The 72,089-nt window shown below is 38.2% G+C and overlaps 3 protein-coding genes and 1 pseudogene across 3 annotated transcripts; 1 reads left to right on the forward strand and 3 right to left on the reverse strand.

The window, feature by feature from the left end:
- The first annotated feature begins 17,595 nt into the window (after positions 1–17,595).
- LOC116861253 (olfactory receptor 2W1) lies at positions 17,596–18,649 on the forward strand. The gene has a single exon (XM_032847802.1). It carries the CDS (start codon positions 17,610–17,612, stop codon positions 18,597–18,599), a length of 990 nt encoding a protein of 329 aa, XP_032703693.1. The 5' UTR covers positions 17,596–17,609; the 3' UTR covers positions 18,600–18,649.
- Positions 18,650–38,277: 19,628 nt separating this feature from the next.
- Positions 38,278–39,226, reverse strand: LOC116861292 (olfactory receptor 2J3-like). Its single transcript, XM_032847842.1, is given in 2 exon segments — positions 38,278–39,208; positions 39,210–39,226. Coding segments are annotated over 2 exon segments (948 nt in total).
- A 2,659-nt stretch (positions 39,227–41,885) lies between these two features.
- On the reverse strand, positions 41,886–43,504 carry LOC116861294 (annotated as a pseudogene).
- A 17,099-nt stretch (positions 43,505–60,603) lies between these two features.
- LOC116861252 (olfactory receptor 2J3-like) lies at positions 60,604–61,546 on the reverse strand. The gene is given in 2 exon segments (XM_032847801.1): positions 60,604–61,528; positions 61,530–61,546. Coding segments are annotated over 2 exon segments (942 nt in total).
- Between the last annotated feature and the right edge of the window lie 10,543 nt (positions 61,547–72,089).

Genomic DNA, 72,089 nt, shown 5'->3' on the forward strand with positions numbered 1-72,089 from the left:
CATTTGCAATGATGTTGCTGGAGCTAGAGTATTACACTAAGCAAAAAAAGTCACAGAAATACAAATACCACAGGATTTCATCCATATGTGTAATTTAAGAAACAAAACAGATGAACACGGGGGAAAAAGAGGCAAATCAAAAGACAAAGGATAGACTCCTTTTTTTTTTTTTGCACTAACATGAATTTATTATATAATTTTGTAGATTATTACAGGTGCAGTCAGGTGGTTTCTCTACTCCAGGTCTACAAGACTGAAATCCAGGTATTCCTGACTGAACTTTTATCTGTGGGTTTTATTAACATATAATGTATTATTTGTTTCAGGGGTATAGGTCTGTGATTCATCGGTCTTACACAATTCACAGCACTCACCATAGCACATACCCTCTGCAGTGTCCATCACCCAGCTACCCCGTCCCTCCGACACCCCTCCCCTCCAGCAACCCTCAGTTTGTTTCCAAGATAAGAGTCTCTTATGGTTTGTCTCCCTCTCTGGTTTTGTCTTGTTTCATTTTTCCTTCCCCTATGATCCTCTGTCTTGTTTCTCAAATTCTTTATGTCAGTGAGATCATATGGTAATTGTCTTTCTCTGATTGACTTATTTAACTTAGCATAATAACCCCTAGTTCCATCCATGTCATTGCAAAGGGCAAGATTTCAGTTTTTTTTATGGCTGCATTATGTGTGTGTATATATACATACATATACACACACACATATATAATAAGTTTATATATATAAAATAAATTTATAATGTATTTTATAAATACATTATAAATATATTTCTATATATAGCCACACTATGGAAGGAGCCTAGGTGTCCATCAACAGGTGAATGGATGAAGAAAATGTGGTATACCATCCATTCATCTGTTGATGGACACCTAGGCTCCTTCCATAGTGCGGCTATTGTGGACATTGCTGCTATAAACATTGGGGGGCATGTACCCCTTCAGATCATTACATTTGTACCTTTGGGGTAAATACAGTAGTGTGATTGCTGGGTCGTAGGGTAGCTCTATTTTCAACTTTTTTGTTTTAGAGATTTTATTTATTTGACAGAGATCACAAGTAGGCAGAGAGGCAGGCAGAGAGAGAGGGGGAAGCAGGCTCCCTGCTGAGCAGAGAGCCTGGATGCGGGCCTTGATCCCAGGACCCTGAGATCATAACCTGAGCCAAAGGCAGAGGCTTAACGCACTGAGCCACCCAGGCACCCCTATTTTCAACTTCTTGAGGAACCTCCATACTGTTTTCTAGAGTGGCTACACCAGCTTGCATTCCCACCAACAGTGTAGGAGGGTTCCCCTTTCTTCCACATCCTTGCCAGTGTCTGTCATTTCCTGACTTGTTAATTTTAGCCATTCTGACTGGTGTGAGGTGGTATCTTACTGTGGTTTTGATTTGTATTTCCCTGATGCGTGTGATTTTGAGCACTTTTTCATGTGTCTTTTGGCCATTTGGATATCTTCTTTGCCGAAAAATCTGTTCATGTCTTATGCCCATTTCTTGATTGGATTATTTGTTCTTTGGGAACAAAGAACAAACTTGAGTTTGATCAGTTCTTTATAGATTTTGGATACTAGCCCTTTATCGATATGTCATTTGCAAATATCTTCTCCCATTATGTCAGTTGTCTTTTGGTTTGTTGACTGTTTCATTTGCTGTGCAAAAGCTTTTTATCTTGATGAAGTCCAGTAGTTCATTTTTGCCCTTGCTTCCCTTGCCTTTGGTGATGTTTCTAGGGAGAAGTTGCTGCAGCTGAGGTCAAAGAAGTTGCTGCCTGTGTTCTCCTCAAGGATTTTGATGGATTCGTGTGTCACATTGAAGTCCTTCATCCATTTTGAGTCTATTTTTGGGTGTGGTGTAAGGAAATGGTCCAGTTTCATTCTTCTGCATGTGGCTATCCAATTTTCCCAACACAATTTGTTGAAGAGACCGTCTTTTTTCCATTGGACATTCTTTCCTGCTTTGTCAAAGATTAGTTGACCATAGAGTTGAGGGTCCATTTCTGCACTCTCTATTCTGTTCCATTGGTCTATGTGTTTGTTTTGTGTCAGTACCATACCTTGTTGATGAGTAAAAATTTGTAATAGAGCTTGAAATCCAGAATTATGAGGCTACCAGCTTTGGTTTTCTTTTTCAGCATTCCTCTGGCTATTCAGGGTCTTTTCTGGTTCCATACAAATTTTATTTGATTATTTGTTCCATTTCTTTGAAAAAAAGTTGATATATTTTTCATGGGGATTGCATTAAATGTGTAGATTTCTCTAGGAGCATAGATGCAAAAGACAGACTCTTAATTAGAGAGAGCAGAGCAATGGTTACCAGAAGGTATGTGTGTGGGAGATGGGTGAAATTGGTGTTGGGGATGAAGAGGACACTTGTCTTGATGAACATGGAGTAATATATGATATTGTTGAATCACTGTATTGTGCACATGAAACTGCTATCACACTGTATGTTAACTATACTGGGATTAAAATTTAAAAAAACACACAGAAAGAATAGGTCAGAAAATAAATATTATCAAAAACTTATTACATATCATCTCTGGATATGCAGGTATATTATCATTCCTCTGGACTGGCAAGCAGTATTGTATATACAATATGCCTAGAGATTAAATCTGATTTTGACCAGCATGGACTTTGCCTCATTGTAAAGTAATTCCCAAAATTGCTCTCTTTCTCACTCTGACATATGTCATGAAGCGTATTAACCACATCCACATTTTTCTGTGAGAGCCCTATAACCTGACACAAGCTGACTCCTGAAGGTTCTTAAGATTAAAAACAGTTACTGTACTTTACAGATTATGTTTACTGATGATTTTTTCAAGTTTGATACTTTTGTTCAATGGTATGACTCCTCAAAGAGGCCTCCTCTAAGGACAGCCCAACCACCACACTACCCTCCTCCATCACATACCATCTGCTCCCTGCCTCACTTCCCTTAGCACTCACCACAGCCAAGCTCACTGTACTTGATGCATATTTGCCTGTCTTCCCCAAATGAAAGTAAGATCTGTGGAAGCAGAGACTTTTGACTATTGTGTTCTTTGCTATACCTCTTTTGTTCATCAAATATAGGTGCTCAGTATTTGTTGAGTGATCATTTGGGTAGAGTGGTAAATAAGAGAGATAAGATACATTCTTTAGGACCTTATGTTTTAATTCTAGGAAGGTACATACTATGGAGTGATCTTTCTGTCCCCACAAAATTCATGTGTTGACATCCTAATACACCCTGTGAAAGTGTTAGGAAGTAAAGCTTTGTGGGCTGATTAGCTCATGAACAAGCACTCCTCGTGAATGTGATTAATGCCTTTATAAAGAGGACCTAGAACTCTCTTGTATGACTCCTGTATGAGGACTCAGTGAGAATATGGCTGTCTATAACCAGAAAGCAGACTTCACAAGACACCAGATCTGTCAATACCTTGATCCTGGCCTCTTCAGTCATAGCAGTTTTGTTACAGCAGCCCATATGGACTAAGACAATACTTTTTTTTAAAAAAGTTTTTATTTAAATTCCAGTTAGTTAACAGGCAGTGTAATGTTTGTTCAGATGTACAATATCATCATTCAAGACTTCCATACATCACCCAGTGCTCATCACAACAAGGGCATTATTTAATCCCTATCACCAGTTTAACCTATGCCCCACCACCTCCCCTCTGGTACCACCCATTTGTTTTCTATGCTTAAGAATCTGTTCTTTTGTCTCTCTTGTCTTTCTTTGACTCTTTTAAAAAATTTTAAAAATATTTATTTATTTGACACAGAGAGATCACAAGTAGGCAGAGAGGCAGGCAGAGAGAGAGAGGGAAGCAGGCTCCCCACTGAGCAGAGATCCTGATGCGGGGCTCAATCCCAGGACCCTGATATCATGACCTGAGCTGAAGGCAGAGGCTCAGAGCAGAAGGCAGAGCCACCCAGAGCCCCTCTTTGATTCTTTGGTATCTTGAATTCCACATACTAGTGAGATTGTATACTATTTATCTTTCTCTGACAGACTTTGCATTAGATTTAAAATGGCCCTCACAAGTTGGGCTAAAACTAGCAAGAAAAACAATGGGCTAATAAAAAGGGGACAGAAAAACATTTTGATTTAGTCAAAGAGGTTCAAAAGACATTATATTATACATGTAAGGCAAAAGCACCTTCTTCACAATCTAGGTTTGCTCATTTCTAGATAACCAGAGAGAAATTTTTCTTTTTTAATTTAATTTTATTTTTTCAGTGTTCCAAAATTCCTTGTTTATGTACCACACCCAGTGCTCCATGCAATATATGCCCTCTTAGTACCCACCACCAGGCTCACCCATCCCCTCACCTCCCTCCCCTCCAAAACCCTGTTTGTTTCTAAGAGTCTACAATCTCTCATGGTTCATCTCCCCCTCTGACTTGCCCCAATTCACTTTTCCTTTCCTTCTCCTAACGTCCTCCATGTTATTCCTTATGCTCCACAAGTAAGTGAAACCATATGATAATTGACATTCTCTGCTTGATTTATTTCACTCAGCATAATCTCCTCCAGTCCCATCCATGTTGATACAAAAGTTGGGTATTCATGCTTAATAATGGATGAGTAATATTGCATTGTATATATGGACCACATCTTCTTTATCCATTTGTCTATTGAAGGGCATCTTGGCTGTTTCCACAGTTTGGCGATTGTGGCCATTGCTGCTATGAACATTGGGTGTACATATGGCCCTTGTTTTCACTACATTTGTATCTTAGGGGGTAAATACCCAGTAGTGCAATTGTAGGGTCATAGGATAGCTCTGTTTTTAATTTCTTTATTTAAATTAAATTAAATTTTGTTTTATTTCAGTGTTACAAATTTCATTGATCATGCACCACACCCAGTGCTCCTTGCAATATGTGCCCTCCTTAATACTCATCACCAGGCTCACCCAATCCCCCACCCCCTCCCCTCCAAAACTTGTTTGTTTCTCAGAGTCCACAGTCTCTCATGGTTTGTCTCCCCCTCTGAAAGGAATCTCCATACTGTATACTGTTTTTCAAAGTGACTGCACCAACTTGCATTCCCACCAACAGTGTAAGAGGTTTCCCCTTTCTCCACATCCTCTCCAACATTTGTTGTTTCCTTTCTTGTTGGAGAAATTTTTCAAAAATTAAAGAATGCAGGGACGCCTGGGTGGCTCAGTTGGTGAAGCGGCTGCCTTCGGCTCAGGTCATGATCCCAGCGTCCTGGGATCAGGTCCCACATCGGGCTCCTTGCTCGGCAGGGAACCTGCTTCTCCCTCTGACTCTGCCTGCCTCTCTGTCTGCCTGTGCTCGCTCACTCTCTCTCCCTCTGTCTCTGACAAATAAATAAATAAATAAAATCTTTAAAAAAAAATTAAAGAATGCAGATGATTTCTCTCATGTGTACAGCATAGCAAATCTATGGACTATAATCACAGAACAAGGTGTGAGAGACAAAGAAATCACTGTGTGGGAATGTTTTATATATATATGTGTGTGTGTATATATGTATATATGATACACATATATGTGTATATATACAAAATATATGTATGTATATGTATATATGCATACGTATGTATATGTATATACATATATATGTATATATAATTTATAACAATATAATATATTATATAACACATATAATATATGTATATATGATGTATAATAATGTATAATGATGTATAATCTCACTATACACACACACGATCTACATTTTTGTTTTTCCTCTTATGAAATACAATTACAACTTTTAAAGAATTTTTTTAAAAAACAAAAAGCTATAAAAATTTACCTAAAAGGGAAAAGAAGAAAACACAAGATTGTAAATTGAGATCTTTAGTCAAGGTGCATATTTTCAAGTATCCATATGTGAAGATTTTGATAGATAAAAATAGATAAAATATAGATAGATAAAAAAGTGCCATTGGCTGATTTTATATTTCTTATTATCATCATTATTAATAATGGTATTTATACAGGATATGTACACAAATGTACATATGCTGTCCCTATATATAATGTTAAAAGAAGTGGCTGAAAGGGGAAAGTGTTTACCAGATATTTTGTCAAATACTGGTATGAACTCTCCCAAAATTGATAAAAGTATCTTTACAGCATAGAGAGCCCTGAATTGACTGCAATAATAATAGTTAATACTGATTTGAATGCTTACTGTATGCCAGCCAATATGGCAATATTTTACGTATGTTAAATTTATTTAGTTCTCATACTAATCCTTTAAAATATATATTACTTATCATCCTCCTATTATAGACAAGAAATCTGAGGCACTGAAAAGTTAAGTAATTTTCACAAGTTCACGCAAACTGGTGACTAGAATCAACAGGATTTCAGCCCAAGACATCTGGCTCCATTGACATCATACTGTAGTATATCTCAGTTGTAGAATACTCTGCTTACTATCCTACAGAAGCAGGTACTTAAAATTGTATTATTCAGAGATGGGAAGTTATTTCAAGATGTATTTAAAGATGTATCATGAGTCAGTTTGTGCTCATGTATTTTGTATGGTGTGCAACTTCAACTTATGATTGCAAAGCAACCCATAAACGTCTTCAGATAGATACTTGTTTCAGGGTCTTGGGTTTAGATAGTGACCTCAGACACAACGAAACTATCTGTCATAGACACTGAAGCACACGAGTCACTTATCGTGGTCATCAAGACAAAGGCACGTTAGAACTGAATAAAAATACAAATCTTGTGATCCTCAAGTTGTCATTTAGGGCTATGCAGATGGAACATCTTCTCTTTCACACATAACTGTTTTAACTTGACTATCAGATAACTATTATAGGTTCTTTAAATGATATTTGCTTCAGCCAAATTATTTTCAAATCAAATATGTGCCTTTAATAGTTAAGAGTATCTTAAAGATTAATATAAACTATAATTCTAGAGTTTGAAATGCACATTTAATTGTGCATTTTATTTGTAACATATTCACTAGCTAGAGAAAAACTTCTGAATATACATTTTCTCCCCTCCCCACCCCCACCATCCACCTTATAGTTTTCCTTCATATTGGCATCTTTGGTATCTATTTCATGTCCCCTAGTGAACGACTGGGATTTGGTCCAATTGTCCAACCTTTTTATAAACTGACATTTTCTGTGATACTCTGTGGACATCAGTTGGATGCAGGTCAATGGTTTAGAAAATCTTTCTTGAGGATCTGGGTTTTCAGGCAACATTGGGAAATTTTTTTCAGTTCTTATTCTGAATTAGTGGTTGCTTTTATAAGGTGTCTCTGGGACTAAGATCTGTTTGCAGGTTAATTTAAAGTCAGAACAAGTAGTAAGAATCTGTTATAGGTTTCATCCCCTTATATGAAGTCACATGTTCAAGAAGGAGGAGTCCTGTTCAGAATCAGTTCCCTAACCCACTTGGGGAGCCCAGAACTCACAGATGCATTGCAGGGAAGATATGAAGGAGCCACAGTTCTGGACAGCAGATGCGTAACTTTTCCACACATTGTGGGATCCTCACTAGTCAAGAAGCGGGATATCAGGGGAACTCTCTCTGGATCACAGTAATGTTAATCTTTAATGTCTCTTGGAAAATAATGTGCCTGGCATGGTAGAACAACTTGCGGGAGGTAAAAGGAAAAAAAAAGAAAAAACCCCAGGACTTACATGGACTAATTCTTCTGGTTTTCTTTTAGAATTCTTAGATTAAAAAATATTGTAAATATCTGCAGAGAAATCCTCCTTTTTATCTCTATTATGAAAGATTAAGTGCATTTTCCACTAGAAGAGAAGGAGATGAAACTATTTCTTTTTTTTCTTTCTTTCTTTTTAAACTTTATTTTTTCAGTGTTCCAAGATTCATTGTTTATGCACCACACCCAGTGCTCCATGCAATCTGTGCCCTCCTTAATACCCACCACCAGGCTCTCCAAAACCCCCTCCCCTCCCCTCCAAAACCCTCAGTTTGTTTCTCAGAGTGTACAGTCTTTCATGGTTCATCTCCCTCTCTGATTTCCCCCAATCCTTCTCCTCTCCTTCTCCCAATGTTTCACTTACTTGTGGAGCATGAAACTATTTCTTCATTTGTGATTTCAAACATTTTGATCTGGCAGAAATACAAGAGGGAAATGTAAGTTAAATTGCAAATGAAGAACTAAAAGACAATATTTTATTCATGAAGACTGTGGAGCTAGGAAGGAATTACATATTTTTTATTTGTCTGTAAATCTCATGATAACCATGAAAAATTATTTAAAGACTGCATGTGTCAGGTTTTTAATAGGCAGAAGATGGATTTTTTCCTCTCCTGAATTACTCTGAAGACTATAGTGATGATGGAAATAACTAACCAACTAACAGCATGGCAATGGCTTTCATTTTAAAAGAATTTTCATTTTTGTTTTCATATAATTTTAACCAAAGTCTGTCTTACTCAGAAGTTAGGCACTATTACACACACCAACTTGTCTGTCAAAAAATAAATAAGTATTGGGTGTTAGATGCAACTAATGAACAATTGAATAGTACATGAAAAACTAATGGTATACTGTATTTTGGACAATTGAACATAATAATAAAAAATTTTAAAAAGGAAGAGTAAACAAACAGAAGGTTTTGGAGGGGAAGGGGGGGTTAGGTGAGCCTGGTGGTGGGTATTAAGGAGGGCACATATTGCATGGAGCACTGGGTGTGGTGCATAAAAAAATGAATCTTGGAGCACTGAAAAAATAAAATAAAATTAAAAGAAGAGTAAAAACAAACAACCAAAAAAAAGTATTAATTATGTATTCATTCCCCTGCTCAGACATTGCATACCTCTAATGGTGTGTAATACACTTCAGAGTTATTTTTTCTTTTTGACTCAAAACAACTACCTTAGCCAGTATATCAGCTGGTCTTCTAAACAGTCCACCTTTGAATCACAGCTACATTTTGAAGTAATTTCTTATAATGTCCAGGGAACATATTTGAAATGACATTATAAGCATTAAGCATAACTTCTTGTGCTATATCTACACAGAAAAAGAGAAAGAAAGAGTCACCAGTTTGACATTTAACTGTTACTTTTCAATTTTTGTCTTAGTTATATTTAATAGACACATTCTGTATGTTACTATGGCTTCAGGTGGTAAGAAGTTATCATTTTATACTCAGTGATAGGAAACTGTGAAGGACTACTGACAATCTATTCAGCTTTTAAAAATTTAGGCAGTTCTGATGTCCTCATGCATGGCTGTAGGAACCCTGCCTGTATCACACTACTGAATAAGGCTGAGCTTATTATTCATCCAAGCATTCCTCAAAAAAATTGAAAAATCCAGAATACACCAGCTGTCTCTACACCTTAAAGAACTGGAGAATCAACAACAAATTAAGCCAACTCCACACACAAGAAGGGAAATAATCAAGATTAGAACAGAGACCAATGAGATAGAAACTAGAGATACAGTAGAACACATCAATGAAACTAGAAGCTGGTTTTTTGAAAGAATCAATAAGATCGATAAACCATTGGCCACACTAATCCAAAAGAAAAGAGAGAAGGCCCAAGTTAATAAAATTATGAATGAAAAGGGAGAGATCATAACTAACACCAAGGAAATAGAAACAATAACCAGAAGTTATTATCAACAGTTATATGCCAGTAAGTTAAGCAACCTAGATGAAATGGATGCATTTCTGGAAAACTATAAACTTCCAAAATTGAACCAGGAAGAAACTGACAACCTGAATAGACCGATATCTAGTAACGAGATTAAAGCAGTGATCAAAAACATCCCTTAGAGTAGAAACCAATGTCTTAGGTTACTTTCCATCAAACTGAATAAATCTTATTTATTACTGTATAGATTTAACCACAGATCTTTTCCATTTGTCTGCTACTTTCTATCATCCCATCCAGGTGACTTCAGAAACACCAGCATAAATTCTTAAACAAAATGCTAACAAAAAATGCTAACAACTTTAAGTGATTTTTCACCATTATTTATAAAGTGACATGTTGTCTTTATTCAAAAATTATGTATAAATATAGAGGTTAAGGAAGAGGATAGGTGACATGATATGTACACAGATAGATGGATGCACAGATACACAGATACATGGTTAGATAGGTATTGTGGGGAATACTTCAGGTGTCATGGATTGAGTGGAGAGCAACAGACACTAGGCACAGTTTTTAACACTTATGAACCACCATGGGGGGCTGTTAAACAAATTTTTACTTAAAGAATACATGATTATAATTGGTTACCTTTTTTCATTTTTCAAATTTTTATTTAAATTTCAGTTAGTTAACATACAGTGCAGTATTAGTTTCAGAGGTACAATTTAGTGATTCAAAATGTCTGTACACCACTTGGTGCTCATCACAAGTGCACCCTTTAATCCCCTCACCTATTTCTCCCAACCCACCCACCTTCCCTCTAGTAACCATCAATTTGTTCTGTAGTTAACAGTGTATTTCCTGGTTTTCCTTTCTTCCCCATGATGCCTCACTGTATTCATCTGTATTGTTTCTTAAATTCTCCATGTGATGAAATCATATGGTATTTGTCTTTCTCTGACTGATTTATTTTGCTGAGCATAATGCTACCTAGTTCCATCCATAACATTGCAAATAGCAAGATTCAATTCTTTTTTATGGCTGAATAATATTATATAGGTAAATATGTATATATTTATATATATACATCATATATACATGATATATGTAAACATATATAATGTAATAGTATATTTGAATATACTGTAATATGCCTTTGTGTATATAGGTATGTGCCATATTTTCATTATCCATTCACCAACTGATGGACATTTGGGCTCTTTCATGATTAGGCTATTGTTGATCATGGTGCTATTAACATTAGGGTGAATGAATCTCTTCATTAGTATTTCTGTATCCTTTGGGTAAATACATCCTAGTGCAATTGCTGGATCCTAGGGTGGTTCTATTTTTAACTTTTAAAAAAAATTGTTATGTTAGTCACCATACAGTACATCATTAATTTTTGATGTAGTGTTCCAAGATCCATTGTTTATGTATAACACCCAGTGCTCCATGCAATTTGTATCCTCCTTAACACCCACCACCAGGTTTTTGAGAAACCTCCATATTAATTTTCAGAGTGGCTGCACTAGTTTGCATTCCCACCAACAGTGTCAGAGGGTTCCTCTTTCTCCACAGCCTCACCAACACCCATTGTTTCCTGTGTGTTAATTTTAGACATTCTGACCAGTGTGAGGTGGTATCTCATTGTTCTTTTGATTTGTATTTCCTGGATGATAAATGATGATGAGCATCTTTTCCTGAGTTTCTTAGCCATCTGGGTGTCTTCTCTGGTGAAATGTCTATACATGTTTTCTGCCCATTTCCCCCCGCCAGACTCTTTGTGTTTTAGGTGTTGAGTTTTATAAGTTCTTTTTTTTTCTTTCGTTTTATAATTTCTTCATATATTTTGGATACTAGCCCTTATCAGATATGTCATTTGAAAATATCTTTTCTCATGTTATAGGTTACCTTTTGATTTTGTTCATTGTGTCCTTCACCATGCAGAAGCTTTTTTTTTTTAAAAAAGATTTTATTTTTTTATTTGACAGAGAAAGATCACAAGTAGACAGAGAGGCAGTCAGAGAGAGAAAGAGAGAGACGGAAGCAGGCTCCCCACTGAGCAGAGAGCCCTATGTGGGACTCGATCCCAGGACCCCGAGATCAAGACCTGAGCCGAAGGCAGTGGCCTAACCCACTGAGACACCCAGGCGCCGATGCAGAAGCTTTTTATCTTGACGGAGTCTCAGTAGTTTATTTAAAAAAAATTTTTTTTCTTACATTTCTTTTCAGTGTTCCAGAATTCATTGTTTATCCACCACACCCAGTGCTCCATGCAATACATGCTCTCCATAATACCCACCACCAGGCTCACCCAAATTCCCACCCGCCTCCCCTCCAAAATTCTTGATTGTTTTTCAGAGTCCATAGTCTCTCATGGGTCACCTCCCCTTCCAATTTCCCCCAATTCCCTTCTTCTCTCCATCTCCCCATGTCCTCCATGTTATTCCTTATGCTCCACAAATAAGCAAAACCATACGATAATTGACTCTCTGTGCTTGATTTATTTCATTCAGCACAATCTCTTCCAGTCCCGTCCATATTGATACAAAAGTTGGGTATTCATCCTTTCTGATGGAGGCATAATACTCCATAGTATATATGGACCACATCTTCCTTATCCATTCGTCCATTGAAGGGCATGTTGGTTCTTTCCGCAGTTTGGTTCCTGTGGCCATTGCTGCTATGAACATTGGGGTACAGATGGCCCTTCTTTTCACTACATCTGTATCTTTGGGGTAAATACCCAGTAGTGCAATTGCAGGATCATAGGGAAGCTCTATTTTAATTTATTAAGGAATCTGCACACTGTTTTCCAAAGTGGCTGCACCAACTTGCATTCCCACCAACAGTGGAAGAGGGTTCCCCTTTCTCCACATCCTCTCCAACATTTGTTGTTTACTGTCTTGTTAATTTTGGACATCCTAACTGATGAAAGGTTGTATCTCAATGTGTTTTTTTTTTTCTTAAGTATGACCACAACTTTAATGGATATATCATATATATATATATATATATATATATATATATATATATATATACATACATACATATGTATATATAGTATTTTTTTAAATTTTTAAAAAATTTTTAAAATTTTTTTTCCACGTAACAGTATTCATTGTTTTTGCACCACACCCAGTGCTCCATGCAATCCGTGCCCTCCTTAATACCCACCACCTGGTTCCCCCAACCTCCCACCCCCCACCCCTTCAAAACCCTCAGATTGTTTTTCAGAGTCCATAGTCTCTCATGGTTCACCTCCCCTTCCAATTTCCCTCAACTCCCTTTTCCTCTCCATTTCCCTTTGTCCTCCATGTTATTTGTTATGCTCCACAAATAAGTGAAACCATATGATAATTGACTCTTTCTGCTTGACTTATTTCACTCAGCATAATCTCTTCCAGTCCCGTCCATGTTGCTGCAAAAGTTGGGTATTCATCCTTTCTGATGGAGGCATCATACTCCATAGTGTATATGGACCACATCTTCCTTATCCATTCGTCCATTGAAGGGCATCTTGGTTCTTTCCACAGTTTGGCGACCGTGGCCATTGCTGCTATAAACATTGGGGTAGAGATGGCCCTTCTTTTCACTACATCTGTATCTTTGGAGTAAATACCCAGTAGTGCAATTGTAGGATCATAGGGAAGCTCTATTTTAATTTCTTGAGGAATCTCCACACTGTTCTCCAAAGTGGCTGCACCAACTTGCATTCCTACTAAGAGTGTAAGAGGGTTCCCCTTTCTCCATATCCTCTCCAACATTTGTTGTTTACTGTCTTGTTAATTTTGGACATTCTAACTGGTGTAAGGTGGTATCTCAATGTGGTTTTGACTTGAATCTCCCTGATGGCTAGTGACGATGAACATTTTTTCATGTGTCTGTTAGTCATTTGCATGTCTTCTTTGGAGAAGTGTCTGTTCATGTCTTCTGCCGATTTTTGGACATGATTATCTATTTTGTGTGTGTTGAATTTGAGGAGTTCTTTATAGATCTTGGATATCAGCCCTTTGTCTATTTTGTCACTTGCAAATATCTCTTGCATTCTGTGGGTTGCCTCTTTGTTTTGTTGACTGTTTCCTTTGCTGTGCAGAAGCTTTTGATCTTGATGAAGTCCCCCAATTTCATTTTGTTTTTGTTTTCTTTGCCTTTGGAGACATATCTTGAAAGAAGTTGCTGTGGCCAGTGTCGAAGAAGTTATTGCCTATGTTCTCCTCTAGGATTCTGATGGATTCCTGCCTCATGTTGAGGTCCTTTATCCACTTTGAGTTTATCTTTGTGTACGGTGTAAGAGAATAGTCAAGTTTCATTCTTCTACATATAGCTGTTCAATTTTCACAGCACCATTTATTGAAGAGACTCTTTTTTTTTCCCACTGGATATTTTTCCCTGCTTTGTCAAAGATTATTTGACCATAGAGTTGAAGGTCCATATCTGGGCTCTCTACTCTGTTCTACTTGTCTATGTGTCTGTTTTTATGCCAGTACCATGCTGTCTTGGTGTTCACAGCTTTGTAGTAAAGCTTAAAATCAGGCAATGTGATGCCCCCAGTTTTGTTTTTCTTTTTCAACATTTCTTTAGCAATTCGGTGTCTCTTCTGATTCCATACAAATTTTAGGATTGTTTGCTCCAGCTCTTTGAAAAATGCTGGTGGAATTTTGATTGAAATTGCATTGAAAGTTTAAATTGCTCTACAGCAAATATCATCCTCAATGGGAAAAAGCTGACAGGCTTCCCTTTGAGATCAGGAACATGACAAGGATGCCCACTCTCACCACTCCTGTTCAACATAGTATTAGAAGTCCTAGCAACAGCAATCAGACAACAAAGAGAAATAAAAGGTATTCAAATTGGCAATGAAGTCAAACTCTCTCTCTTCGCAGATGACATGATACTTTATACGGAAAACCCAAAAGACTCCACCTCCAAACTGCTAGAACTCATTCAGCAGTTCAGTAATATGGCAGGATAAAAAAATCAATGTACAGAAATCATTTGCTTTCTTATACACTAACAGTGAAAATACAGAAAGGGATATTAGAGAATCAATTCCATTTACTATAGCAGTAAGAACCGTAGGATACCTGGGAATAGACCTAACCAAAGAGGTAAAGGATCTGTACTTGAGGAACTACAGAACACTCATGAAAGAAATTTAAGAAGACTCAAAAAGATGGAAGACCATTCCACGCTCATGGATCGGAAGAATAAACATTGTTAAAATGTCTATAATACCTAGAGCAATCAATAGTTTATTTTGCTTTTGTTTCCCTTTCCAAGGGGACATAGCTAGTAAGAAGATGCTTTGGCTGATGTCAAAGATGTTGCTGCCTGTGTTTTCCTTCAGGATTTTAATGGTTTCCTGGGTCATATTTAGGTTTTTGATCCATATTGAATTTATTTTTGTGTCTGGTGTAAGAAAATGGTCCAGTTTCATTCTTTTGCCTGTTGCTGTCCAGTTTTCCCAACACCAGTTGTTGAAGACACACTCTTGTTTCCATTGGGTATTCTCTCCTGTTTTGTTGGAGATTAATTGACACTCTAGTTGTGGGTTATTTCTGGGTTTTCTATTTTGCACTACTAGGTTTACCTAAAAGATACAAAAACACCAATATGAAGGAATACATGCACCCTGGTTTTGATAGCCACATTATCAGTGATAGCCAAATTTTGGAAACCACCTAAATGCCCATGAACTAGGGAAAGGATCAAGAAGATGTGGTATATATATTTGCAAAGACATGGATGGAACTAGAGAGTATTATCCTAAGCAAAATAAGTCAGTCAGAGAAAGAAAACTACTATATCATTTTATTCATATGTGAAATTTAAGAATGAAAAAACAAATAACATGATGTAAAAAAACCAGAGAGTCAAACCAAGAAACAGATTTATTTATTTATTTATTTATTTACATGTAAGGTACTATTTGTTTCAGGGGTACAGGTCTGTGAATCGTCAGTCATACACAATTCACAACACTCACCATAGCACATACCCTCCCCAATATCCATAGCCCAGCCACCCTATCCCCTCTCCCCCTCTCCAGCAACCCTCAATTTGTTTCTTGAGATTGAGAGTCTCTTATGGTGTATTTCCCTTTCCAGTCCCATCTTGTTTCCTTTTTCCTTCCCTTCCCACCACCCCCACCCTGATTCTCAAATTCCTCACTTCAGAGAGATCATATGATAATTGTCTTTCTCTGATTGACTTAGTTCACTTAGCATAATATCCTCTAGTTCATCCACATTGTTGCAAATGGCAAGATTTCAGTTTTTGATGGCTGCATAGTACTCCACTATATATGTGTGTGTGTGTGTGTGTGTGTGTGTGTGTGTGTGTGTGTATGCATATATATACATAGTACTCCACTATATATATATGTATATATATATGCATATATAGATCTCTCTCTCTCTCTATATATATATATATGTGTATATATATATTCCCCCACATTTTATTTATCCATTCATCTGTTGGTGGACATCTAGGCTCTTTCCATAGTTTGGCTATTGTGGACATTGCTGCTATAAACATTTGGGTGCACACTCCCCTTCAGATCACTACATTTGTATCTTTGGGTAAATACCAAGTAGTGTGATTGCTGCGTCTTAGGGAAGCTCTATTTTCAACTTTTTGAGGAGCCTCCATACTGCTTTCTAGAGTGGCTGCACCAGCTTGCATTCCCACCAACAGTGTAGGAGGGTTCCCCTTTTTCTGCATCCTCACCAACACCTGTCGTTTCCTGACTAATTTTAGCCATTCTGACTGGCGTGAGGTGGTATCTCATTGTGGTTTTGATTTGTAAGGAAACAGACTCTTAACTAGAAAGAACACACTGATGGTTATCAGAAGGGAGATGGGAAGGGGGATGTGTTGAATAGTTGATGGGGATTAAGGAGGGCACTTTTGATGAGCACTGGGTGTTGTATGGAAGATTAAATCACTAAATCCTATACCTGAAACTAATATTACACTGTATTTTAACTAACTGATTTTTTTTCCACTATGAAAAATTTTTTTAAAAGAAGGAAAGGAAAAGTGAATTGGGGGTAAATCAGAAGGGGAGACGAAGCACGAGAGACTGTGGACTCTGAGAAACTTACAGGGTTTTGGAGGGGAGAGGGAGGATGGGTGAGCCTAGTAGTGGGTATTAAGGAGGGCATGTATTTTATGGAGCAATGGGTGTGGTGCATGAACAATGAATCTTGGAACATGAAAAAACAAATTAAGATGTTAAAAAAAGTTGAAGTGAAAAAAAAGTGAGAGGATAGTTAAAATGTAATTTGCATTCAAGCTTACCAGTTTGGGTGAAAAGTTAGGTACCAGAATTAGGGAGATAAATTTGCTAAATTTATTAAATTAAATTAAATTAAATTAATTTAATTTAAAATTTATTAAATTTATTAAATTTTAGGGAGATAAAGGTGCTAAAGATAAATGCTATATCTCCTACATAAGAAACTGGGACATCAACAGTGCTACTCACTAAGATATGAGAAAAGAGGAACACTCTTTTCTTGCTCTGACATTTGCAAAATAATTACATTTTATAGGTGAATTTGCTGGCCAACTAAAAGAGTGTTATTATTCTTATTCTTATTCTTATTCTTATTCTTATATCCTATATCAAGCCTATATCCTATATCAAGTACAGGATCAAAGGGTCACATCACTTTAGAACCAGATCTATTCCAAACTTCCAAACTCAAATGCGAGAAATTTCAGAGCTTGAGTTTAAGAGTAACCTCGCCAAGTGCACATAGATAAAAATATATGAAGCATCATTATAAAAGGATCTACAACAAAGACCAGATTACTTGACTCTAATGTTTACTGTATTTACCCATTATTTTTAAGTATTAACATAAATTATTTCCCTTTTAAAATTCTGTATTTATATAGATTGTATTGGCAAATTTCTCCTGCTCCTCTTCCTCTTCCTCCCCATCCTCCTTCACCTACCTCTACTCTTCTCTTTCTAGGACTTGGTCAGTGAGGGACTATGGACCAAAACAATTACACTTCTCTACACAGTTTTGTTCTGCTTGGTTTCTCTGACCATCCCAAACTGGAGATGGTCCTATCAGGAGTTGTCACTATCTTCTACTTCATTACATGGGTGGGTAACATAGCCATCATCCTTGCATCTCTGCTGGATCCCCATCTTCAAACACCAATGTATTTTTTCCTTAGGAATTTATCTTTCCTGGATCTGTGCTTCACAACTAGCATCATCCCTCAAATGCTGGTTAACTTGTGGGGACCTCACAAGACCATCAGCTATGTGGGCTGTGTCACTCAACTCTATGTTTATATGTGGTTGGGGTCCTCTGAGTGTCTCCTCCTCGCTGTTATGTCCTATGATCGTTTCATAGCTATCTGTAAGCCCTTGCATTACTTGGTAATCATGAACCCACATTTCTGTCTCAAGATGGTAATCACAGTCTGGAGCATTAGTTTGGCCAACTCTGTAGTACTATGTACACTCACCCTGAATTTACCTCGATGTGGAAACAATCTTCTGGATCATTTCTTGTGTGAGTTGCCAGCTATGGTCAAAATAGCTTGTATAGACACCACAACAGTTGAAATGTCTGTTTTTGCTTTAGGCATTGTCATTGTCCTTACACCCCTCAGCCTTATTCTTATATCCTATGGCTACATTGCCAAAGCTGTGCTCACAATAAAGTCAAAAGCAAGCCAACAAAAAGCAATTAATACCTGTGGATCTCATCTCACTGTTGTGTCCATCTTCTATGGAACTATTATCTACATGTACTTACAGCCAGGTAACAGTACCTCCCAAGACCAGGGCAAGTTCCTCACCCTCTTTTACACAATCATCACTCCAAGTCTCAACCCTCTTGTTTATACCCTGCGGAATAAGGACATGAAGAATGCACTGAGGAAACTCGTGAGACTTGACCATGAATCTACAAAGTTGAAGAGGAACAAGATTCATGGCAAAATATTACCCTGGATAAGGCAATGAAATATATTTTCTAATTGTCTTTATTTCTTTTTTCATTGAAGTGTAATTGACATAGAGTGTTACAGTAGTTTCAGGTGTACGCTATAACGATTCAACAATTCTGTACATTTATCAGTGTTCAACATGATAAGGATACTCTATATCCCCTTTATCTGTATCACCCATCAATGACCCTCCTCCTCTGTGGCAAGGACTTGTTTGTTCTCCATGTTTAAGTGTCTACTTTTTTGTTTATCTCTTTTTTTGTTTGTTCATTTGTTTTGTTTACTAAATTCCACATATGAGTAAACTCATATGGTATTTGTCTTTACTGCCTGACTTAGTTCACTTAGCATTTTTCCCTTTAGATACATCCATGTTGTTGCCAATGGCAAGGTTTTGTTCTTTTTATGGCTAAGTACTTTTCCACTGTGTGTATGTATACACTGTTTTCTTTATCTATTTACCTATGAGTGGTAACTGGGTTGTTTCCTTATCATGCCTATTATAAGTAAAGCTGCAATAAATATAAGGGTTCATATGGTTTCACTTACTTGTGGAGCATAAGGAATAATATGGGGACATTAGGAGAAGGAAAGGAAAAGTGAATTGGGGAAAATCAGAGGGAGAGATGAAGCATGAGAGACTGTGGACTTTGAGAAACAAACTGAGGATTTTGGAGGAAAGAGGGTAGGAGGATGGGTGAGCCTGATGGTGGATATTAAGGAGGGAATGTATTGCATGAAGCACTGGGTGTGGTGCATAAACAATGAATCTTGGAACACTGAAAAAATAAAATTAAATGAAAAATAAAAACAAAGAAACAGAAGTTAGTGGTTTTTTTTGTTTGTTTGTTTTTTTTTTTTTTTTTGCTTCTTTGATTTCTTTGGGTAACTCAGCAGTGGAATTACTGAATCATATGGTAATTATATATTTAATCTTTTAAGGAAGCTCTATAGTGGAGATTTTTCCATAGTGGTGCACCAATTTGTATCTCAACCAATGGTGCAAAAAATAGTAGTTTTTTTTGACATCAGCCATAGATACATTTTTCTAAATATATTTTCTCTGACAAGGGAAACAAAGGAAAAATTAAACTATTAGGACTACACCAAAATAAAAATGTTTTGCACAGCAAGGAAACAATCCACAAAACAAAACTCAACCTACTCAATGGGAAAAGGTGTTTTCAAATGATATATCCAATAACAGGCTCATACCCAAAGATATAGTGAACTTGTACAACTCAACAACAACAAAAAACCCCAAAAATCCAATTTTAAAAATGGGCAGAGGATCTCAATAGACATTTTTCCAAAGAAGATACAGATGGTCAATGAGTACATGAAAGGATGCTCACGATCACTAATCATCAGGGAAATGCAAATTAAAAGACCAATAAGATACCACTTTTCACCTGTCAGAATGGCTAAAATCAAAAACAGAAGTAACAGGTGTTGGCAAGGATGTGGAGGAAAAGAAATCCTTCTGCACTATTGGTGTGAATCTGTCTTTACTTTCTACTGAAGCAACCAATTGTGAGACCACCAACACAACTAATAGAAAAGTTCCTGTATATGAACATTCTGTGGATGAAACAATACTATAACCATCTTACTTAGCTCTATTATGACTCTCATCATTAGCATACCTTCAGAGAAAATAGCTCACTAGGAATTTGTAATTTTGTTTGTAATATTACACAAAGAGGATGTAAACATAAACCTGAATACATTTAATTCATTCTAAAGACCCACAGAAACTGTTTTGATGATCTAGTTTTATATTTTCTGTGCTAATGCTTGGATCTTCAGAAATATAGACTTGAGTGAATGGATACATATACAGTATGGTTTGCATATTAAGTAATAATATACAAATCATGATCTTGTATATTAAATCTCTTGTAATGCCATACAAACTTTTATCAATATCTTGAGTAAATGTCCTTTGTTATTTAAGTTATTTTTTCATTAATGTGATACAAGGAAGTGAGAAGACACAAATTAGAGGGATTAAAATGTGATCAGACCATCCTACTCATTATGTATTCATTCATGAAACATTTATTCCATGACTGTCTCAACCTTATTGGAAAAAAACAATATGATTCCTTTGATATTAGTTAGGATTTGGCTTTAATCTATCTATAGATCTTAGAATTTTATTTATTTATTTTTATTTATTTATTTATTTATTTTTGTTGTGGACAAGCATCTTTTAAATTTTTTAAAATTTCTTTTCAGTGTAACTATTCATTGTTTTTGAAAGAATTTATGGAAATATTGAGAAATGTAGATTTGTACATTTTTATGTAGTGTAATTTCTTAAAATGAATAAATGTTTTCATTTCCATTTATCATGCCATAATATCAAGTTTTTTATGGGGTAATGTGATGACTTTTGAATTAAACTTTGACATTTTCTGTGAGGGAATACCTCTCTAAAAAACCCATTACTTAATAATTGTAATCAATCAGACATAAAATACTATCTCCTCTGTGGACTCTGAGAAACAAACTGAGTGTTTTGGAGGGGAGGGGAGTTGGGGGTTGGGAGAGGCTGGTGGTGGGTATTAAGGAGGGCACATATTGCATGGCGCACTGGGTGTAGTGCATAAACAATGAGTCTTGGAACACTGAAAACATAAATGAAATTTAAAAAAATTGTCTCCTCTGTCACTTCATAATTCTTGAGACATGAAGAGGGTGAGTCACTGGATAATTTTTACTTTCCCACTCAGAACAACACAGAAATGCCCCACATAATATGTATTGAATGTGATGTAGAGTATTGCCAGTGTTCTTTCATCCACACAATACCTCCTTCACAGTTTCCTTAAACAGGAAGAGGTAGAACATCTGAACAGACAAATAACCAGGAAGGAAATTGAAGCAGTAATCAAAACCTCTCAAAAGAACAAGAGTCCAGGGCAAGATGGCTTCCCAGGGAGAATTCTACCAAACAATTAAAGAAGAAATAATGCCTATTCTATTGAAGATGTTTCAAAAAATAGAAACAGGAAGAAATCTTCCAAACTCATCTTATGAGGCCAGCATTACCCAGATCCCAAACTATGCAGAGACCATATCACAAAGAAGAATTACAGACCAGTATCCCCGAGGAACACAGATGCCAAGATATTCAACAATGTCCTAGCCAATAGGATCCAACAGTACCTTAAAAGAATTATTAAAATTCTTTTTAATTTTAGGTGGGATTTATTCCTGGATGCAAGGGTGATTCAACTTTCACAAGTCAATCAACCTGATAGAGCACATTAATAAGAGGCAGGAATCACATGATCATCTCAATTGACTCAGAGAAAGCATTTGAAAAATACAACATCCTTTCCTGATCAAAACTCTTCAGAGTGTAGAGATAGAGGGAACATTCCTCAATATCATAAAAGCCATCTACGAAAAGCCCACATGAATATCATTCTTAATGGGGAAAAGCTACGAGCCTTTCCCTTAAGGGCAGGAACATGACAGCGATGCCCACTCTTACCACTATCGTTCAGTAGATTACTAGAAGTGCTAACCTCAGCAATCAGCCAACAGCAAGAAATAAAAGGCATTCAAATCAGCAAAGAAGAAGTCAAACTCTCTCTCTTGGCAGATGACTTTATGTGGAAAACCCAAAAGACTCCACCCCCCAATTACCAGAACTCATATAGCAATTCAGCAATGTGGCAGGATACAAAATCAATGGACGGAGTCAGTGGCATTTCTATACCCTAACAACATAACTGTAGAAAGAGAAATTAAGGAATCCGTTCCATTTACAGTAATACCAAGAACCAGGAGATACCTAGGAATAAACCTAACCAACGTAGTAAAGAATCTATACTCTAAAAGCTACAGAACACTTATGAAAGAAATTGTAGAAGACACAAAGAGATGGAAAACAATTCCATACTCACAGTTTGGAAGAATAAAGATTGTGAAAATGTCTATGCTACCTAGAGCAATCTACACTTTCAAATGCCATCCCTATCAAAATACCAATGGCATTTTTCAAAGTGCTGGAACAAACAATCGTAAAATTTGTATGGAATGAGAAAAGACCCTGAATCACCAAGGTAATGTTGAAAAAGAAAAAGCTGGGGGTATCATGTTGCCTGATTTCGAGCTTTACTACAAAGCTGTGATCCCCAAGACAGCATGGTACTGGCACAAAAGCACACACATAAACCAATGGAACAGAATAGACCAGGAATGGACCCTCATCTCCATGGACAACTAATCTTTGACAAATCAAGAAAAAATATCCAATGGAAAACAGCAGTATCTTCAATAAATGATGACAGAAAACTGGACAGCCACGTGCAGAAGAATGAAACTCAACCATTCTCTTACACCATACACAAAGATAAACTCACAATGCATGAAAGATCTCAATGTGAGACAGGAATCCATCAAAATCCTAGAGGAGAACATAGGCAGTTACCACTTGGACATTAGTCCACAGCAACTTCTTTCAAGACATGTCTCCAAAGACAAGGGAAACAAAAGCAAGAAGGAACTTTTCAGACTTCATCAAGACAAAAAGCTTCTGCACAGCAAAGGAAACAATCAAAAAAACTAAGAGGCAACTCATGGAATGGGAGAAGATATTTATAAATGACATTGCAGACAAAGATTTGATATCCAAGATCTGTAAAGTACTTCTCAAACAAACACCCAAAAATAAAGAATCCATTCAAGAAATTGGAAGGGGAGGTGAACCATGAGAGACTATGGACTCAAAAAACAACCTGAGGGTTTTGAAGGGGCTGGGGGTGGGAGGTTGGGGGAACCAGGTGGTGGATATTAGGGAGGGCACGTATTGCATGGAGCACTTGGTGTGGTGCAAAAACAATGAATACTGTTACGCTGAAAAGAAAAAAAAATGGGCAAAAGATATGAGCAGAGAATTCTCCAAAGACGACGTAGAAATGGCTAATAGACACATGAAACATTGTTCTACATTACTAGCCATCAGGGAAATAGAAATCAAAACCACATTGAGATACCACCTTACACCAGTTAGAATGGCAAAACTTAACAAGGCAGGAAACAACAGATGTTGACAAGGGTGTGGAGAAAGGGGAACCCTCTTACACTGTTGGTGGGAATGCAACCTGGTGCAGCCATTCTGGAAAACAGTATGGAGGTTCCTCAAGATGTTAAGAATAGAGTTTCTCTATAACTCAGCAATTGTACTACTAGGTATTTACCCCAAAGATACATGCACCCCATAGCTCATAGCAGCAATGTCCACAATAGCCAAACTATGGAAAGAACCTAGATGTCCATCAACACATGAATGGATAAAGATGTGCTATATGGTGGGATACTATGTAGCCATCTGAAAAATAAAATTAAATAAAAGAAATCTTGCCATTTGTAATGACGTGGATGGAAATAGAGGGTATTATGCTAAGCAAAATAAGTGAATCAGAGAAAGACAATTATCATATTTGATATGAGGAGTTTGAGAGGCAGGGAAGGGGGTCATGGGTGGTAGGAAGGGAAAAAATGAAAGAAGATGGGACCGGGGACCCTTTTAAAAAAATTAAATTTAAATTTTAAAAAATTTTGTATTTTTTTAATTAACATATAATGTATTATTAGCCCCAGGATGTTTTTCAACATTCCTTTGGCTATTTGGGGGTCTTTTCTTGTGCTATATCAATTTTAGAATTGTTTTTTCCAGCTCTGTGAAAGGTGATGATGATATTTTGATAGAGATTGCTTTGAATGTGTAGGTTGCTTTGAGTAGCAAAGGAAATAGTCAACAAAACTAAAAGGCAGCTTATGGAATAGGAGAAAATATTTGCAAATGACTATCAGGTAAAAGGCTATGGAGGAGGCAAGATGGCAGAAGTATAGGGGACCTCATTTCATCTGGTCCCTTGAATTTAGTTAGATAACTATAAATCATTCTGAACAGCCATGAATTCAACCTGAGATGTAAGAAAAGAATACCCACAGTGCTACAAGAAAAAAAGTGACCACTTTTTGCCCGGTAGAAGGTGCAGAGAAGTGATTCTGAGGGGATATATCAGAAGATAAACAGCGGTGGAAGGGAGTCTCAGTAAGCGCCGCTACTGGAAAGCGATAGAGCCCTGGAAGGCAAAATTGGAACACTTAGAAATCTGCTCCAGTGAAAGATATCCCTGCTTGAAAGGTGCTCAAGTGGTGAAAGAGGGCAGAATTATAGCTGGGACAGTGTGATTTTAGGATCCCCAGACTCACAGAAATAATGGGGGTGCCTGAGCTGGTAGAGTTCCCAAGCATTGGAGCAGGGAAACTTGTTATGGCCAGTGAGCCCAGGAGGGGGCTCTCAGCTTGGTTCACCATAAACCATGAGCTGTGGCCCAATCAGGTGACCACTCTCCATGTGGGAACCCTGCAAAGGACAGGAATGTGGGGACCCTCCGCCTTCCCCTGAGAGGGGTGAAGCAGGTGCACATACAACCTTCGGACACCTCTCAGTGTGTCCTGCAAAAGCCAGGAAAGCAGCAACTTTCCCCCAGGAGGGTTGGAGAGGGCACAGTTCTGGGCAACTGCTCTCCATGCCAGGGCCCTCTGCCTTCCCCTACAAGGGTAGGTGTGGGTGTTCACTGCAGGAATCTGAAGAGTTTGGCACACACAAAAGTGAAGACTTTTTTTTATCCCTGAGGGTTTACTGAAGAGAGGGGACTGCGATCTTTTGGCTCTGGGGAGGGATATTGAGGTGTCGCCTTTTTTTTTTTTTTCTGATCCTCTAAGGAAAGGTGGAAAGCCTTCAGGGAACCAGAGCCACACAGAGCAACCAAAAATTGCTTACGCTGAGACTGGGCCCCCTTGCGAGGGGTTGTGCAACTCCACCCAGGCAAAGACACCTGAGAATCAGCACAGCAGACCCCTTCCCCAGAAGAACAACTGGAAGAACAGGTGAACAGCAAGTTTACCGACCACACAGGACTGTAAAACTCCAGGATTACAGGGAAACAGTATCTAGAATTCAAGGTTTTTTCTCATGATTCATTTATATTTCAGTTTAAAAATTTCCATTTCTTTTTTCCCTTTTCAAGTAGTTTCTTATTTTATCAGCTCTTTATTATTTTTTTCTGCCCCACCCTCCTTGAGACATCCCCCGTTTTTTTTTAAATTTAAATTAAATTAGCCAAGGTATAAGCTCTTTATTTTTAAGTCTTTTTTCAACTAACATCTTTTACATTTACATTTTATAGATATATTCTTCGTGTTTAGCTTCCTTTGACTCTATTCAATTTTATTTTTGTACATATATAATTTTTGCTTTCTTTACAATTTTGGGATTTAGTGTCTTCTAAAACACAGACCAAAAATACACTCAGGGCCAAGTGGATCACCCTGTTTTGTCCATCCTGTGAGATTATACTCTCTCTTCCCTTTGCCCCCCTTTTTTATTTCCCTTTTTTCTTTTTCTTCTTTTTCTTTTCTAGTTTCTGACCTCTTTGACTTGTCTAGTGTGCATTTTGCTTGGGTTGTGGTTGATATTTTTGATAGTGCTCACTCATTCATCCACTCTTCTCTGGAAAAAAAATGACTAGAAGGAGGAATTCACAACAAAGAAAAGAACAAGAGGTAATACTCTCTGCCACAGATCTAATCTATATGAATATAAATAAAATGTCAGAGCTGGAATTCAGGATAACAATTATAAACTTACTAGCTGGGCTTGAAAAAACATAAAAGACACTAGAGAATCTCTTAGTGCAGGATTGAGATCTAATAAGGCCAAATTTAAAATGTTCTACTTGAGATGCAGGTTAAATTGGATGCTCTAAAAGCTAGGCTAAATGAGGCAGAGTAAGTGACACAGAACACAAGTTGATAGGAAAGAAGCTGAGGAAGAGACAAAAGCAGCTTATGGACCATGAGGAGAGACTTTGAGAGATCATTGATGCCATGAAATGAAACAATATCAGAATTATTGGGGTCCCAGAGGTAGAGGAAAAAAAGAGAGGGACAGAAGGTATATTTGAACAAATTGTAGCTGAGTATGTCCCTAATCTGGGAAAGAAAACTGGCATTCATGTCCAAGAAGTAGAGAGGACCCCTCCCAAAATCAATAAAAATAGATCAACACCCTGATGTATAGTCATGAAGCTTGCAAATTTCAGAGTTAAAGAGAAAATCCTGAGCAGCCTGAGACAAAAACTCCCTAACCTATAGGAGCAAGAACATTAGACTGGTATTAGGCTTATGCAGAGGCCTGACAAGCCAGAATGTGCTGGCATGATATGTTCATGACACTAAATGAGAAAAACATGTAGCCAAGAATACTTTATTTATGAAGGCTGTGATTCTGAATGGAGAAATAAGGACCTTGCAGGACAGACAAAAACTGAAAATATGTGACCACCAAGCCAGACCTGCAAAAAATATTAAGGGGGATTATGTAAGTGAAGAGAGACCCCAAGAGAAATATAGAGCAGAAATGAACAGAAACAATCTACAGAAACAGGGACACTATAATGGCATTAAATTCATATCTTTCAATAGTTACTCTGAATGGAAATGGGCTAAATGCTCCAATCAAAAGACACAGGGTATCAGATTGGCTAAAAAGCAAGACCCATCCATATGCTTTCTACAGGAGACTCACTTTACACCTAAAGATATATCCAGACTGAAAGTGAGGTGGTGGAGAACAATTATCAGGCAAATGGGCCTCAAAAGAGAGCTGGGGGAGCAATGCTCATATCAGACAAATTAGATTTTAAATCAAAGACTGTAGTAAGTGATGAAGAGGGATACTATATACTTAAAGTGTCTACCCAACGAGAAGATCTAACAATTATAAATATGCTCCTAGTTTGGGAGCATCCAACTATATCAAATGATTAATAACCAAAATGAAGAAATACATTGATAATAATATATTAATAGTAGGAGACTTCAACACTCACAGCAATGTACAGATCATCTAATAGAAGATCAACAAAGAAACAAGGTTTTTAATGACACACTGGACCATATGGACTTTATCTCTTATATACAGAGAATTCCATCCTAAAGCAACAAAATACACATTCTTCTCTAGTGCACATGGAACATTCTCTGGAATAGAGCGTGTACTGTGTCATAAATCAGGTTTCAACCAAACCAAAAGATCGAGATTATTCCCTATGTATTTTCAGACCACAATACTTTGAAACTTGAACTGAATCATAAGAGGACATTTGGAAGGAACTCACACATGGAGGTTAAAGAGCATCCTACTAAAGAATGAATGGGTAAACCAGGAAATTAAAACAGAATTAAAAAATTCATGGAAACAAATGAAAATGAAAACACAATTGTGCAAAACCTTTGGGATCCAGCAAAGGCATTCCTAAGAGGGAAGTACATTGCAATACAATCCCTCAAAAAATTAGAAAAATCACAAGCACACAAGCTAATCTTACACCTAAAGGAGCTAGAGAAAGAACAGCAAATAAAGCCTAAGCAAAGCAGGAGTGAGGAAATAAAGGAGCAGAAATAAACGAAATAGAAACCAAAGGAACAATAGAAGAGATCAATGAAGCTATGAGCTGTTTGTCTCCCCATCTGATTTCTCCCCCTTCGTTTCTCCCTTCCTTCTCCTAATGTCCTCCATGCTATTCCTTATGTTCATAAGTAAGTGAAATATAATAATTGAGTTTCTCTGCCTGACTTATTTCACTCAGCATAATCTCCTCCAGTCCTGACCATGTTGATACAAAAGTTGGGTATTCATCCTTTCTGATAGAGGCATAATATTCCATTATATATATGGACCACATCTTCTTTATCCATTTTTCTGTTGAAGGGTATCTCAGCTCTTTCCACAGTTTGGCTATTGTGGACACTGCTGCTATGAACATTGGGGTGCATTTGGCCCTTCTTTTCACTACATCTGTATCTTTGGGGTAAATACCCAGTAGTGTAATTGCTGTGTCATAGAATAGCTTTATTTTTAATTTTTTGAGGAACCTCAACACTGTTTTTCAAAGTAGTTGCACCAACTTGCATTCCCACCAACAGTGTAAGAGGGTTCCCCTTTCTCCACATCCTCTCCCACACTTGTTGTTTACTGTCTTGTTAATTTTGGCTATTCTAACAGGTGTAAGGTGGTATCTCAACATGGTTTTGATTATTGTTGCGAAGTTATAATTGGAAGAGGATGGCTGTGAATTAGAAATTTTTATTATTGGGGGGAGGAGTCAAGATGGCGGAGAAGTAGCAGGCTGAGACTACTTCAGGTTGCGGGAGATCAGCTAGATAGCTTATCTAAAGATTGCAAACACCTACAAATCCAACGGGAGATCGAAGAGAAGAAGAACAGCAATTCTAGAAACAGAAAATCAACCACTTTCTGAAAGGTAGGACTGGCGGAGAAGTGAATCCAAAGCGACGGGAAGATAGACCGCGGGGGGAGGGGCCGGCTCCCGGCAAGCGGCGGAGCAACGGAGCACAAAATCAGGACTTTTAAAAGTCTGTTCCGCTGAGGGACATCGCTCCAGAGGCTTAACCGGAGTGAAGCGCACGTGAGGTCAGTGTGGCCTCAGGTCCCGCAGGGTCACAGAAGGATTCGGGGTGTCTGAGTGTTGCAGAGCTTACAGGTATTAGAACGGGGAAGCTGGCTACAGAGACAGAGCCGAGGAGTGAGCTCTAAGCTCGGGTTTACCTTGAACCACTCGCAGGCGCGGTCAGCTCGGAGCGCGGCCGGAGGCCAGGGTGACGGGAGCAATTGGGCGCTGTTCTCTGAGGGTGCACTGAGGAGTGGGGCCCCAGACTCTCGGCTCTTCCAGGCCAGAGACTGGGAGGCCGCCATCGTCATTCCCGTCCTCCGGAACTCTACGGAAAGTGCTCAGGGAACAAAAGCTCCTGAAAGCAAACCCGAGCGGATTACTCAGCCTGGCCCCTGGTAAGGGCGGTGCAACTCCGCCTGGGGCAAAGACACTTGAGAATCACTACAACAGGCCCCTCCCCCAGAAGATCAACAAGAAACCCAACCGGGACCAAGTTCACCTACCAAGGAGTGCAGTTTCAATACCAAGAAGAGCAGCGGAATTCCAGAGGAGGAGAAAGCAAAGCACGGAACTCGTGGCTTTCTCCCCATGATTCTTTAGCCTTGCAGTTAATTTAATTTTTTTTCTTTTTCAATTTTTTTTCTCTTCTTCTCCTAAATTTTTTTAACTTTTACCCTTTTCTTTTTTAACGTTTTTTAACTAGTTTATCTAATATATATATATATATATTTTTCCGTTTTATATTTTTTCATTATTGGTTTTCTTTTTTTATTTGTTTCTTTTTTCTTTCTTTCTTTTTTTTTTTCTTTCTGAACCTCTTTATATCCCCTCCCCCCCCTCACGATTTGGGATCTCTTCTGATTTGGCTAAAGCATATTTTCCTGGGGTTGTTGCCACCCTTTTAGTATTTTACTTGTTCCTTCATATACCCTTATCTGGACAAAATGACAAGGCGGAAAAATTCACCACAAAAAAAAGAACAAGAGGCAGTACCAAAGGCTAGGGACCTAATCAATACAGACATTGGTAATATGTCAGATCTAGAGTTCAGAATGACAATTCTCAAGGTTCTAGCCGGGCTCGGAAAAAGGCATGGAAGATATTAGAGAAACCCTCTCGGGAGATATAAAAGCCCTTTCTGGAGAAATAAAAGAACTAAAATCTAATCAAGTTGAAATCAAAAAAGCTATTAATGAGGTGCAATCAAAAATGGAGGCTCTCACTGCTAGGATAAATGAGGCAGAAGAAAGAATTAGCGATATAGAAGACCAAATGACAGAGAATAAAGAAGCTGAGCAAAAGAGGGACAAACAGCTACTGGATCACGAGAGCAGAATTCGAGAGATAAGTGACACCATAAGACGAAACAACATTAGAATAATTGGGATTCCAGAAGAAGAAGAAAGAGAGAGGGGAGCAGAAGGTATATTGGAGAGAATTATTGGAGAGAATTTCCCCAATATGGCAAAGGGAACAAGCATCAAAATCCAGGAGCTTCAGAGAACCCCCCTCAAAATCAATAAGAATAGGTCCACACCCCGTCACCTAATAGTCAAATTTACAAGTCTTAGTGACAAAGAGAAAATCCTGAAAACAGCCCGGGAAAAGAAGTCTGTAACATACAATGGTAAAAATATTAGATTGGCAGCAGACTTATCCACAGAGACCTGGCAGGCCAGAAAGAGCTGGCATGATATATTCAGAGTACTAAATGAGAAAAACATGCAGCCAAGAATACTATATCCAGCTAGGCTATCATTGAAAATAGAAGGAGAGATAAAAAGCTTCCATGACAAACAAAAACTGAAAGAATTTGCAAACACCAAGCCAGCTCTACAGGAAATATTGAAATGGGTCCTCTAAGCAAAGAGAGACCCTAAAAGTAGTAGATCAGAAAGGAACAGAAACGATATACAGTAACAGTCACCTTACAGGCAATACAATGGCACTAAATTCATATCTCTCAATAGTTACCCTGAATGTTAATGGGCTAAATGCCCCAATCAAAAGACACAGGGTATCAGAATGGATAAAAAAACAAAACCCATCTATATGTTGCCTACAAGAAACTCATTTTAAACCTGAAGACACCTTCAGATTTAAAGTGAGGGGGTGGAAAAGAATTTACCATGCTAGTGGACATCAGAAGAAAGCAGGAGTGGCAATCCTTATATCAGATCAATTAGATTTTAAGCCAAAGACTATAATAAGAGATGAGGAAGGACACTATATCATACTCAAAGGATCTGTCCAACAAGAAGATCTAACAATTGTAAATATCTATGCCCCTAATGTGGGAGCAGCCAACTATATAAACCAATTAATAACAAAATCAAAGAAACACATCAACAATAATACAATAATAGTAGGGGACTTTAACACTCCCCTCACTGAAATGGACAGATCATCCAAGCAAAAGATCAACAAGGAAATAAAGGCCTTAAATGACACACTGGACCAGATGGAGATCACAGATATATTCAGAACATTTCATCCCAAAGCAACAGAATACACATTCTTCTCTAGTGCCCATGGAACATTCTCCAGAATAGATCACATCCTCGGTCCTAAATCACGTCTCAACCGGTATCAAAAGATTGGGATCATTCCCTGCATATTTTCAGACCACAATGCTCTGAAGCTAGAACTCAATCACAAGAGGAAATTTGGAAAGAACCCAAATACATGGAGACTAAACAGCATTCTTCTAAAGAATGAATGGGTCAACCAGGAAATTAAAGAAGAATTGAAAAAATTCATGGAAACAAATGATAATGAAAATACAACGGTTCAAAATCTGTGGGACACAACAAAGGCAGTCCTGAGAGGAAAATATATAGCGGTACAAGCCTTTCTCAAGAAACAAGAAAGGTCTCAGGTACACAACCTAACCCTACACCTAAAGGAGCTGGAGAAAGAACAAGAAAGAAACCCTAAACCCAGCAGGAGAAGAGAAATCATAAAGATCAGAGCAGAAATCAATGAAATAGAAACCAAAAAACAATAGAACAAATCAACGAAACTAGGAGATGGTTCTTTGAAAGAATTAATAAGATTGATAAACCCCTGGCCAGACTTATCAAAAAGAAAAGAGAAAGGACCCAAATAAATAAAATCATGAATGAAAGAGGAGAAATAACAACTAACACCAACGAAATACAGAGAATCATAAGAACATATTATGAGCAACTCTATGCCAACCAATTTGACAATCTGGAAGAAATGGATGCATTCCTAGAGACATATAAACTACCACAACTGAACCAGGAAGAAATAGAAAGCCTGAACAGACCCATAACCAGTAAGGAGATTGAAAGAGTCATCAAAAATCTCCAAACAAACAAAAGCCCAGGGCCAGACGGCTTCCCAGGGGAATTCGACCAAACATTTAAGGAAGAACTAATTCCTATTCTCCTGAAACTGTTCCAAAAAATAGAAATGGAAGGAAAACTTCCAAACTCAATCACCTTGATCCCAAAACCAGACAAGGATCCCATCAAAAAAGAGAACTACAGACCAATATCCTTGATGAACACAGATGCAAAAATTCTCACCAAAATACTAGCCAATAGGATTCAACAGTACATTAAAAGGATTATTCACCACGACCAAGTGGGATTTATTCCAGGGCTGCAAGGTTGGTTCAACATCCGCAAATCAATCAATGTGATACAACACATTAATAAAAGAAAGAACAAGAACCATATGATACTCTCCATAGATGCTGAAAAAGCATTTGACAAAGTACAGCATCCCTTCCTGATCAAAACTCTTCAAAGTGTAGGGATAGAGGGCACATACCTCAATATTATCAAAGCCATCTATGAAAAACCCATCGCAAATATCATTATTAATGGAGAAAAACTGAAAGCATTTCCACGAAGGTCAGGAACACGGCAGGGATGTCCGTTATCACCACTGCTATTCAACATAGTACTAGAAGTCCTAGCTTCAGCAATCAGACAACAAAAAGAAATTAAAGGCATCCAAATCGGCAAAGAAGAAGTCAAACTATCACTCTTCACAGATGATATGATACTATACGTGGAAAAGCCAAAAGACTGCACTCCAAAACTGCTAGAACTGGTACAGGAATTCAGTAAAGTGTCAGGATATAAAATCAATGCACAGAAATCAGTTGCATTTCTCTACACCAACAACAAGACAGAAGAAAGAGAAATTAAGGAGTCAATCCCATTTACAATTGCACCCAAAACTATAAGATACCTAGGAATAAACCTAACCAAAGAGACTAAGAATCTATACTCAGAAAACTATAAACTACTCATGAAAGAAATTGAAGAAGACACAAAGAAATGGAAAAATGTTCCATGCTCCTGGATTGGAAGAATAAATATTATGAAAATGTCTATGCTACCTAAAGCAATCTACACATTTAATGCAATTCCTATCAAAGTACCATCCATTTTTTTCAAAGAAATGGAACAAATAATCCTAAAATTTATATGGAACCAGAAAAGACCTCAAGTAGCCAGAGGAATGTTGAAAAGAAAGCCAAAGTTGGTGGCATTACAATTCCAGACTTCAAGCTCTATTACAAAGCTGTCATCATCAAGACAGTATGGTACGGGCACAAAAACAGACACACAGATCAGTGGAACAGAATAGAGAGCCCAGAAATAGACCCTCAACTCTATGGTCAACTAATCTTCGACAAAGCAGGAAAGAATGTCCAATGAAAAAAAGACAGCCTCTTCAATAAATGGTGTTGGGAAAGTTGGACAGCCACATGCAAAAAAATGAAATTGGATCATTTCCTTACACCACACATGAAAATAGACTAAAAATGGATGAAGGACCTCAATGTGAGAAAGGAATCCATCAAAATCCTTGAGGAGAACACAGGCAGCAACCTCTTCGACCTCAGCCGCAGCAACATCTTCCTAGGGACATCGCCAAAGGCAAGGGAAGCAAGGGCAAAAATGAACTATTGGGATTTTATCAAGATCAAAATCTTTTGCAAAGCAAAGGAAACAGTTCACAAAACCAAAAGACAACTGACAGAATGGGAGAAGATATTTGCAAACGACATATCAGATAAAGGGCTAGTGTCCAGAATCTATAAAGAACTTAGCAAACTCAACACCCAAAGAACAAATAATCCAATCAAGAAATGGGCAGAAGACATGAACAGACATTTCTGCAAAGAAGACATCCAGATGGCCAACAGACACATGAAAATGTGCTCCATATCACTCGGCATCAGGGAAATACAAATCAAAACCACAATGAGATACCACCTCACACCAGTCAGAATGGCTAAAATTAACAAGTCAGGAAATGACAGATGCTGGCGAGGATGCGGAGAAAGGGGAACCCTCCTACACTGTTGGTGAGAATTCAAGCTGGTGCAACCACTCTGGAAAACAGCATGGAGGTTCCTCAAAATGTTGAAAATAGAACTACCCTATGACCCAGCAATTGCACTGCTGGGTATTTACCCTAAAGATACAAACGTAGTGATCCGAAGGGGCACATGCACCCGAATGTTTATAGCAGCAATGTCTACAATAGCCAAACTATGGAAAGAACCTAGATGTCCATCAACAGACGAATGGATAAAGAAGATGTGGTATATATAAACAATGGAATACTATGCAGCCATCAAAAGAAATGAAATCTTGCCATTTGCGATGACGTGGATGGAACTAGAGGGTATCATGCTTAGCGAAATAAGTCAATCGGAGAAAGACAACTATCATATGATCTCCCTGATATGAGGGAGAGGAGATGCAACATGGGGGTTAAGGGGATAGGAGAAGAGTAAATGAAGCAAGATGGGATTGGGAGGGAGATATACCATAAGTGACTCTTAATCTCACAAAACAAACTGAGGGTTGCTGGGGGGAGGGGGGTTGGGGGGTGGGGTTATTATGGACATTGGGGAGTGTATGTGCTATGGTGAGTGCAGTGAAGTGTGTAAACCTGGCGATTCACAGACCTGTACCCCTGGGGAAAAAAATATATGTTTATAAAAAATAAAATTTAAAAAAAAAGAAATTTTTATTATTTATTATTTATTATTTTTATTTTTAAATTTAATTTAATTTTTTCAGTGTTCCAAGACTCATTGTTTATGCACCACACCCAGTGCTCCATGCTATACATGCCCTCCCTTAATACTCACCACCAAGCTGACCCAAGCCCCCACCCCCTTCCCTTCCAAAACCCTCAGTTTGTTTCTCAGAGTCCACAGTTTCATATGGTTTGTCTCCCCCACCCTGATTCCCCCTAATTGACTTTTCCTTTTCTTCTCCTAATATCCTCCATGTTATTCCTTATGCTCCACAAGTAAGTGAAACCACACAATAATTGATTTTCTGTGCTTGACTTATTTCACTCAGCATAATCTCCTTCAGACCCAGCCATGTTGATATAAAAGTTGGGTATTCATCCTTTCTGAGTTTATTATTTTTTAAATCACTTGTCATAACATAACCCACTGGTTATTCAGCCACATATTTGTCAAACAGATACACGACATGTGACCCTGAAGCCAACAGAAGAACAGAGAATGAGTGAACCTGCTGGAAATCAGAGCTGGTTTCTGTAATGACCTGGATGACATATCTGTGCTAGTAATCCTGTTCTGCTGAGACACAACAGGGAGAAATAACTGGGCATGTGAATAGGGAATATTCTGCACAGGAGCAAGTATAAGATGAAGTGGGAAAACACTGAAGGACACCTGTCTGGCTGAATGGGAGAGATTTCCTGGGGCCCAGCAGCAGCTGGGGTGTCAGTGTATTTGGGCATGGCTGGCAGCTGGGAGAAGGCCAACTCCACTGCTTGCTCTTCAGTAAGGTTGCCTGAGGCCCAGATCCATGTGTGCTGTGTAAATGCCAATTTACCGAAAGTTGGTTAGAAGTTGAGAGTGGGCAGTGGGAGGATTCTAGGGATTCTAGTCTACCTTGGGTGTTAGTCACTCTAAAAGGGAGCTTCAGGGCTAAAAATCTGTTGTTAAAACCCTGTTTTTGTCATATGCAAGTCTAGCCTAGGCTAGTCACGTATCTTCTTCCCTGCAGTATCTTCATCTACAAAGAGAGAAAAAAACATACCTACCGTCATGCCTGTGATCAAATTGCATAAGGTGCACATAAGTGGTTTGAAAAGTACAAAACAATAATATCTGTATTGTTGGAAAAAGCTTTGGTAACTGATTTTTCTTTTAGATCACAAATTAAATGGGAATAGCATCCTAATGCAGCTAGAAATCAACATCACATATGCCACAATTTTGGCATTCCAAAACCAAGAGTCTACACATGTACAAGAGTATATGTTTTGGAAGCACAAAAACAAAAAAGAGAGAATGGGAATCTTAAACTTTCTTTCTTTTTTTTTTTTAAGTTAGATGGTGAGAGACTATAGTACTACATAAGATCTCTCAAACAGCAAGATTTCCATAGTGCAAGATGATTTGAAGAACCAAAATATGTTGCTTGTTTTTTAAAGTGTTTTTGTTCTGTGATGGTTCACTCTATGTGGTCCCAGTTATTTACTAAAAGTTCTCTTATATGCATGATTCTAGGTTCTTTGTTTCTTGGACAGTAGAATAGGGCAACTGAATCTGCACTGTATTGTTTATGTCTAGCTGGACATAAAGAAAAATCATAGATACACAAAGGAGAAGAAAAGAGTCAACACTGTCAGTGTAGTTTCAGTCACACAGGAAATGGAGGGGACATTTGGGGATGTGTTCTTCATCTTAATAATTTTGGAAATGGGGATTTGAATCATCATATATAAACTTTAAAGGCCTCAAAAACTACAACTGATTCTCTGATTACCACACAAAGCTCAGGTTGCCAAATATTTTACATTATAGAATTGTTCTTCACCTGCTATTTCACTCTACCTGCATACAGATGCCAGTTAAGTGTTGTTTGGATAGCACACATATTTTAGAGGGAGATGGTTGGCAATAATATAGGCAACAAAACTACTACTTTTATTTAAAACAAACATTTCTTTATTTAGAAAATATGTAAGTTGGTTTTCATTATGTACTTACTGACCTCAAACATTCAAATTAGATCAAGCTTAAGAAGAAAAAAAAGTAACATTTCCCATGCAGCTTTTATCACAAAGTTATTCTGATATATTCTCAGGTAATTCTTTCGTACACTGATTGGTTTCATGCACTCATTTTCAGTGCCCAGAACTCTGTCTGCTTCATGTATTTTTGCTCCTCAGTCTATGCAGGTACCCCAAATACTTACTTCTTTTTTTAAAGATTTTATTTATTTGAGAGAGAGAGCGAGCATGCACACAAGAAAGGGGAGGAGCAGAGGGAGAGAGAGGGGGGAGAATCTCAAACAGAGATTCCCTACTGAAGGCAGAGCCTGATGGGGCTCCATCTCAGGACCCTAAGATCATGAACTGAGCCGAAACCGAGAGTCAGACACTCAACTGACTGAGCCACCAGGTAGCCCACCAAGCACTTACTTTTAATGATACCTGGCCTATAATGACTCTTAGATTATTGGCCATATCTCAGACCTGTATAAGTGATTTCTGCCTTTTATATACTTTCCACTGCCTCAAGAAAGAGAAAAATACAAGATACTTACTTTTTTTTTTTTTTTAAGATACTTACGTTTGTTCATTATTTCAGGGACTTTCTTTCTATAATTTGTTCAATTTATTTTCTTACTATTGATAATGGGATCTTAAAGAATACGGACCAAAATTCCTCTCTAAATGAACTACTATTCAAAAAGGACTAACAGTGTGGCAGGGAAGATTTAAGGTATTTAACTACATCTTTAGCTAAACCAAAAATAGACAATATTTAATGGCAAATTCTGCCTTGAAAGTGAGAAATTAAAAACCACAGTCTTGGTTTTTAAAATTAAGTATATCATCTTCCTATTGAAATTTCATTTCTTAATGTTCAAGTAAGAAAAGGATACCTTTGTTTTATTTATTGTGCCACTAAAATATTTAATATTGATGTTTAATTTTGATTTTACATAGCTGTTTTCTCTGTTAAAGTGTAATTGGTATGTGGGCAAACTGTTTAATTCATATTTGTGGGCAAGAGCTCTGTGGCCTTACAAAACACATGCTCCACTGGTGCGGACACAGTGAGTAGGCAGGAGACTGGCTGATGGATGGAGGCATATGAGTCCCCTGCTGAAGAGGGGTTCCACTGTCTTGTGAAGATCACGAGTTCATGGGCCTCTCCCAACCCAGTAGTCTCCTTACTGCCCCTCTTACATCTTTGTTTCTCAGAGTATAGATTAGAGGGTTGAGGTTAGGCGTGACAACTGTATAAAAGAGAGCAATGAACTTGCCTTGATCTTGAGACTTTCCTGATGGTGGCTGCAGATATATGCAGATGACAGGAATGAAAAAGAGGGACACAACCATAAGATGGGCTCCACATGTCCTAAAAGCTCTCTGAAGTCCGGCGGTTGACTGCATCCTCAGCACAGCCCGGGCAATGGCACTATATGAGCTGAGAATGAGGATGAGTGGTGTGAGAACAAAAATGGAGCTCATGATCAAGAGGGTCAGCTCATTCACATGGGTATCAACACACGATAATCGCAGCAGTGCTGGAACTTCACAGAAGAAATGGTCCACTTGGCGATGTCCACATAAGGGCACCCAGAAGGTAAAGGAGGAATGAAGTGCTGAGGTGGTAAAGCCACTGACCCAGGAAGCCACAGCCAACAGGTGGCAGAAACGAGGATTCATGAGGACAGCGTAATGCAAGTGTCTACAGACAGCTGCATAATGGTCATAGGACATCACCACCAGGAGGACACACTCTGTGGTTCCCAGTGCAAGGACAAAGTAAAGTTGAATCATGCAACCGGTGTAAGAGATGGTCTTTTCTGGGCCCCAGAGATTGACCAGCAACTGAGGGATGGAGCTGGTGGTGTAGCAGAGATCCAGAAAAGAGAGGTTTGAGAGGAAGAAGTACATAGGTGTGTGGAGATGAGCATCCAGGTACGACAAGAAAATGATAAACAGGTTGCCTACCAATGTCATCAAGTAGAACATCAAGATAACCATAAAGAGAACTAGCTCTAGATGAGGCCAATTGGAAAAACCCAGTAGAACAAAGTAGCCTTCAGAACTTGTGTTTTTTCCCATCATTATTCATTTCTTATTACCTGAGGAAAGAAACACATACATTCCAAAAAAGTGAAGTAATGCTCCAAGAATCACAGGGACATGTGAAAAAGAAAGAGAAGCCAGTTTGAAAGACCTGCCACTCTTCAACTCTGGGACAATTTGGGCATTAAAAAGGAACTGTGATACTAATGAATTAAAAAAAAGAATCCAAAAGCTCATAGTGATATATAAAATATGTATAAATAAAAAATTACTGAGGAGAAAAATTATTCCTGTCAGTAGGATCTTAATAATATGTGTGGAAAGAATGGTAGAGTTAAAAAAGATTAATAAGTCTTAAAAACTAGTGAATGAAAATGTCTTGAGAAACAGAATATTTCCACAGTCTATAACACTAATTACTTGTTAATTACAAAATGAAAAATAGTAAATTTCATGGTAGAAAATGGCATTGGACATCACCAGAGTCAAGACTACTCAATGTTAACATCAACAGTGTTGAGACAAACCAACATCATGTGCCTAGAGACATGATGCTCTGAGCAGGACATAATATCACTTCAATGACATTCCTGCCAAAAATGCACAGCCTGATTCTAATCACAAACATGCATAAGACAAACTCAAATTGAGACAGGTTGGACAAAGTAGCTCCCCTGTACTCTTCAAAACATTAAGTTAAATGAATACAAATAAAGACTGAGGAACTGGTTCAGATGAAAGGAAACCAAAGAGACATGTTATCTATGTGGACCTGGACTGGAAAAACAGGTATTAACAACATTATTGAGAGCAATGGAGAAAAAAGACTATGAACTGTGAATTAGATAATAATATTGTATCCACACTATATTTCTGTTTTCTCAACTCTAAAGTGGTTATATAAAATAAAGTCCCTGTTCTTAGGAAATAAACACTGACTAAACAGGACATCTCCTACTTGTTCTCAAATGGTCCAGAAAAAGAGATTATGATAGGCAGGTAGGTAGATGGACAGAAAACATCTTTTTAGGTATAATACAGACTATTGCAGGAACTAGCTAACAGGTTAATGTTAGTTCTTTGTACCACTTTTGCAATTCTGCTGTAAAGTTGAAATTCAATCATAATAAAAAATTACAGAAAGCAAATATAAAATAAAAATTTTCACTTTTATATTTTATCCAGATATTTACCATATTATGGAAAAATAGCCTCTCAACTGTCAAATACTCATTCCCATCCCAGGGTAACATCTAAGTAAATAGTGACTTGAAAAATTCCTAACAGAGCAAACAGAAGGAAATTTCCATGGAACAAATAATCTATTTTTTTTTTTTGATGAATAGCTTTAGTTTTCTTGTCAATATTTTCAGTCTATTTCCATTGTTCTGATTATTAAAAAAAACAGAATAATTGTAATCCCAATAATTTCACATGGACAAAAAAATCATGATAAACAATATCAGATTTATTACTGACTTCAAACTGTTTTCTGTAGACCCCCTTATCTGTAGGGGGTACATTCCAAGGCCCCCAGTGGATTCCTAAAACCACAGATAGTACCAAGCTGTATATATACTACATTTTTCCTACATAAAGGAAATGATAAAGTTTTAATTTTTAAATTAGGCACAATAGAGGTTAACAATGTCTAGTAATAGAACAATTATAACAAGGTACTGTTCAAAGAGTTATGTGAGTGTGGGTTCTCTCTCTAATACCTTATGGTCCTCACCCTTCTTCTCCTTGTGATGCTGGGAGATGATGAAATGTCCACCTGAGCAGATGAAATGACATGACTGATGCATGTATGAGAAGTAGCTTCGGGCTGCTATTGACCTTCTGATGAAGCCTCATTAGGATCACCTGATTCTGTAAGTCATGGTTGATCACAGTATTACTGAAACTACAAAAAGTGAAGCCTCAGATGATGGGGCTACTGTACATAGGGTGAAAAGTCTAGAGCTTCAGTTAAATATTCTGGTAGAAAGAACCTTATCTTCTGATTGCTTGCTTGCACTAAGAGCTTACTTCTAAGCTGAAAACTAAGGTACCAATAGAAATACAAAAGAGATACACAGACACACATCAACTCATGATATGAACAAAGTTGGAATATTGAGTTCCTATGAACAGATCTGTGACATGGAGTGGGGAGAAAGCTAGAATGTTTCTCAGAGGACATGTAAATGGAACTGAATTTGAAAAGGGATTTTTAGGAAAAGGAAGCTACAGAGTCTTTGAAAGAGCAAAGGAGGAACAGCATGAGGCTGGAGGGAAACAGAAAGTACCCTGACCATAGGGCTTAAAGCTGGATCTGTGTCTGTCACAGGCCTGAGGAAGGTGTCCACATTATTCCCTCCTGTCCAGGACAATAACCGAGGCAGGATTTGAATTCCAGCCATAATTTATCATTTCTACATATAATTTTATTCTCCAACTTCAAGAAGCACTCTGCATATTTATTGAAAAATTATTGAAATATATACTGTGCGTAGTGAATCTTTATGTTTCCTTTTTGTTAAAAAAATTAAGTACATTTTACGAGCAGTTCTTTTTTTGAGCTTTTATATTTTGAGTTCATTCTTCATTTAACTTTTAAAACACTACTGTTGTTGAATATTTAAACAAAAACAATAGCAAGTAGTGAGCTATGATTATAGTCCTTCACTCATTCACTAATGGCACATAAAATGCCAGCAGTGTTATTCACTGGCCCCATCAGAGGTCTGACACTGAACACCACCCCTGGGACATCCTCATATGTCCCCATTGTAATGGTGCTGTCTTTCCAGATTTGGATCAAAGTCTACCAGTTCTACCTGGTCCGTTTCATCAGTCTCTTCTACTTACTTCCTCTCAGGTAGGAGTTTTTCCAGCAAAGAGAGTTTATCAGGAGAGAGAAAGCCATTCTCAGGAAAGTTTACCTTAAATTCGATGATGAGGTGACCCTTCTCATATGGTCTATGATAAATTGGCATGCCTTCATTTAGCACACACTTGATATCTCCATGCTTGACAATTTCATCTGGATAAGAGGTGATGGCAATGGTTCAGTTGTCAAGAGTAGACACTGGCTTTTGAAAACCGCACAGTGCTTCAACCAGCTGTATGTCCATACACATGAAAAGGTCTTCTCCTTGCTGAGTAAAAACAACGTTGTCCTTCTGATCTAAAACAATGATAGTATCTCCTGGTTCCAGTCCTGGTTCTTGGTCTCCTTCACCATGGAATGTTATCTTTGTTAGGGTACGGAGTCGACCACCCCTCAATTAGACAGAGAACACTCTCGATAATGCAAGTCACACAGCGAGGTTTATTTCCAGCTTGCTGGGGTCCAAGTATCCACCTGGCGCAGCGAGTTTCAACAAGGACCCCGAGCACTCAAAGCCAAGGGTTTATATAGCATTTTCAAGGCACTTTTCCATAGCTACATACATATCTTGCGCCCCACTTTGACAGTTTAACTTTGTTTAACCTTTTGCCACCCCGGCGTCACCCTGGCGCCATCCTGGCGGTTAAGTGAGATTTAGGTTTAGAAGAAATTTAACTTTATTTACATTTCCTTCTGCCTCAGACTCCCTCAGTTTTCTGGTGGGGAGGGTGACCTTAGGCCTTGAGGAACTGAGCCACTTGTCTCTGGAAATTGGGCCATTGAAGAGATAGCCTTTTTGTTGTAAATCACCGGGACATTTGCAAACCAAGGGAGACTCCTGTCTTGCCAGAGTGTGATCTCTGCAAGTTAACTATTTGTTTTCTTTAACATTTGGTCCCTGTGGCACCAGCGCCTAACCGCCCTGGTGGTATATGATTAAGTTGTTTCTTAGGTTTTAGCTACTTTCTCTTATCTCAAGTTATGAGCATGTGTGGGCTGGTTAGGGACATTCAGTGAAATGGATTCCTGTCCTTCAGGATGGCCATTCTTATGCTAACCCACTCTTACCGTGTAAGGTGCCGGCTTTTGCTTTGCCAAGATGGCTGTACTTATGTCAGGGCTAGCCTCGAGGTGGGTACAGCCTTGTTTTTCTTGGCCTCAACCCCTGGAGCTGGTTTCTGGGACTTGTTTTTAAGTCCCCTGGGGGAAGGGGAGCAGGAACAGTAAAATAGGTCCTTACATCTTCTGGCCACCTTTCATGCCTTTGTCAATATGAACTTCTAGAATCTTCTTCTCTCTAACTATCTTCCTTCCATTGCAGCTTTTACATCTATCTTTAGGTCTGATCCGATCCCCATGGCCCTGGCACTCCATGCACACAGATTGAACGTGCTGAACCATTCCAGGTCCTATCTGATGAATTCTTACTTGCATTCCAGTACCTCGGCAATTGGGACAACATTCGGCTGCTCCTTTCTTACCACCTCAACTTTCACATTTATCGCATATCACGTTCTTTTGCAGAGCGAGTTTTCTTGTTGCACCGTTATATAAATGGTACTTCAGGGTGGTACTTCAAGGCCAGTTTCCTGTAGGCCTTTTTCAATTCTTCTTGGGTGGCATTGGGTTTGACCCCCAAACATCATTGTAAGTGGTTTTTTTCACCATTTTCTACAGCCAGTGAGAGGGCTGATACTGTGGGGGAGCGGGAAGGAGCGTGTTGCTGAGCGAGTTGCTGGGCACAGCTCGGGCAGCCGCCGCTCCTCTGTTCCACCGAGTGTTCTGGAAAGTTCCCTTTATGAACAGTTCTATCTCTTAGGTGATTCTTTTTTTCTTGTGGGCTTTCAGTCCTTCTTAGGAGAGACTTGATGTTCCTTTTGTTCTGTAGTTAGGATGACAAGGCTCTGCCTCATTCAGCTTTGCTGTGTCCTTTCCTCCTCCCGCAGGTGATTATCCCTCACACTTACTAATAAGCTACAGCAAAAATAAAAAAGAGGAAAACAGAGGAAGACAAACCATAGGAGATTCTTAATTCTAGGAAGCTAACTGAGGGCTGCTGCAGGGGAGGGTGGGGTAACTGGGTGATGGGCATTAAGCAGGGCGCTTGATGTAATGAGCACTGGGTGTTATATGCAACTGATGCATCACTAAACTCTACCTCTGAAACTAACAATACACTATATGTTAATTAATTGAATTTAAATAAAAATAAAAAATAACCATATACAAAAAAAGAAAGAGAAAGAAACCAAGGAAGAAAGAAAAAAGAAAGGAAGGAAGGCAGGGAGAAACCACAGCAGAGCCACCTGTGGTTACCTATCAGTGGCTTACCTTCCACAAATGTAATTCTCAAAAAAGATATTAGAAATAGCTCCTTGATTGAGTTTGAGCAGGAAAGTTTTGGACAGTTTGGCCCAAGGCTACAGGACTTATTCAGGCCTTATAACTCTTAATCAGTTAATAGTGGTTACATGGACCTAGACCATGTTCTATAACTCAGAATCCATCCAGGATGATCACACAAGTGGAGTGCTTAAAAAGAAATTCTCTTGTAATTCAACAGAAGTTTAATACAAAGAATTATTAAGCCATAGAAGGAGAGTAGAATGATGTAAATAGAGCTATAAAGGATATCTGGGACCAAGGGACAGTACCCGAGAAAAGCCAAACTTGGATGGGGGGCTCCCTCTCATGGCTGAGGGTCAGACCTCACCGGAAGTAGGAGTGACTGCAGCCTGCTGGGTGAAGAAGTCTGCTGTGGCTGAACCAAACGACAGCAGTAGACAGGAAATCATGAAGATTATTTCACTTAGAGGTCACTTCCACTTGAGGAATGATGGAAAAATCCCGAGATTCTCTTTTGCTTTCCCGAGAATGGGAGATAAAACATCATGAGAAACATGATCCCAACTGGATCCCCATTACTCCTCCCAATGCAGACATAATTTTCTTCTTCTTTGCACAGATACCTGAATAACTTGGCACGTTGACTGAAAGTGCAGCTGTGAGGTTGCATGGCTTACCCTTAGCTTTCTACAGAAGTTAGAAAGGGGTAGGAGATATGGGACAAAAGGACACCAGGTATAACTACTAGAGAAAAGGTAGATACATTATAGTTTAATTTTCTTCCTACTGGCAAAGGGAGAAATACAGGTTTTTATGACTAGTTGCTTTTGTCGGCTATGGCGTGAAACATCTCCTCTCTTTTTTTGAAGTAAGGCACAATGAAGGAAAAATGGTGGACACAAATCTTTCTACATCTGCAAATCACTGGCCAGCTTACTTTTTCTTATGTTAGTCCTTTTATGCCCTTACCTGTGCTTAAATAGCACTTGTCCTTCCTGTGACTGTTGACATTCCCCACATCTGTCTTCATGATCTATGCCCTCCTTCCTTGTGGACCTGTCTAACCTCCAGTTTTCATCTCCTTGAACTTGCCAACATAAATGGCTGACCACACCACAAATTCTAATCCGCTATATCATATTAGGAAAACAGAGTCTGAAAATTACTGTGATTATCATCGCTATAAAAGCGAGAGTCCTGAGTTTACCATAAAGATTCAGGTTTAGCTGAATGGAGGAAAAATTAGAGCCTTCATGGTATCGGGGGATGGACCATTTTCCAAGAGCAGCTGGAGCCTTTATGGGAACAAAAAGAATATGACTTGCTTCTCTTGACTGGGGCCATTGGGAGGGTAAATCCCAGAGAGGCAATTAATGTTCTTCGAGGAGTTGTCCTGGTTAGAACAGCTTCTGAGGAATATCTTTAACATGATACCACACTTCTGTACTTAAGGTAACAAGGAAACTACAAACCAACCATCACTAATACAAATGCTTTAAACTGTGTTCGCAGGGAAGAAATGGGTTGTCCTGAATTACCTGAAATATCTTCCCCAGCACCTCATTATGCTAAGGGCCAAATCTGAGGGATAATTTGTCAGAGGCAATCTAATTTGTGGAGGGAAAGGAAAGTGGAAACATTTTTTCTTACTTTTTATTTTTTTTTTTTGTGCCAGTACCGTGCTGTCTTGGGGATCACAGCTTTGTAGTAAAGCTTGAAATCAGGCAATGTGATGCCCCCAGCTTTGTTTTTCTTTTTCACTATTTCCTTAGCTATTAAGGGTCTTTTCTGGTTCCATACAAATCTTAGGATTGTATGTTCCAGCACTTTGAAAAATGCCAGTGGAATTTTGATCAGGATTGCATTGAAAGTATAGATTGCTCTCAGCAGAATAGGCATTTTAACAATGTTTGGTCTTCTGATCCATGAGCATGGAATGATTTTCCATCTCTTTGTGTCTTCTTCAATTTCTTTCATGAGTGTACTGTAGTTCCTCAAGTAGAGATCCTTTACCTCTTTGGTTAGGTTTATTCCAAAGTCTCTTATGGTTTTTGGTGCTATAGTAAATGGAATTGATTCTCTAATTTCCCTTTCTATATTTTCATTGTTAGTGTGTAAGAAAGCAACTTACTTACTTTTGGAGCATAGGGAATAACATGGAGGACATTAGGAGAAGGAAAGGAAAAGTGAATTGGGGGAAATCAGAGGGGGAGATGAACCCTGAGAGACTATGGGCTATGAGAAACAAACTGAGGGTTTTGGAGGAGAGGGGATGGGAGGTTAGGTGAGCCTGGTAGTGGGTATTAGAGAGGGCACATATTATATGGAGCATTGGGTGTGATGCATAAAGAATGAATCTTTGGAACACCAAAAATAATAAAATTAAATTAAAAAAAAAAGAAAGCAACTGATTTCTGTGCATTGAATTTGTATCCTGCCACATTACTGAATTCCTGTATGAGTTCAAGTAGTTTAGGGGTGGAGTCTTTTGTGTTTTCCATATAAAAAGTATCATGTCATCTGTGAGGAGAGAGAGTTTGATTCTTCTTTGCCAATTTGAATACCTTTTATTTTTTTGTCTGATTGCTGTTGCTAGGACTTCTAGTATCACATTGAACAAGAGTGGTGAGAGTTGGCATCCTTGTTGTGTTCCTGATCTCAAAGGGAAGGCTGTCAGCTTTTCCCCACTGAGAATGATATTTGCTGTGGGTTTTTCATAGATAGATTTTGTAAAGTTGAGGAATGTTCCCTTTATCCCTATTTTTATTTAAATTCAATTAATAACATATAGCGTATTATTAGTTTCAGAAGTAGAGTTCAGTGATGCATCAGTTGCATATAACATCTATTGCTTATTACATCATGTGCCCTCCTTAATGCCCATCACCCAGTTACCCCATCCAACCATCCACATCCCCTCCAGCAATCTTCAGTCTCTTTCCTAGAGTTAAGAGTCTCTTATGGTTTTTCTGTCTCTGATTTCATCATATTTTATTTTTCCCTTCCTTCTCCTATGTTCCTCTGTTTTGTCTCTTAAATCCCACATTTGAGTGAAATCATATAATTGTCTTTCTCTGATTGACTTATTTCACTTAGCGTAATACCCTCTAGTTCCATCCACGTCATTGCAAAAAGCAAGAGTTCATTTTTAAAATTATTATTATGTTCAGTTAGCCACTGTATAGTACATGATTAGTTTTAAAAAAATATTTATTTATTTTTAAAATTTCTTTACAATGTTCCAGAATTCATTGTTTATGCACCACACCCAGTGCTCCATGCAATATGTGCCCTCCATAAAACCCACCACCAGGACTTCACTCTTAATGGCTGCATAGTATTCCGTGTGTGTGTGTGTGTGTGTGTGTGTGTGTGTGTATCACATCCTCTTTATCCATTCATGTCTTGATGGACATCTAGGTTCTTTCCATAGTTTGGCTATTGTGGACATTCTTGCTCTAAGCTGTGGGGTGCATGTACCCCTTCTTTTCACTACATCTGTATCTTTTGGATAAATACCTAGTAGTACAATTGCTGAGTTGTAGGGGAACTCTATTCTCTTTTTTTAAATTAACATATCATGTATTATTAGCCTCACCAGTACAGGTCTGTGAATCACCGGTTTTAAACACTTCATAGCACTCACCATAGCACATATCTTCCCCGATGTCCATAACCCAACCACCCTCTCTCTACACTCCTCCCCCCGGCAACCCTCAGTTTGTTTTGTGAGATTAAGAGTCTCTTATGGTTTGTCTCCCTCCCGATCCCAGCCTGTTTCATTTTTTCCTTCCCTACTCCCTATGTCCCCCACTTTGCCTCTCAACTTCCTCATATCAGGGAGATCCATGATAATTGTCCTTCTCTGATTGACTTTTTTCACTCAGCATGATACCCTCTAGTTCCATCCACATCATCATAAATGGCAAGATTTCATTTCTTTTGATGGCTGCATAGTATTCCATTGTATATATACACCACATCTTCTTTATCCAGTCATCTGTTGATGGACATCCAGGTTCTTTCCAAAGTTTGGCTATTGTGGACATTGCTGCTATAAAAATTCAGGTGCACGTGCCCCTTTGGATCACTACATTGGTATCTTTAGGGTAAATACCCAGTATTGCAATTGCTGGGTCATAGGGTAGCTCTATTTTCAACTTTTTGAGGTACGTCCATGCTGTTTTCCAGAGTGGTTGCACCAGCTTGCATTCCCACCAACAGTATAGGAAAGTTCCCCTTTCTCTGCATCCTTGCCAGCATCTGTCATTTCCTGACTTGTTGATTTTCTCCATTCTGACTGGCGTGAAGTGGCATCTCATTGTGGTTTTGCTTTGTATTTCCCTGATGCCGAGTGATATGAAGCAGTTTTTCATGTGTCTGTTGGCCATCTGGATGTCTTCTTTGCAGAAATGTCTGTTCATGTCCTCTGCCCATTTCTTGATTGGATTATTTGTTCTTTGGGTGTTGAGTTTGATAAGCTATTTATAGATTTTGGAAACTAGCCCTTTATCTGATATGTCATTTGCAAATATCTACTTCCATTCTTTCAGTTGTCTTTTGGTTTTGTTAACTGTTTCCTTTGCTGTGCAAAAGCTTTTGATCTTGACGAAGTCCCAATAGTTCATTTTTGCCCTTGCTTCCCTTGCTTTTGGTGATGTTTCTAGGAAGAAGTTGCTGTGGCTGAGGTCAAAGAGGTTTCTGCCTGTGTTCTTCTCAAGGATTTTGATGGATTCCTTTCTCACATTGAGGTCCTTCATCCATTTTGAGTCTATTTTTGTGTGTGATGTAAGGAAATGGTCCATTTTAATTTTTCTGCATGTGGCTGTCCAATTTTCCCAACACCACTTGTTGAAGAGACTGTCTTTTTTCCATTGGACATTTTTTCCTGCTTTGTTGAAGATTAGTTGACCATAGAGTTGAAGGTCTATTTCTGGGCTTTCTATTCTGTTCCATTGATCTATGTGTCTGTTTTTGTGCCAGTACCATACTGTGTTGATGATGACAGCTTTGTAATAGAGCTTGAAGTCTGGAATTGTGATGTCACCAACTTTGGCTTTCTTTGGTGGCTACTTGAGGTCTTTTCAGGTTCCATATAAATTTTAGGATTATTTGTTCCTTTTCTTTGAAAAAAATTGATGGGATTTCAATAGGGATTGCATTAAATGTGTAGATTGCTTTAGGTAACATAGACATTTTTACAATATTTGTTTTTCCAATCCATAAGCATGGAACATTTTTCCATTTTATTGTGTCTTCCTCAGTTTCTTTCATGAGTACTTTATAGTTTTCTGAGTATAGATTCTTTGCCTCTTTGGTTAGGTTTATTCCTAGGTATCTTATGGTTTTGGGTGCAATTGTAAATGGGACTGACTCCTTAATTTCTCTTTCTTTTGTCTTGGTGTAAAGAAATGAAACTGATTGCTGTGCATTGATTTTATATCCTGACACTTTACTGAATTCCTGTACAAGTTATAGCAGATTTGGAGTGGAGTCTTTTGGGTTTTCCACATATAGTATCATATCATCTGCAAAGAGTGATAATTTGACTTCTTCTTTGCTGATTTGGATGCCTTTAATTTCTTTTTGTTGTCTGATTGCTGAGGCTAGGACTTCTAGTACTATGTTGAATAGCAGTGGTGATAATGGACATCCCTGCCATGTTCCTGACCTTAGCAGAAAAACTCTCAGTTTTTCTCCATTGAGAATGATATTTGCAGTGGGTTTTTCATAGGTGGCTTTGATAATATTGAGGTATGTGCCCTTTATCCCTACACTTTGAAGAGTTTTGATCAGGAAGAGATGCTGTACTTTGTCAAATGCTTTTTCAGCATCTATGGAGAGTATCATATGGTTCTTGTTCTTTCTTTTATTAATGTATTGTATCACATTGATTAATTTGCGGATGTTGAACCAACCTTGCAGCCCTTGAATAAATCCCATTTGGTCGTGGTGAATACTCCTTTTAATGTTCTTTTGGATCATATTGAGTAGTATTTTGGTGAGAATTTTTGCATCTGTGTTCATCAAGGATATTGGTCTGTAATTCTCTCTTTTGATAGGGTCTTTGGTTTTGGGATCAAGGTAATGCTGGCTTCATAAAATGAGTTTTGAAGTTTTCCTTCCATTTCTATTTTTTGGAACAGTTTCAGGAGAATAGGAATTAGTTCTTCTTTAAATGTTTGGTAGAATTCCCCTGGGAAGCCATCCGGCCCTGGGCTTTTGTTTGTTTGGAGATTTTTGATGACTGTTTCAATCTCCTTACTGGTTATTGGTCTGTTCAGGTTTTCTATTTCTTCCTGGTTCAGTTGTGGTAGTTTATATGTTTCTAGAAATGTATCCATTTCTTCCAGATTGTCAAATTTGTTGGCGTAGAGTTGCTCATAGTATGTTCTTTTTTAAAAAAAATTTTTAATTTTTTATTTCTTTTCAGCATAACAGTATTCATTGTTTTTGCACCACACCCAGTGCTCCATGCAATCTGTGCCCTCTCCAATACCCACCACCTTGTTCCCCCATCCTCCCACCCCTGCCCCTTCAAAACCCTCAGATTGTTTTTCAGAGTCCATAGTCTCTCATGGTTCACCTACCCTTCCAATTTCCCTCAACTCCCTTCTCCTCTCAATCTCCCCTTGTCCTCCATGCTATTTGTTATGCTCCACAAATAAGTGAAACCATATGATAATTGTATTTCTTTGGTGTTGGTTGTGATCTCTCCTCTTTCATTCATGATTTTATTTATTTGGGTTCTTTCTCTTTTCTTTTTGATAAGTCTGGCCAGGGGTTTAATCAATCTTATTAATTCTTTCGAAGAACCAGCTCCTAGTTTCGTTGATTTGTTCTATTGTTTTTTTAGTTTCTATTTCATTGATTTCTGCTCTGATCTTTATGATTTCTCTTCTCCTGCTGGGTTTAGGCTTTCTTTGTTGTTCTTTCTCCAGCTCCTTTAGGTGTTGGGTTAGGTTGTGTACCTGAGACCTTTCTTGTTTCTTGAGAAAGGCTTGTATCGCTATATATTTTCCTCTCAAGACTGCCTTTGCTGTGTCCCACAGATTTTGAACAGTTGTGTTTTCATTATCATTTGTTACCATACATTTTTTCAATCCTTCTTTAATTTCCTGGTTGGCCCATTCATTCTTTAGAAGGGTGCTGTTTAGTATCCATGTATTTGGGTACTTTCCAAATTTCCTCTTGTGATTGAGTTCTAGCTTCAGAGCATTGTGGTCTGAAAATATGCAGGGAATGATCCCAATCTTTTGGTACCAGTTGAGACCTGCTTTGTGACCCAGGATGTGATCTATTCTGGAGAATGTTCAATGTGCACTAGAGAAGAAGGTGTATTCTGTTGCTTTGGGATGAAATGTTCTGAATATATCTGTGATGTCCATCTGGTCCAGTGTATCATTTAAGGTCCTTATTTCCTTGTTGGTCTTTGCTTGGATGATCTGTCCATTTCAGTGAGGGGAGTGTTAAAGTCCCCTACTCTTATTGTATTATTGTCGATGTGTTTCTTTGATTTTGTTATTAATTGGTTTATGTAGTTGGCTGCTCCCATGTTAGCGGCATAGATATTTAAAACTGTTAGATCTTCTTGTCGGACAGACTCTTTGAGTATGATATAGTGTCCTTCCTCATTTCTTATTATAGTGTTTGGCTTAAAATCTAATTGATCTGATATAAGGATTGCCACCCCAGCTTTCTTTTGATGTCCATTAGCATGGTAAATTGTTTTCCACCCCCTCACTTTAAATCTGGAGGTATCTTTGGGTCTAAAATGAGTTTCTTGTAGACAAAATATTGATGGGTTTTGGTTTTTTATCCATTCTGATACCCTATGTCTTTTGATTGGGGCATTGAGCACATATACATTCAGGGTAACTATTGAGAGATATGAATTTAGTGCCTTTGTATTGCCTGTAAGGTGACTGTTACTGTATATTGTCTGTTCCATTCTGGTCTACTACTTTTAGGCTCTCTCTTTGCTTAGAGGACCCCTTTCAATATTTCCTGTAGAGCTGGTTTGGTGTCTGCAAATTCTTTTAGGGTTTTTTTTTTTTTTTTTTTTTTTGGTCTTGGAAGCTTTTTATCTCCCTTCTCTCCTTCTATTTTCAATGATAGCCTAGCTGGATATAGTATTCTTGTTTTAATGTTCTTCTTATTTAGTGCTCTGAATATATCATGTCAGTTCTTTCTGGCCTTCCAGGTCTCTGTGGATAAGTCTGCTGCCAATCTAATATTTTTACCGTTGTATGTTACAGACTTCTTGTCCTGGACTGATTTCAGGCTTTTCTCTTTGTCACTAAGACTTGTAAATTTTACTATTAGATGATGGGGTATGGACCTATTCTTATTGATTTTGAGGGAGGTTCTCTGCACCTCCTGGATTTTGATGCTTTTTCCCTTTGCCATATTAGGGGAATTCTCTACAATAATTCACTCCAATATACCTTCTGCCGCCCTCTCTTTCTTTCTTCTTCTTCTGGAATCCCAATTATTCTAATATTGTTTTGTGTTATGGTATCAGTTATCTCTTGAATTCTCCCCTTGTGGTCTAGTAGTTGTCTCTTTTTTGTGCAGTTCCTTTATTCTCTCTCATTTGGTCTTCTCTATCACTAATTCTCTCTTCTGCCTCATTTATCCTAGCAGTAAGAGCCTCCATTTTTTATTGCACCTCATTAATAGCTTTTATGATTTTTAGCTTGGTTAGATTTTAGTTCTTTTATTTCTCCAGAAATGGCTTTTATTTCTCCAGACAGGGTTTCCCTACTTCCATGCCTTTTTTGAGCCAAGCTAGCACCTTGAGAGTCGTCATTCTGAACTCTAGATCTGACATATTACCTACGTCCGTGTTGATTAGGTCTCTAGCCTTTGGTACTGCCTCTTGTTCTTTTTTATTGTTGTGAGTTTTTCTGCCTTGTCATTTTATCCAGATAAGAATATATGAACAAGAGTATAAAATACTAAAAGTGTGGGAAAGACCCCAGAAAAATGTGCATCATCATACCAGAAGAGACCCCCAATCATGGGGAGAAGAAAGGGGGTAAAAAGAAGTTCATAAAAATTTTTAAAAAAAGGAAAAAGAAGAAAAAAAATATCTATATTAGACTGGTGAATACCAACCACTTGATTTTGAGAGTAGTTTGGTCTCTTAGAAGAAACTACCTCCCAAACTTCTTAAGGAAGAAAAACGTATATATATATATACACATATATATTTATATATATATATATATATACACACAAACAAAAAAAATAATGGTAAACACGATGAAGGGATGGAATATGACTGTAAAGATAAAAAATTTTTTAAAAATTCTAAAAAAGGAGTTTATAAGATAAGTTGGTTGGGAAAAGAAAGAAAGAGAAAGTGGAGAGAATTTGATCAGGCTGGAGACTAGAAGAAACCCTGTACTAGATTTAGGGTATATTTTGATCTATTAACAGGGGTGGGGCTAAGTAATCTGCTCAGGTTCACTCTCGGGAGCTTTTGTTCCCTGAATGCTTTCTGTAGAGCTCTGGAGGATGGGGAATGAAAATGGCGGCCTCCCAGTCTCTGGCCTGGAGGAGCTGAGAGCTCGGGGCCCACTCCTCAGTTAGCCCTCCAAGAAAAGCATTCGGTCCCTCCCATCTCCCTGGTCTCCAGCTGTGCTCTGAGCTCACCTGGCCTGTGACCGAGTATTTCTCTCTCTGGCATATAGACCTGTTTGGAGTCTCCAAACCCAGCAGATCCCTGCTGCTCTTCTGGGGGCGGGTGTCTCCCCAGATCTGGCACTTGTGGGGTTACTGCTCAAAGAGTAGTGGTCTGACTGTGCCACGGATCACAGTTTAAGGAAACCTGGAGCTGAGAGCTCACTCCTCAGCTCTGTCTCCATAGCTGTCTTCCCCACTCTTAATACTTGTGAGCTCTGCTACATTCAGACACCCCCGATCCTTCTGTGACCCCATGGGACCTGAGACCACTCTGTCCCCGTGAGGGCTCCACCCCCACTTAGACTCTGGAGCGATGTCCCTCAGTGGTGCAGACTTTTAAAAGTTCAGATTTTGTGCTCCATTGCTCTGACACTTGCCAGGAGCCAGCCCCTCCCCCTTCGGTCTATCTTCCCATCGCTTGGATTCACTTCTCCTCAGGTCCTACCTTTCCAAACGTGGTCAATTTTCTGTTTCTAGAATTGCTGCTCTTCTTTTTGATCTCCTGTTGGATTTGTAGGTTTTTGGAATGGTTTGGTAAATATCTAGTTGAACTCCTGCTACCTGATGACATCTCAGCCTGCTACTCCTCTGCCATCTTGACTCCTCCCCCTCGGGAAGCTCTATTGTTAACATCTTGAGGAACCTCCATACTGTTTTCCAGAGTGACTGCACCAGGTTGCATTCCCACCAACAGTGTGGGAGGGTTCCCCTTTCTCCACATCCTTGTCAACATCTGTTGTTTCCTGCCTTGTTAAGTTTTGCCATTCTAACTGGTGTAAGGTGGTATCTCAGTGTGGTTTTGATTTTTATTTCCCTGATGGCTAGTAATGTAGAACAATGTTTCATGTGTCTGTTAGCCATTTCTTTGTCTTCTCTAGAGAATTTTCTTTTCATATCTTTTGCCCATTTCTTGACTGGATTCTTTATTTTTGGGTGTTCATTTGAGAAGTACTTTACAGATCTTGGATATCAGATCCTTATCTGTAATGTCATTTATAAATATCTTCTCCCATTCCATGAGTTGCCTCTTAGTTTTGTTGATTGTTTCCTTTGCTGTACAGAAGATTTTTTTCTTGATGAAGTCTGAAAAGTTCCTTTTTGCTTTTGTTTCCCTTGTCTTGAAAGAAGTTGCTGTGGACTAATGTCCAAGAGGTAACTGCCTATGATCTCGTCTAGGATTTTGATGGATTCCTGTCTCACATTGAGATCTTTCATGCATTGTGAGTTTAACTTTGTGTATGATATAAGGGAATGGTCCACTTTCATTCTATATGTAGCAGTCCAATTTTCCAAGCACCATTCATTGAAGAGTCTGTCTTTTTTTCCATTGGATGTTTTTTCCTGATTTGTCACAGATTAATTGACGAGAGAGTTGAGAGTCCATTTCTGAGGTCTCTGTTGTGTTCCGTTGGTCTATGTGTCTGTTTTTGTGCTAGTACCATGGTTCCAAACTCCTCTTATGAGGCCAGCATTGCCCTTCTCCGAAACCAGGCAAAGACCCCATCAAAAAGGAGAATTACAGACCAATATCTCTGATAAACATGGATGCCAAAATACTCAATAATAAGATCCTAGCCAATAGGATCCAACAGTACATTAAAAGGATTCTTTACCATGACCAAGTGGGTTTTATGCCTGGGATGCAAGGGTGGCTCAACACTCACAAATCAGTCAATATGATAGAGCATTTAAACAAAAGAAAACTCTAGAACCATATGATCCTCTCAACTGATGCAGAAAAAGCATTTGACAAAATACAGCACCCTTTTAAAAATTTTTTTATTTTATTTTTTCAGTGTTCTGAGATTCATTGTTTATGCACCACACCCAGTGCTCCATGCAATGCGTGCCCTCCTTAATACCCACCTCCAGGCTTACCCATCCCCCCACTTTCCTCCCCTCCAAGACCCTGTTTGTTTCTCAGAGTCCACAGTCTCTCATGCTTCATCTCCCCTTCCAGTTTTCCCCAATTCACTTTTCCTTTCCTTCTCCTAATGTCCTCCATGTTATTCCTTATGCTCCAAAAGTAAGTGAAACTATATGATAATTGATTTTCTCTGCTTGACTCATTTCAGTCAGCATAATTTCCTCCAGTCCCATCCATATTGATACAAAAGTTGGGTATTCATCCTTTCCGATGTACAGCACCCTTTCTTGATTAAAACTCTTCATATTGTAGGGATGGAGGGAACTTTCCTTAATTTCATAAAAACCATCTATGAAAAGTTCACAGCAAAAGAAGAATGAAACTGGATCACTTTCTTTCTTTCTTTTCTTTTTTTTTTTTAAATTTCTTTTCCGTGTAACAGTATTCATTGTTTTTGCACCACACCCAGTGCTCCATGCAATCCGTGACCTCCTTAATACCCACCACCAGGCTCACCAAACCTCCCACGCCCCACCCCTTCAAAACCCTCTGGTTGTTTTTCAGAGTCCATAGTCTCTCATGGTTCACCTACCCTTCCAATTTCCCTCAACTCCCTTCTCCTCTCCATCTCCCCATGTCCTCCATGTTATTTGTTATGCTCCACAAATAAGTAAAACCATATGATAATTGACTCTCTCTGCTTGACTTATTTCACTCAGCATAATCTCTTGAAACTGGATCACTTTCTTAAACCATACCCAAAGATAAACTCAAAATGGATCAAAGACCTTAGTTAGAGGAAGGAGTCCATCAAAATCCTAGAGGAGAAAACAGGCAGCAACCTCTTTGACCTCAACTGTAGCAGCTTCTTACTAGACATGTCACCACAGGCAAGGGAAACAAAAGCAAAAATAAACTATTGGGACTTCATCTAGATAAAAAACCTCGCATAGTAAAGGAAACAATCAACAAAACTAAATGGCAGCCTAAGGAATAGGAGAAGATATTTGCAAACGACATATCTGTTAAAGGGTTAGTATCCAAAATCTATAAAGAACTTACTAAACTCAACCCAAAAAACCCCAAATAATCTGGTCAAGAATTGGGCAGATAACATGAATAGACACTTTTCCAAAGAAGGCGTCCATATGGCTAACAGAAACATGAAAAGATGCTCAATGCCACTCATCATCAGGGAAATACAAATTAAACCCAGGATGATACCACCTCACACCTGTCAGAATGGCTAAAATTAGCAACACAAGACACAACAGGTTTAACTCTACGTTTGTGAAAACTCATTGAAATGTACATTTTAAGTGGATGGATTTTATTGTATGTAAATTATACTTTGCTATACTTGAAAAAAAAGAACTATTTATATATTGAAAGATTGGAGTGCTACATGAGGTTTCCCAATGGTAAGATTTCCAGGGAGGCAGGAGGAGTCTGTGTTTTCACATTTTGTAAAGTTTGTGTGATATGTGAAGTGATCCCATCACATGATCTAATATTAAAATTATTATTTAATTACTTAATATTTAATAAAAATTCTATTACATACATGAGCCTTACTTGTGGATAGGTTCAAGACATGGGACTGTACCTTCTATCAGTGTTCATGTCCAGTGAGAGGTTAAAAGCAAGATGAGATATTTGTGGAGCATAAGAAATAACACGGAGGACATGGGGAGATGGAGAGGAGAAGGGAGTTGAGGGAAATTGGAGGGGGAGATGAACCATGAGAGACTATGGACTCTGAAAAACAATCTGAGGGTTTTGAAGGGGCGGGGGGTGGGATGTTGGGTGAGCCTGGTGGTGGGAATTAAGGAGGGCATGTATTGCATAAACAATGAATTCTGGTACACTGAAAAGAAATTTAAAAAATAAAAATAAAAAAATAAAAAGATGAGAGAATAAAACAAAATCTGCAGAGAGGGAATCCAAGTACAGCAGACCACATAATGGTAATGCACTCGGGAACCTAGGGGAAATCCAGCACATCTATTTTCTTAGTTTTGTGATCTATTTAAAAAGATCTAGGTCAATTACATCTAGATCTTAAAAGAGGTGAAAAACCACAACTAATATCTGTAATATCTGTATCTAATATCTGTAATATCTACAGCTACAAATGTAATGAGTTTCTAAGATACCGCTTTAAAAAAAATTGTCTGCAAACAATGAATCATGAAGCACTATGTCAAAAACGAATGAAGTACTGTATGGTGACTAACATAACAAAATAAAACAAAACAAAACAAAATAACATAAAATAAAATAAATTGTCCCTAGACCACTGTTCCTATCTATAAGCTGACTAGCTTCGACTGAACATGTCTTCCACTCTGAAGTAGAATATGCAAAGTAGGTTTATTTCAAGTGGTGATGGGGGAGAATGATGTGTGTAATAAATTGGTCAAGTGATTACAAGAAAAATATGACATATTCATATTATGAAGTAATTTAAAAAATCACACAGAATTGGAGTCTCTTCCACCCATGATTCATCAACGTTATTATCTACCACTAATAGTGATAAATTAAAGGATATGAATCAATTTTCTTTTCAACATTAAAAATGAATTCTGCTTAGCAAAGAGTAACAATGTTTAAAAGAAAAGTTTTACTGTCTCTTCAGTATGTCATTAACTAAGTCAAAGCAAATTAAACACATACTGTGGTTTGGGTTTTCTTTAATATTGTCATCTTCCTATAGGAATTACCAAATGATATTGATTTTTCAAGATTTATGGCCAGACTACTGGTTTTATTTTAAATTTTAAAAAGGCAAACAATGAGTCATGGAACACTATATCATAAACTAATGATATGCTGTATCATGACTAACATAACATAATAAAAAATAAAAAATAGAAAGATACCCTATTTTTAAAAGTATGTTCAATTAGCCAATATGTAGTGTATCCTTAGTTTTGAAAGTTAGAGAAAGGGAGGTGGATGTGGGGATGGGGTAGTTGGGTGATGGGCATTAAGGAGAGCAAGTGATATGAACACTGGGTGTTATTTGCAACTAATGAATCATTTAACATTATACCAAAAATAAATTATGTACTCTACAAAGGCTAATTGAATTTAAATTAAAAAAAAAAGAAAGGAAATAAAATATGATGTGGCCTACTGGATATAGTGCTGCTAATTTGTCTTGTACCCAGTACTCCACAGTAATTGAACTGCCTTTCTGAGGACTAAAATTAAAAAAAAAAAAAAGTAGTTTAACCCGTGCGAAAAAAAAAAATAAATAAAAAGCTACCCTATAACTGGGTGATGGGCATGAAGGAGGGCACTGAGGTAATGAGCACTGGGTGTTATATAAAACTGAGGAATCACTAAGTTAACTCTGAAACTAACAATGCACTATATGTTAATTAAATTAAATTTCAATTTAAAAAAAGTTCACAATTTGAAGGGTTTGAAGAGGTGGGGGGTGGGAGGTTGGGGGAACCAGGTGGTGGGTATTAGAGAGGGCATGGATTGCATGGAGCACTGGGTGTGGTACAAAAACAATGAATACTGTTATGCTGAAAATAAATTTAAAAAATAATTTAAAAAATAAATATAAAAAAATAAAAGTTACGTTAATTTTTTTTAGAAATCATATTTTTATTTTTATTTTTTTCAGTGTTTCAAGATTCATTGTTTATGCACCACACCCACTGCTCCATGCAATATGTGCCCTCCTTAATACCCACCACCAAAACCCCTCCAAAACCCTGTTTGTTTCTCAGAGTCCACAGTCTCTCATGGTTCATCTCCCCCTCCGATTTCCCCTACCTTAATTTTTAAATTTAAATTCAATTAGCAAAGGTATAGTACATCAGTTGTTTTTGATAAAATGTTCAGTAATTCATTAGTTGAGTATATCACCCAGTGTTCATCATCAAAGCTACCCTAATTTATTAGCACCATGCCCAGTGACAAATTAAGTCATGTAAAGATACTTCACTTTTCACCTTACATTTTCATTTCTTCCACCAGACTATGAGTTATATTTACATAAAAAAGAGTGTCTACCATTTATCATAGTGTTTGTCTATGTTAGCAAAAATGTAAAATCTAGAAGACATTTAGCTAACGAAGTAAATAAATGAATGAATGAGTAGATGAACACATGGATGGGTGTTTATCCATTTGTATAGATCTTTCTTTATACTCTTCACTGTAACCAGTGTATATACCTATAGGGTAAAACATTCATATAATTTAGTATCTTAAAATAGTATGCTTCAACCAAAGAACTGTCATACAGTTTGACCACTTAGCTAAATCAAATGCCTGTTAATGACCAAAGACTCCATTCATTTGTGCCTTTGCTATATTGTTTCCCTTTCTGTAGATATTAATTCTCAGTTCATAAATTAGCACATTATCCTTAAAACCCAGTCTCTAATTTCTATGGACACTAAATATGGAATTATTAAAGTTAAAGTGGTACAAACAAAAAAAGTTTTCTTTAGATAATATTTTCAGAATAAGCCAATAAAAAGAACCCAAAATTAGAGCTGAAATTTTCTTATATATTTCCTGGGGTGTAGAACAAAATAAGTATCAAAGAATCAGGGAAACCACCCTCCAAGATGGACAAGACTCTGAACAAAAATTGCAGGACAGAAATTGTGATCTGTCACATCTCCCTCTCCTGCCCCACGAGTCTCCTTATTGCCCCTCTTACATCTTTGTTTCTTAGAGTATAGATTAGAGGGTTGAGGCTAGGTGTGACTACAGTATAAAAGAGGGCAATGAACTTGCCTTGATCTTGAGACTTTCCTGATGGTGGCTGCAGATATATGCAGGTGATGGGAATGAAAAAGAGGGACACAACCATAAGATGGGCTCCACATGTCCTAAAAGCTCTCTGAAGTCCGGCGGTTGACTGCATCCTCAGCACAGCCCGGGCAATGGCACTATATGAGCTGAGAATGAGGATGAGTGGTGTGAGAACAAAAATGGAGCTCATGATCAAGAGGGTCAGCTCATTCACATGGGTATCAACACACGATAATCGCAGCAGTGCTGGAACTTCACAGAAGAAATGGTCCACTTGGCGATGTCCACATAAGGGCACCCAGAAGGTAAAGGAGGAATGAAGTGCTGAGGTGGTAAAGCCACTGACCCAGGAAGCCACAGCCAACAGGTAGCAGAAACGAGGATTCATGAGGACAGCGTAATGCAAGGGTCTACAGACAGCTGCATAACGGTCATAGGACATCACCACCAGGAGGACACACTCTGTGGTTCCCAGTGCAAGGACAAAGTAAAGTTGAATCATGCAACCGGTGTAAGAGATGGTCTTTTCTGGGCCCCAGAGATTGACCAGCAACTGAGGGATGGAGCTGGTGGTGTAGCAGAGATCCAGAAAAGAGAGGTTTGAGAGGAAGAAGTACATAGGTGTGTGGAGATGAGCATCCAGGTACGACAAGAAAATGATAAACAGGTTGCCTACCAATGTCATCAAGTAGAACATCAAGATAACTATAAAGAGAGCCACCTCAAGATGAGGCCAGTTGGAAAAACCCAGTAGAACAAAGTAGCCTTCAGAACTTGCATTTTCTTCCCTCATCATTCATTTTTCCCTGTACCTGAAGGAAGAATCATAAACTCAAAGGCTGCCCACTCGTTGCCGATCTCCTACTCGCAGACTGGCAGAAACCTATGACATTTCTAAATACTGCTCTTATGAGAATAGCATTTTTATAGCTTTATTTTTATGTGTCATTCAGATATTTTTCTTGTTGTGGGTAAAAATCAATAACTTTTCAAGAGAATGAGTTCTTTCCATGCATCCCTAATTAGTATTTGGGTAAAAAAAAATTAAAGATCACATCCCACACAGCCAAAAGACAATTTTTATGAAAAATAATCTTTTTTAGTTTTACAAAAAGAAATGCTTTCACTTTATTATCCTTTTATGTATCTCAGGGTTACTTCCTGTTTTGTGGGACAGAGAAAGGGACATCTGTAGTTTAAATAATATTACATATAAATGGGGGTTTACCATGAGATGAAAAATAATTCAGTAACAATTTTAAAATGTCAACGTTGGGTGAAAAAAAATAAGCTTCAATTGCATTATAGGATGAACAAAATATTCTTATTTATTTATGCTAATAGCTTATATCTAGACAGAAAATAGCATGCGACTGGAACTATAAGCAAGGGCGCATGTGTGTAACACACATCCAAAAATGAGTATTCACACTATGAGCTAAGATAAAGATCTTAATCCTGATTGAAAAGTGAAATAGACTGGATGTTTCAGTAATAGAATGCTTCCAATCACAAATGAGACTAGAACTAGCTTTGCATGACCAAAATGAAAATACAGAGTTGAATGAAACTGCAGAGGGAGCAAGAGGAAAGGGGATGGTGTTTGGAGCAGGAAAGAGGGTAGGAACAAATGGTGGTGCTTGGGATTGAAAGGGTGTGAATCACAGGCTGTGAGGCCTGGACAACAACATGGAAAGACAGTTTCCATAAAATTTCATGTGCTTAAGAACAGCAGCTAAGACATTTGAACTCTGAGTCATAATTTATAATTATTCCACATTTTTAGGCTTTCTACAATCTCAATTGATGCCTCTGAATAGAAAATTAATTGAGTTTTAATGGACAAAATTGTGAGTATTGCATAAAATCCAATTAACAATTTATCTTGTGTTTGTTCTTTTGTAAAAAAATGAAGTTAAGCAACTCAAATGTACATTAATAATTTTGTTTTCAGTTGGCTTTTTCTCTTGTGTGTTACTAATTTTTCATAGAAAAGACAAACACTTTTATAGTTGCTATTAAAAGATATAATAGCTCACACTTATATGTTCCCAAATAGTTTCCCCAGCCACATCTGCCCCTCACTCTTTGCCATCTTCTCTGATAGAAGATGGCAAAGACAAATTCAACCAGAACAGACCCACCTGCAGTCTCTTGAGGGACTTTTACTAGCTCAAATATTGTAACCTTGAAAAAGATAAGGGATGTCTTATTGGTTGAGTTACAGCTAGAAAGATAGGAACATTGAATGTGACCCAAAACCTTAAGACTAACTCTCAAAGATAACGATATGCTTTTTAATATTATTGATAAGGTAAGTGTCAACCTCATGAGGGATGAGGGGGTGTTCCAAGGGATTTCTTTCTTATTTCCCTAAAACAAGTAGTAATAAAACACAAAATATTTTAATTCAGATGCTGTGGGTGTTTTCTCTGAGGCAGGAAAAATTTCCTTCCCTTACAAAGCTGCCTGAATTCCTTACTACATTAATTAAAAGAAAGTGGCAGTTATGTGTTGTTTCTTTAACTGCTGTACCAGCTGTTGTTCAGCATTCTCCTAGAAGTAAAAAGGGATAGGAGATAAGGGGCAAAAAATTCAGAATTCATAATGAAAGAAGTTCGGAGATTCATGGCTTGATTTCCTCTTAGTGGAGAAGGGGGAATGAAGACCCTATCAATGGTACCTTTTGAACTGTGAAATAAAATCTCTCTCTCTTCCTTGAAGACAAACATTATAGGGAAAATGGATGGCTTAGCAGTGTCTTCTCACCCCAGCATCACTAACAGACATTCTCTGAATTCCTGTCATATCTGTTCCTTTGAACTGAACTTGACTAAGCAGCACTCTCTCAACATTTCCATGTTGACTTTCCTGTATTTATCCACTCTCCCTGCTGTCTTTTCCTGGCCTATGCCTTACTGTGTACTTAGCAACACAAGCATTCGGGCTGCCATGCAATCTGAAAATATCACCCTGTCTTCCTGTATCATCTGTGCTAGTGTTCAAAATCTATCCATGGGAAGCAGAGTCTAAAACAAACTGTGATTGTCAATATCACAGAAGAGAAAGCCTGGTCTTGTCCAAAAGATGTGCTTTGAACAGAATGCAGGAATTCTTTAGGGCATTTAAGGTATCAGGGGATGGAATTCTTATCCCAGAGCAAACAGAACCTTTGTGGAAACAGAAAGAATAATGTGACTTTCATTCCTTGACTGGGACCATGGGGAATACAAATCTCAATATTGCAATTAATGCCCTTCAAGGAACTGTCCAGGTAAGAACAGTATAATGTTCACAAGATAAAGCTCATTGTTTAATTATGTTCAGTTAAACAACATATAGTACATCATTAGTTTTTGATGTAGTGTCCAATGATTCACTAACTATGTATAATTCCCAGTTCTCATCACAACACATGCCCTCATTAATACCTATCACCAGGCTACCCCATACCACCAAACCCCTCCCTTCTGTAGCCCTCAGTTTGTTTCCTGGGGTCCACAGTCTCTCATGGTTTGTCTCCCTCCCTGATTTCTTCCCGTTTAGTTTTCCCTCCCTTCTGCTATGGTTCTATGTGTTATTCCTTATTTCCACATATGAATGAAACCATACAATAATTGTCTTTCTCTGATTGGCTTATTTCACTCAGCATAATGCCCTCCAGTTCCATCCATGTCAATGCAAATGGTAGGTATTCATCCTTTCTGATGGCTGAGTAGTATTCCATTGTATATATGAACCACATCTTCTTTATCCACTCATCTGTTGAAGGACATCTCACATCCTTTCACAGTTTGGCTATTGCGGACATTGCTGCTATGTCCACATTGGGGACATATGTCCAGCATTGGGGAACATGTGCCCCTTCTTTTCACTACATCTGTATCTTTGGGATAACTACCTAGTTGAACAATTGCTGAGTTGTAGGGTAGCTCTATTTTTAATGCCTTGAGGGACCTTCATATAGTTTTCCAGAGTGGCTGCACAAGGTTGCCTTCTTACACAATAGTGTAAGAGGGTTCCTCTTCCTCCACATCCTTGCCAACATTTGTTGTTTCCTATTTTTAAAATTTTTGCCATTCTGACTTGTGTGAGGTGGTATCTCATTGTGGTTTTGATTGGTATTTTCTTGACGGCTAGTGATGTTGGACATTTTTTCATGTGTGTGTTAGCTTTTGAATATCTTCTTTGGAAAAGTGTCTGTTCATGTCTTCTGCCCATTTCTTGACTGGTTTATTTGTTTTGGGGGTGTTGAGTTTGTCAAACCTCTTCACAGAAATACCTTCAACTTGATGTTGCATTTGTACCAAGATGCCACAAAACTTATCACCAAATGACAGGGGAAAAGTTGCTTTGAGTTGTATTGTCAATGAAGGGAATCGGTTCTGCAGAGTCACCTGATTTTTCCACTCCTTCCCATCAGGGTAGAGTCCAAATTTACCAGACAACTGGTTAGAAGTAGGGGAGATTCGGGAGTCATGAAACAGGAAAGGTGGAATATATTAAAACTGAACTTTTCTTTATTAACCTAGTGGTCTTTGAGAGTCATCCTACACCATTTATGCCTTCTTGGTTGTCTTTTAAATTCAATTGTAAGTTTATGCCTACAAAATTTAGAGAACCTATTTAAAGAGTATTTAGAGCCCCAAATACCCTCATTCCCTCATCTCTCTCATCTCATCTTCCCTCATCTCCTTCCACAAGCATATCTATTCTCACCCCAACAGGACTCTGGTGTTTCATTCTATGGAAATGTCTCTGAACTACACATTGCTAGGCACATTCATTAACTAAACCCTAGCCCTAGCCCCAACTCTAACCCTTAACTCCTAATTCCTAACCCCTAATTCAAACCCTAACATAAACTTAATCCTCTTGAGAGTCTCTGAGCTGCAGGATACCAGGCACATACCATCACTCTGGCAGTAACACCAACCCTTACCATCAACCTGGTCCTAAACCTAAACCTAACCCTAGATCTTAGAAAAAAAAAAAAAGACGTCATAATATTCATATATTAATATATTACTTGGCCTTAAAAAAGAATGAAGTTTTTCCATTTGCAATGACATGGATGGAGCTACAGAGTATAATGTTAAGTGAAATAAGTCAGTAAGAGAAAGACAAATACTGCATCATTTAGTATATATGTGGAATTTAAGAAATAAAACCAATGAGAGCAAAGGGTGTGGCGGGGGGGAGAGGCAAACCAAGATACAAACTCTTAACTACAGAGAACAATCTGGTGATTATCAGAGGGGAGATGTGAGGGGAGGTGAGTGGAGGGGATCACTTGTCATGAGCAATCCTGTTGTATGTAAGTGATGAATCACTAAATTCTACACCTGAAACTAATACTACACTGTATGTTAACTAACTCTGGAATTTAAATTAAAAAAAACTTCTGAAAATTTTGAAAATAATTCAAATATCACTCAAACCTTTTATACTGAATGTTATGATGATTATCAATTTTAATTTTTCAAAAATCTTCCATTAACAACTTCCCTTGACTTCCCATTAAAATCTCTGTCCACGAAGGGATTTTCATTTCCTAATAACAAATCACATGGCTAATGCTGTGGCCTGTTTTCTATATTGCATATCTGCTCATCTAGCAAGAGGCACAGACATTAATTAGAAAGTCTTAAGCTTGTATCTCCCTTATTTCCTCCAAACTCTAACAGTGCTTTGGTTCTACAATAGCCCAACTCATCTCGCTTGCCTTTCACATTTGAACTCTGTCTGGATACCCTAGGCTTTACATACTAGCTTCCGATTTTACACTGGTTCTGATGTGCCTTCCCTAGTAATAATAGCAAATACTTCTAATGCACTTAATAAGCATTAGAATATTTTAAACACTTGGCATAAGTTGGCCCTTTTAATCCCCACCAGTATCCTATACAGAAAGCTAGTGTAATTACCAACTTCTCTAAATGAGGAAACTGAGGTACAGAGAACTTAAGCCACTCATCTTTTGCCACAGTGCTAGTGGTGGCAGCAGGATATGAAACCAAGTATGCTGGCTCCAAAGCCAGATCTCTTTGTCACTCTGATATAAGTTCAGCCACACACATTTTGCGAATATATGTGAGAGATAAACCACTGCCATACAAAGCCATCTTCCATTAATGTAAACCATTAAAGTCTCCTGTGATTTTATAGAGAAAGTGATGTAATATTCTGTTTGTACAAGGATAGAAAACTACTATTTCACCTTCTCAGCTCAACTGCTTATGGCAGCTCCCTCCCCCTTCTGTTTATCTGCCTGTGGAATCATGGCTCCCTGCTTCATACTTTGAGACCAACGTCCTGAGATATTCTGTTTGTAGAGATCCAGATGCACCTTCTTACATCTCAGGGTGGTTTCATGGATGTTCAGAATTGTCTGCTAGATACCCAGCGCAATTCAGAGGACAGGTTGAAAGAAGTTCCCCCACCCCTTCACCATCTTTTTCTTCTGAATGGACACTTCTCCAAGGAAGACATACAAATGGCTAACAGACAGATGAAAAAATGTTCAACATCATTAGCCATCAGGGCAATTAAAATCAAAACCACGATGAGAAACCACCTTACACCAATTAGAATGACAAAAGTTGACAAGACAAGAAACTACAAGTCTTGGCAAAGTTGTGGAGAAAGGGGGACCCTCTTACACTGTTGGTGGGAATGAGTACAGCCACTTTGGAAAATAGTATGGAGGTTACTCAAGATGGTAAAAATAGAGCTACCCCATGACCCAGCAATTGAACTATTGAGTATTTATTGCAAAGATACAGATAAAGGGAAAAGAAGGGTCTTATGCATCCCAAATGTTCATAGCAGCAATGTCCACAATAGCCAAACTGTGGAAGGAGACAAGATGCCCTTCAACAGATGAATGGATAAAGATGTGGTCCATATATACAATGGAATATTGCTCAACCATCAGAAAGGATGAATACCCACTATTTGCATTGACATGGATGGGACTGGAGGAGATTATGCTAAGTGAATAAGTCAAACAGAGAAAGACAATTATATGGTTTCACTTATATGTGGAATGTAAGGAATAGCATGATGTACATGAGAACAAGGACGGGAAAAATGAAGGGCAGGAATCTGAGAGAGAGATGAACCATGAGAGACTATGGACTCCGGGAATCAAACTGAGGGTTTCGGAGGGGAGGTGAGTGGGGGGATGGGTGAGCACAGTAACGGTTATTAAGAAAGGCATGTATTTCATGGAGCACTGTGTATTATACACAAACAATGAATCATGGAACACTACATCAGAAACTAATGATGTACTATATAGTGACTAACATAACATAATAAATTATTTTAAAAAAGGCAAATACCATATCATTTCACTTATATAGAGACTCTAAAAAATAAAGCAAATGAATAAAGAAACAAAAAGCAGAATCAGACCTGTTAATACAGAGTACAAACTGACAGTTGCTGGGGTGGGGGCAAAATGGGTAAAGGGGATTGAGAGACTTAGCCTTCCAGTTATGGAATGGATAAGTCATGGGAATAAAAGGTACAACACAGTATGGTGACAGATGGTAGCCATACTTGTGGTGAGTATAGCAGAAGGTAGAGAGCTGTCCAATCACTATGCTGTACACCTGAAACAAATGTAATATTATGTCAACTATATGAATAAATGAAATATAAATAAAACAAGAAATAAGAAAATAATAAAAAAAGGATAGAAAAATGTAAAACACTTTCTTTTTTTTGTTTTATTTTATTTTATTTTTTTCAGTGTTCCAAGATTCATTGGTAAAACACTTTCTTATGTATATTACATTAAGACTATCTAATACTAATATTAAAATGTAATTTAATTTAGAATTTAATCAATTTTATAAATATTTTATGTAGTTTTTTTAAAAGATTTATTTATTTATTTATTTGACAGAGAGAGATCACAAGTAGAGAGGCAGGCAGAGAGAGAGGGGGAAGCAGGCTCCCTGCTGAGCAGAGAGAACCCGATGCGGGGCTCGATCCCAGGACCCTGAGACCATGACCTGAGCTGAAGGCAGAGGCTTTAACCCACTGAGCCACCCAGGTGCCCCTTCTATGTAGTTTTATATACATATATAACATACATAATGTTACAGAAACATACAGTAATAAATAAGCATTACATATAAATATTATGTATATGTATGTATGTAAATGTATGTATAAACATATATAATACTATAAACATAAATATATAACACATAGATATTATATAGTATGTAATATAAAGATTACATATATACAAAATTAACATTATATGATGAATTCTTTTGATCACTTGTGAAACAGTCACCTGTTCCATCCTTCTCCATCCCTGACACCTTTCATAAATAAGCATCCACTTTGAAATATTTTGGCTTTTCCTTTTGGCATTTATCTATTTCCAAATAATACACTTAAGCTATTATTTTTTGTTGTTGTTGTTGTTGTTTAGATAGTATCTATTAAATCCAACCTGAACAGGCCTATCACCTTCTTCTCCTTGATAATACCCTGTAATTAACTAACAAGCACCCTTAATCTCCTCAGTGACCCCACTCTCCTGCACATGGGTGCCATCCTGACACCCCCCTCCAATCATCCTATGAAATAATTTTCTACTTGTCCTCTGTGGTGTTCTGTTAGTGGGCTCTATGCCTTCCTTTTTCTTGTGAAACACATTCTCTTTTGGTGATTTTCTTAGCTGTCCCCAAAATAATTTGTATTCCATGAATTCAACTTGAGGGAAGTGTTTTTCATTTCTATACTGATCCTGGCTTCCTGAACAACAGATATCAGCCAGAACAATATATTCTTGAGTTCAGTAAACCTGGTGGCAGCCTATCACTTCTGCTGGGAATAGTTGTCCCACTGTTCGGCTTTTTAGAGGAAGCCCAGTCTAGAGTTTTTCCTCTGCTCCCTCCATTGCCTTTGTAATAAATTAATTGTCTACATTATGTATGATTTTGTCTAAGATGTCTCTGTATTATGTACTGAACTCTGAATAAAATTTATATTTTCTAACAAATAATTATGAGGACGTGATCCTCAGGAATAGAAATTCAGGAAGAGTGACATCAACATCATGGCAGCATAAGATACCCATAGGGACCTCCAGTTCCCTGTATGCCCCTCACACTGCCACCAGCTCCCTGTGCATGGTCCTGAGGATAGTAGCAAGAGCAAGCTCCAGTGGATGGCTAGAGAACATGCTCCAAAAGCAGGCCAAGGTCTGCTGACCAGTCAGAAATCACATACTTAACTTGTGGCATCATCTTCAGGAAAACAAAGGGAGGCCATCAGCATACAGCCTGGTGCATGTTAGGATCAAGATATGCAAGAGAAGATATGATTATCTGTTTTGTGTGTGTTGAGTTTGAGGAGTTCTTTATAGATCCTGGATATCAACCTTTTGTCTGTACTGTCATTTGCAAATATCTTCTCCCATTCCGTGGGTTGCCTCTTTGTTTTCTTGACTGTTTCCTTTGCTGTGCAGAAGCTTTTGATCATGATGAAGTCCCAAAAGCTCATCTTCGCTTTTGTTTCCTTTGCCTTTGGAGACATATCTTGAAAGAAGTTGCTGTGGCTGATATCGAAGAGATTACTGCCTATGTTCTCCTCTAGGATTCTGATGGATTCCTGTCTCACACTGAGGTCTTTTATCCATTTTGAGTTTATCTTTGTGTATGGTGTAAGAGAATGGTCGAGTTTCATTCTTCTACATATAGCTGCCCAGTTTTCCCAGCACCATTTATTGAAGAGACTGTCTTTTTTCCACTGTATATATTTTTTCCTGTTTTGTCGAAGATTAACTGACCATAGAGTTGAGGGTCCATATCTGGGCTCTCTACTCTGTTCCACTGGTCTATGTGTCTGTTTTTATGCCAGTACCATGCAGTCTTGGTGATCACAGCTTTGTAGTAAAGCTTGAAATCAGGTAACGTGATGCCCCCAGTTTCAACACACACAAAACAGATAATCATATCAAAAAATGGGCAGAAGATATGAACAGACACTTCTCCAATGAAGACATACAAAGGGCTATCAGACACATGAAAATATGTTCATCATCACTAGCCACCAGGGAGATTCAAATTAAAACCACATTGAGAAATCACCTTACACCAGTTAGAATGGTCAAAATTAGCAAGACAGGAAACAACATGGGTTGGAGAGGATGTGGAGAAAGGGGGACCCTCTTCCACTGTTGGTGGGAATGCAAGTTGGTGCAGCCACTTTGGAGAACAGTGTGGAGATTCCTCAAGAAATTAAAAATAGAACTTCCCTATGACCCTGCAATTGCACTACTGGGTATTTACCCCAGAGATACAGATGTAGTGAAAAGAAAGGCCATCTGTACCCCAATGCTTATAGCAGCAATGGCCACGGTTGCCAAACTGTGGAAAGAACCAAGATGCCCTTCAACAGACAAATGGATAAGGAAGATGTGGTCCATATACACTATGGAGTATGATGCCTCCATCAGAAAGGATGAATACCCAACTTTTGTAGCAACATGGACGGGACTGGAAGAGATGATGCTGAGTGAAATAAGTCAAGCAGAGAGAGTCAATTATCATATGGTTTCACTTATTTGTGGAGCATAACAAATAGCATGGAGGACAAGGGGAGTTAGAGAGGAAAAGGGAGTTCAGGGAAGTTGGAAGGGGAGGTGAACCATGAGAGACTATGGACTCTGAAAAACAATCTAAGGGGTTTGAAGCGGCGGGGGATTAAGAAGAATAATTATGCATTAAAGATCATTGTGATCATTATCTCTGGAATGTACAGAAACATATTGCCCTTTTAGGACCTATTCTCACAGTGGTCCCTATCAAATCCTTAACCTGATGCTGATTACTGACAATTCTGAGGACCGAGGTGGCAAGAGCTTTGAGGCGGTGTCCCAGTGGCACCATCACTAAAGGCAGGGCCCAGGAGGGGACAGGTTCAGGGAGGGGGATGGCCTCAATTAGCCTTCAAAAAGAAACGGTCCTTAATTGTCTCTTTCTTCTCTGAAAGAGACAACCCCAGAGGTTACATTGCCATGTGAATAGAAATGAAATATTGGAAATTTCAATGGCTGTACTGAGCGGGGACAAAACATCTCATCACGTCTCCCTTCCAAGTATGACAAAGTCCTTGGGGACCTGGGGAAAATGAGCTCCTCGCTATCAGTCCCTGTTCTCAGCCAGCTCAATAATGAGGTCCCCAGGGTCTGTCTTCCTACTTAGGAAGAAGTGTGTACTTTGAGAATCTCTCTAACTATATTTCTAACTTTAAACAACAAACACTGCTTTTTAACCAGGTCCATAGAGATGTCTTCACCATTTTGGGAGAAAG

Source organism: Lontra canadensis, unplaced genomic scaffold (assembly GCF_010015895.1).
Source record: "Lontra canadensis isolate GAN:19392208 unplaced genomic scaffold, GSC_riverotter_1.0 scaffold194, whole genome shotgun sequence".
Classification (NCBI taxonomy): Eukaryota; Metazoa; Chordata; class Mammalia; order Carnivora; family Mustelidae; genus Lontra; species Lontra canadensis.

Excerpts from the sequence above, each read along its gene's own strand:
- LOC116861253 (XM_032847802.1), top strand. The coding sequence starts at position 17,610 with ATGGACCAAAACAATTACACTTCTCTACACAGTTTTGTTCTGCTTGGT.